The 71,927-nt window shown below is 41.1% G+C and overlaps 7 protein-coding genes and 2 pseudogenes across 7 annotated transcripts in view, besides 1 other annotated feature; 6 read left to right on the forward strand and 3 right to left on the reverse strand.

Moving 5' to 3' along the window:
- Window positions 5,988-6,542: an enhancer, noted in NCBI's record as "H3K27ac-H3K4me1 hESC enhancer chr17:39405666-39406220 (GRCh37/hg19 assembly coordinates)". NCBI's record gives its function as "activates a minimal SCP1, AML or CMV promoter by ChIP-STARR-seq in naive H9 embryonic stem cells {active_cell/tissue: H9 hESC(naive)}" and the evidence as "EXISTENCE:reporter gene assay evidence [ECO:0000049][PMID:30033119]".
- Window positions 6,261-7,227, forward strand: KRTAP9-4 (keratin associated protein 9-4). Its single transcript, NM_033191.3, has one exon. It carries the CDS (start codon window positions 6,295-6,297, stop codon window positions 6,757-6,759), a length of 465 nt encoding a protein of 154 aa, NP_149461.2. The 5' UTR covers window positions 6,261-6,294; the 3' UTR covers window positions 6,760-7,227.
- Window positions 7,228-11,957: 4,730 nt separating this feature from the next.
- KRTAP9-9 (keratin associated protein 9-9) lies at window positions 11,958-12,938 on the forward strand. The gene has a single exon (NM_030975.2). The coding sequence runs from the start codon at window positions 11,960-11,962 to the stop codon at window positions 12,467-12,469; it is 510 nt and encodes a 169-aa protein (NP_112237.2). The 5' UTR covers window positions 11,958-11,959; the 3' UTR covers window positions 12,470-12,938.
- Window positions 12,939-21,951: 9,013 nt separating this feature from the next.
- KRTAP9-6 (keratin associated protein 9-6) lies at window positions 21,952-22,434 on the forward strand. Its single transcript, NM_001277331.1, has one exon. It carries the CDS (start codon window positions 21,952-21,954, stop codon window positions 22,432-22,434), a length of 483 nt encoding a protein of 160 aa, NP_001264260.1.
- Window positions 27,851-28,607, forward strand: KRTAP9-11P (keratin associated protein 9-11, pseudogene; annotated as a pseudogene).
- On the forward strand, window positions 32,272-32,781 carry KRTAP9-7 (keratin associated protein 9-7). Its single transcript, NM_001277332.1, has one exon. It carries the CDS (start codon window positions 32,272-32,274, stop codon window positions 32,779-32,781), a length of 510 nt encoding a protein of 169 aa, NP_001264261.1.
- Window positions 37,178-37,384, forward strand: KRTAP9-10P (keratin associated protein 9-10, pseudogene; annotated as a pseudogene).
- KRTAP29-1 (keratin associated like protein 29-1) lies at window positions 58,400-59,425 on the reverse strand. The gene has a single exon (NM_001257309.1). The coding sequence runs from the start codon at window positions 59,423-59,425 to the stop codon at window positions 58,400-58,402; it is 1,026 nt and encodes a 341-aa protein (NP_001244238.1).
- Window positions 59,426-64,273: 4,848 nt separating this feature from the next.
- On the reverse strand, window positions 64,274-65,883 carry KRTAP16-1 (keratin associated protein 16-1). The gene has a single exon (NM_001146182.2). The coding sequence runs from the start codon at window positions 65,825-65,827 to the stop codon at window positions 64,274-64,276; it is 1,554 nt and encodes a 517-aa protein (NP_001139654.1). The 5' UTR covers window positions 65,828-65,883.
- A 5,602-nt stretch (window positions 65,884-71,485) lies between these two features.
- KRTAP17-1 (keratin associated protein 17-1) overlaps window positions 71,486-71,927 on the reverse strand; it is a 799-nt gene continuing 357 nt past the window's right edge. Inside the window, exon 1 of the mRNA NM_031964.2 lies at window positions 71,486-71,927. This exon is cut by the window's right edge and continues 357 nt beyond it. Within this exon, the coding sequence (NP_114170.1) occupies window positions 71,907-71,927 (21 nt within the window). The 3' untranslated portion in view covers window positions 71,486-71,906.

Genomic DNA, 71,927 nt, shown 5'->3' on the forward strand with positions numbered 1-71,927 from the left:
AGGTACAAGGAGGAGCTGGTACCATTTCTTCTGAAACTATTATAATCAATAGAAAAAGAGGGACTCCTCCCTAACTCATTTTATGAGGCCAGCATCATCCTGATACCAAAGCCTGGCAGAGACACAACAAAAAAAGAGAATTTTCGACCAATATCCCTGATGAACATTGATGCAAAAATCCTCATTAAAATACTGGCAAACTGAATTCAGCAGCACATCAAAAAGCTGATCCAACATGATAAAGTGGGCTTCATCCCTGGGATGCAAGGCTGGTTCAACATATGCAAATCAATAAACATAATCCAGCATATAAGCAGAACCAAAGACAAAACCACGTGATATCTCAATAGATGCAGAAAAGGCCTTTGACAAAATTCAACAACTCCTCATGCTAAAAACTCTCAATAAATTAGGTATTGATGGGACGATCTCAAAATAATAAGAGCTATTTATGACAAACCCACAGCCAATATCATACTGAATGGGCAAAAACTGGAAGCATTCCCTTTGAAAACCGGCACAAGACAGGGATGCCCTCTCTCACCACTCCTATTCAACAGTGTTGGAAGTTCTGGCCAGGGCAATCAGGCAGGAGAAAGAAATAAATGGTATTCAATTAGGAAAAGAGGAAGTCAAATTGTCCCTGTTTGCAGGTGACATGATTGTATATTTAGAAAACCCCATCATCTCAGCCCAAAATCTCCTTAAGCTGATAAGCAACTTCAGCAAAGTCTCAGGATATAAAATCAAAGTGCAAAAATCACAAGCATTGTTATACACCAATAACAGACAAAGAGAGAGCCAAATCATGAAGGAACTCCCATTCACAATTGCTTCAAAGAGAATAAAATACCTAGGAATCCAACTTACAAGGGACGTGAAGGACCTCTTCAAGGAGAACTACAAACCTCTGCTCAATGAAATAAAAGAGGACACAAACAAATGGAAGAACATCCCATGCTCATGGATAGGAAGAATCAATATCATGAAAATGGCCATACTGCCCAGGGTAATTCATAGATTCAATGCCATTCCCATTAAGCTACCAATGACTTTCTTCACAGAATTGGAAAAAACTACTTTAAAGTTCATATGGAACCAAAAAAGGGCCTGCATTGCCAAGACACTCCTAAGCCAAAAGAACAAAGCTGGAGTCATCATGCTACCTAACTTAAAACTATACTAAAAGGCTATAGTAACAAAAACATCATGGTACTGGTACCAAAACAGAGGTATAGACCAATGGAACAGAACAGAGCCCTCAGAAATAATACCACACATCTACAACCATCTGATCTTTGACAAACCTGACAAAAGCAAGAAATGGGGAAAGGATTCCCTATTTAATAAATGGTGCTGGGAAAACTGGCTAGTCATACGTAGAAAGCTGAAACTGGATCCCTTCCTTACACCTTATACAAAAATTAATTTAAGATGGATTAAAGACTTAAATGTTAGACCTAAAACCATAAAAACCCTAGAAGAAAACCTAGGCAATACCATTCAGGACATAGGCATGGGCAAGGACTTCATGTCTAAAACACCAAAAGCAATGGCAATAAAAGCCAAAATTGACAAATGGGATCTAATTAAACTAAAGAACTTCTGCACAGCAAAAGAAACTACCATCAGAGTGAACAGGCAGCCTACAGAATGGGAGAAAATTTTTGAAATCTACTCATCTGACAAAGGGCAAATATCCAGAATCTACAAAGAACTCAAACAAATTTACAAGAAAAAAACAAACCATCCCATCAAAAACTGGATGAAGGATATAAACAGACACTTCTCAAAAGAAGACATTTATGCAGCCAAAAGACACATGAAAAAATGCTCATCATCACTGGCCATCAGAGAAATGCAAATCAAAACCACAATGAGATACCATCTCACACCAGTTAGAATGGCTATCATTAAAAAGTCAGGAAACAACAGGTGCTGGAGAGGATGTGGAGAAATAGGAACACTTTTACACTGTTGGTGGGACTGTAAACTAGTTTAACCATTGTGGAAGACGGTGTGGTGATTCCTCAAGGATCTACAACTAGAAATACCATTTGACCCAGCCATCCCATTACTGGGTATATACCCAAAGGATTATAAATCATGCTGCTATAAAGACACATGCACACGTATGTTTATTGCAGCACTATTCACAATAGCAAAGACTTGGAACCAACCCAAATGTCCATCAATGATAGATGGGATTAAGAAAATGTGACACATATACACCACAGAATACTATGCAGCCATAAAAAAGGATGAGTTCATGTCCTTTGTAGGGACATGGATGAAGCTGGAAACCATCATTCTCAGCAAACTATCGCAAGGACAAAAAACCAAACACCACACATTCTCAGTCATAGGTGGCAATTGAACAATGAGAACCGTTGGACGCAGGAAGGGGAACATCACACACCGGGGCCTATTATGGGGTGAGGGGAGTGGGGAGGGATAGCATTAGGAGATATATCTAATGTAAATAACGAGTTAATGGGTGCAGCACACCATTATGGTGCACGTATACATATGTAACAAACCTGCACATTGTGCACATGTACCCTAGAACTTAAAGTAAAAAAAAAAAAAAAAGAAAGAAAAAAAAAAGAAACAGAAGTCATGATAGACAGAGGTTTTTGCTTCGGGTCCTGAACTGATTCAAGCTAAGCATTCACCCACGGAAGGTTGATTGATACTGGATCTGTGAGAAATACAAAGATTGGGGACCTAGGTCACCTTCTTGGGGCCTCCTACAAGCAGGGGAGTGGTAGAAATACCTCTGATGAGCTAACAATGTAGATTTCCATGACAGATGCCACTTCTGAGACTGTGAATCTAGAATGCTCTGAAGACTTGGCTAAGAGACAACAGCCACTTACTGTCATCATCGTTCAGGGATGAAGTAAAGGAGATGAAAACTAGGACATTCTCTTTGACTAGCATCAGTTATGAAAGATGAATAAGTTCAGTAGGTCTAATGTACAGTAATATGACTATAGTTAAAAACACTTTATCATATACCTGAAATTTACTGAGAAGGTAGATCTTAAATGTTCACACCAGAAAAATAAAAAGGAAATGGTAACTAAGTGACCTAATAAATATGTTATTCACAATCAATATATATATCAGAGCATCACCTTCTATACCTGAAATGTACACAATTTTTGTTTGTCAATTATACCTCAATACAGCTAGAAAAAAACGTATTTAGTTGATCTATTTAATTATTACAAAAATATTCTTATCTTCAACATAAAACTTGGGAATTTTCTGAACAAAAAACACTAATTCTGTGTTGCCTGCTCTATGATGGGTACTGGATAAATGCTTTGTGTACATTATTATTAACTATTTAACAAACTTTCAAAATAGGTATTAATGTTCCCCTTGTAGAGATGAGAAATTTGAGGCTGAGAGAGTTAACGTATTGTCATAGATTAGTTTCTCCCAGAAGAGACTTTGAAGAAAATATTCCAGGGAAACTAGTTTACTGAGAAGTGCAGATCACACCGGTAGGGACTGGGGAAGTGATACAGAAGAAGGCACACTATTAAGTCAGTATCACAGTCACCAACTAAAGCTTAAACTAAAGGGAAAACTATCAGAAATGATGAAAAACACACAGCTAGAATTACCCTACTTCAGGAATGAGGAAGCTAAAGTCTTTATAAATCAGCTCTCCAGAATCATTGGTTGAGTGTTTTTCTCTGTGTTGCATTCACAGGTGGCATGACTTTCTACAGCTGCAATACAAGAGCCCTTAGGCACAGAGATGCAGATTTTGACAGATGGAAATTGATCCAAGCACAGTAACATCCAAGATATATGGGTGCAGTCATGAAAACTTGTCTACAATCTACAATTAGCTCCACTCAAGTCAAATATTTGCTACTTAAATAGGATGGGCAGCCACAACCTCTAGGAGAAGGAAGAAGAGGAAGAGAGGAAGCAGAGGAAGAGAAGGGACAGAAGATGAGAGGAGAAGGAAAGAGAAAAGAAGGAAAGAAAAACAGAAAGACAGAGAGAAGGAAGGAAGGAAAGAAGGAAGGAAGGAAGGACAGGAAGGAGGGAGGGAGGGAAAGGAGGGAGCGGGGAGGAACTGAGGGAGGGGAAGGAAGGAAGGAAGGAAAAAAGAAAGAAAGAAAGATAAAAAGAAAGAAAGAAAGAGAAAGAAAGAAAGAGAGAGAAAGGGAGAGAGAAGGGAAGGGAAGGGAGGGAGGAAGGGAGGAAAAAAGGAAGGAAGGAAGGAAAAGAAAGAAAGAAAAGAAAGAAAGAAAGAAAGAAGAAAGAGGAAGGAAAGGAAAAGAAAGGAGAGGAAGTGAGATATAAAACGAAGGCCAATTAAATAATCTACACTTACTTCTGCTATAATACAGTGCACCTAAGTTTCATAAACTCCGTTAATTACCAAGAGTTCTATTCTCCCTTCACCCCTGGCCAGCACTCTTGTTGGTCTAGATAACTGCTGATAGAGTAGCTCAGAGCATCCTTCCTGAAGGGTCTGAGCCCCTGGTTACTATACCATTGTCCACCGTGATTGTTGTTTTTACTCATTTGTGGTTATCACTAGGCATGGACACACTGTGAGATTCTGCAGTGTTATGGGTTCATTTGCGTCCCTCAAAATTCATATTCAAATAGAATCATCTAAAGTGTTATCTGATAAGACAAGGTCATATTGGAAACAATTAGGCCTCTGATTAAATATGACTGTGTCTATTCACAAGGGAGAAATTCAGAGACAGTATGGATATAATAGAAAAATTATGTCAAACACACTTGGAGATGATAGACTTTGACACGTCAGGGAGAGAGACGTGGAACAGATACTTCCCTCGCAGTCTTCAGATGAAAACAACATTGCCAACACCTTAATTTCAGAAAAGAGGCCTTCAGAACTTTGATAAATAAATTTAAGCCACTTTTTTTCAGTAATTCATCAGGGCAGTGCTAGTAAATTAATATACTCAGTAAATCTCCTGAGCTATAGATATATTCTGCTACACTATATGGCTTGAGGGTAATTATCCCTCACCAAATAGTAACTACTTTCTCTGTCTGCTGCTTTGCTTATATGAAGAGTCCAAAATGACTAGGCGATAAAGATTACTTTTGTTTATGCCAAAGAAATAGAGAAGCAAATACTATACTTTTTATTCACATGAAAACTTTAAAAAACCAAAAATTACCTACAGGATTACAACTGATAGAGTGATTAGCTGTCTTTGGGAATGAGTAAGAGCATATAATTGGGAGAGAATGGAATTAATTTCTATTTCCTAACATAGATGTAATGGGGACACAGATGTATTTACAATATAATACTATATCAAGTTGAAAATTAATAATTTGCATTCTTCTCAAATGAATGGTATACCTAGAAAATGTTTTAAACATGTTAGAACTCCATGATGAATCAGGCATCATCTCAACTCATCTAATTCCTTCATTAAAAAGAAATAGAGAGAGAGAGAGAAGACATGCTGCTTACTGTGCTAGTAACCGGGTTGCGACTAGAGCCACAGCACATGCTGGTTGGCCTGAATCTCAAGCATTTATGCCATAGAGAGTCCTACATTCTCATTCTGGAATCGCCACGCTCACAGACAAGTCAGAATGAATGGTCACTCAGGGCATAGATTACTTGATGCTGTCTAAATCCCAGTGGATTTATCTGCATCCACCTGCTCTCGATCTGCTCTGCCACATGGAACACACTGTGACAAACACCCTCTTCCCAAGTGATGTTCAAAGAACTGAAAGACAGGTGGTGTGGGTTGCACAGAGAGATGCCTGCTAGTCTTGAGTCAGAATTTGGTGGGTGACTAGTCTTGGGCCCAGGCATGGATTCATTTTGTCACTGTAAATATATCAGCATCATGCTTCTCCCCACAGACACTTCCCAGTCTACATACAGCCAAACATGAGGCTGGCCAGAGAGAACTTCCTGAGCCTCCCAGATCAACAGGAACTATCACATGACCAGATGATGGTCAGAACAGGAATGATGCTGATGATGAGATTGCCTTCCTTTTATCTGAAACAAAGTGTCTATGAGTAATTCACAATTAAGAAACAGATTAAACCTTAATCTGTTTAACCTTAAGGAAACAACTACCCTTTGAGAATCACAAACGGACTGGGAAAACAATGTAAACGGAAACAAGGAAAAGTCCTGCTGATTGGTGGAAACTTTGGAGGCCAGGTGTATAAAAGGTCCAGATTGCAAGGGGTCATCAGATTCTGGGAAACTCACCTCTGAACAGAAGCCCACCCTCTACCCCTGACACCATGACCCACTGTTGCTCCCCTTGCTGTCAGCCTACATGCTGCAGGACCACCTGCTGCAGGACCACCTGCTGGAAGCCCACCACTGTGACCACCTGCAGCAGCACACCCTGCTGCCAGCCCTCCTGCTGTGTTTCCAGCTGCTGCCAGCCTTGCTGCCGCCCAACTTGCTGTCAAAACACCTGCTGCCAGCCCACCTGTGTGACCAGCTGCTGCCAGCCTTCCTGCTGCAGCACACCCTGCTGCCAGCCCACCTGCTGTGGGTCCAGCTGTGACCAGAGCAGCTCCTGTGCACCTGTGTACTGCAGAAGAACCTGCTACTACCCCACAACTGTCTGCCTGCCTGGTTGCCTAAACCAGAGCTGTGGCTCCAACTGCTGCCAGCCCTGCTGCCGCCCAGCCTGCTGTGAGACCACTTGCTTCCAGCCCACCTGTGTGTCCAGCTGCTGTCAGCCTTTTTGCTGCTGATCAAGTCCCAAGAGAACCACCATCCTCACACAACAACTTTCTGCTCAACTGACTTATCTTTTGGGGGACTAATTTAATTTGCTGCTGACAGCCACCATGCTCTCACCCAAATTTTTATGAATTCTCTACCTGTTTAAAATCTTGGGAATCTACTTGAGGGAGGGCAGAATACTTCATCCTGATTCTCTTTTTCCTTACACTTTGTGGATCATGTGCCAGCTTCGTGTGTTCTCAATTTTGAGTCATGGTCTCAGCTTTGACTCAAAAGTCAAGAGCTTCATTCTCTGCTTCTAAGGAATTTAGGTTTCTGCAACTGATCAATAATCTTTGCAATCATATTTTTGTTTTCAATATCCTCCTCATGGTTCTTGTATCCTTCTTTCTTCTTTTCATAACTTTGGGTTATGTTTCTGCTACCAGCAGAGATTCTTAGCTATATGTTTCTGAATAAACTCTGAACCATCCTCATCTCATATGGTGTTTTGTTTTATATGAAAGCATTCCTGATATGAGATTTACACACATATCACATACCATAGGTATTATCCAATTTGATTCTCAAAACAGATGGTCGTGTGTTATTACCTCCATTTTTTCAGCTGAGAACAATTTAATGTGTGATGTTATGTAGCTAGTAAAGGGCAGACTCTTGTCCAAGCTGAGGTCCTCTCTTTCTGCCCAAGGACACTTACATTTAACTCTCAATATAGTAGAAATGACATTGGAAGTAAGTATTAGCAAGTCATATACTTGAGTTTTTTTAACAATAGGACAAATAATCTCTTATATTTGCAGATAACGTTTTTGTTTACAAAAAATTCCCAATTTCCCACACCTCAGTGAGAAACAGCTGCGTGATATGGCAGCAGGGACTGCATTTAATGGCTGCCCTGAATGCAGGGAGCTCTTTTTGTCTCAGCCTCTGACCAGCCACTCATTCAATTCATCTACATCAAAAAAAGCTTGGGAATTTATTGTGGACTCATGAGAGAGAGTCTCATCTGAAGAAACTTGTTGTCAATATCATGTAAATAAAATACTTATACAGCCTTCATCTCCTGAATACCTATTGATGAAGTAAATGAAACTAAGTTATTTCTTGTAAAATGCAGACCATACATTTTGCCACATTAAGACAATTTGTCCCCTAATTGTAATGTTATGAGGGAAATTATGTAAGAACAAAGCTGAGAATTGAGAAACTACACAATGGGCATGTAAGACTTGGCACAATCCATAATCTCTGAGCCAAGTAAGGGAATGAAACAGCCTTCTGCATTTTGTGAGGCCAATAGGAAGCATTCAAAGAAATGAAAAACTTGTGTTTCCAGGGAAATCAGAAGAATGTAAGAAAGGAGCAAAGTAGAACTTGTGCATTCATAGAAGTCATAATAGACAGAGGTTAGTGCTTTGGGTCCTGAACCGATGTAAGCTAAGCATTCACCCATGGAAAGATTGATTGATACAGGCTCTGAGAGAAATATAAAAGTTGGGGACCTGGGTCACCTTCTTCGGACCTCCTACCAGCACTGGAGTGCTAGAATTACCTCTGATCAGCTAAAAATGTAGATTTCCATGACAGATGCCAACTTCTGAGACTGTGAATCTAGAATGCTCTGAAGACTTGGCTAAGAGACAACGGCCACTTACTGTGATCATCGTTCAGGGTTGAAGTAAAGGAGATGAAAACTAGGACATTCTCTTTGACTAGCATCATTTATGAAAGATGAATAAGTTCAGCATGTCTACTGTACAGTAATGTGACTATAGTTAATAACACTTTATCATATACCTGAAATTTACCAAGAAGGTAGATCTTAAATGTTCACACCACAAAAATTAAAAGGAAATGGTAGCTTCGTGACCTAATAAACATATTATTCACAAGGAATATATATATCAGAACATCACCTTGTATACCTGAAATAGATACAACTTTTATTTGTCAATTATACCTCAATACAGCTAGGAAAAAAAGTATTTAGTTGATCTAGTTAATTATTACAAAAATATTCCTATCTTCAACATTAAAATTGGTAATTTTCTGAACAAGAAACACTAATATGTTCTGGATTGCCTGCTATAGGATGGGTATTTGCTAAACACTTTGTGTACATTATTATTAACTCTTTAACAAACTTTCAGAATAGGTATTAATATTCCCAGCGTAGAGATAAGAAAATTGAGGCTGAGGGAGTTAACATAATGTCATAGATTAGTTTCTCCCGAAAAGACTTTGAAGAAAAGATTCCAGTGAAACTAGTTTACTGGGAAGTGCAGATCACACCGGTAGGAATTGGGGAAGTGATACAGAAAAGGGTACACTATAAAGTCAGTATCACAGTCACCAACTAAAGCTTAAACTAAAGGGAAAACTATCAGAAATGATGAAAAACACACAGCTAGAATTATCCTACTTCAGGAATGAGGAAGCTAGAGTCTTTATAAATCAGCTCTCCAGAATCATTGGTTGAGTGTTTTTCTCTGTGTTGCATTCACAGGTGGCATGACTTTCTACAGCTGCAATACAAGAGCCCTTGGCCACAGAGATGCGGACTCTGACAGATGGAAATTAATCCAAGCACACTAACATGCAAGATATATGGGCGCACTTACGAAAACTTGTCTGAGATCTACAATTAGCTCCACTCAAGTCAAATCTTTGCTGTTTAAATGTGATGGAGAGCCACAAGCTCTAAAAGAAGGAAGAAGCAGAGGAGAGGAAGAGAAGGAACAGAAGATGAGAGGAGGAAAGAGAAAAGAAACAAAAAAGAAAAAGAGAAGGGAGGAAGAAAGGAAGGAAAAGGAAAGGGAAGGGAAGGGATAAAGGAACCAAAAAAAAACATGAAGGAAGGAAGGAGAAGGGGTGATTGAAGAAAAAGAAAGAAAGAAAAATGAAGAAGGAAACGAAAAGCTGGGGGAGGAAGTGAGATATAAAATGAAGGCCAATGAAATAAGCTACACTTACTGCTGCTATAATACAGTGCACCTGAGATTCATAAGCTCCATTAATTACCACCAGTCCTATTCTCCCTTCACCCCTGGCCAGCACTCTTGTTTGTCTAGATAACTGCCTGAGGGAGTAGCTCAGAGCATCCTTCCTGAAGGGTCTGAGCCCCTGGTTACTATACCACTGTCCGCTGTGATTACTGTTTTTACTGTTTTGTGGTTATCACTGGGCATGGACACACTATGAGATTCTGCAGTGTTATGGGTTAATTTGTGTCCTCCAAAATTCATGTTCAAATAGAATCATTTAAAATGTTATGTGATAAGAAAAGGTCATATTGGAAACAATTAGGCTTCTGATTAAATATGACTGATATCTATACACAAGGGGGAAATTCAGAGACAGTATGCATATAGTAGAAAACTTATGTCAAACACACATGGAAATGATAGACATCTACAAGTCAAGGAGAGAGACCTGGAACAGATACTTCCCTCGCAGGCTTCAGATGAAAACAACATTGCCAACAGCTTAATTCCAGACTAGAGGCCTTTGGAACTGTGAAAAAATAAATTTAAGCCACTTGGTTTGCAGTAATTTACCATGGCACTGCTAGTAAGTTAATATACTCAGTAAATCACCTGAGCTATAGATACATTCTCCTACACTATGTGGCTTGAGGATAATTACCCCTCACCAAATAGTAACTCCTTTCTCTGTCTGCTGCTCTCCTGACATGAAGAGTCCAAAGTGACTATGCAATAACGATTACTTTTGATTATGCTAAAGAAATAGAGAAGCAAATACTGTAATTTTTATTTACATGAATATTTTTTAAAGCCAAAAGTTAGCTATAGGATTACAACTTGACAGAGTGATTAGCTGTCTTTGGGAATGAGTAAGAGGATATAATTGGGAGAGAATGGGATTAATTTCTATTTTCTAACATAGATGTAATGGGGACATAGATGTATTTACAATATAATAATGTATCAAGTTGGAAATTAATAATTTGCATTCCTCTGAAATGAATGGTAATTCCTAGAAAATGTTTTAAACATGTTAGAACTCCACGATGAATCAGGTGTCATCTCAACTCATCTAATTAATTCATTAAATAGAAGGAGAGGCTGTGGATGGTGGCTCATGCCTGTAATATCAGCACTTTGGGAGGCCGAGGCAGGCAGCTCACAAGGTCAGGAGTTCGAGACCAGCCTGACAAATATGGTGAAACCCTCTCTCTACTAAAAATACAAAAATTAGCCGGGCATGGTGGCCGGCATCTGTAGTGGCAGCTACTCGGGAGGCTGAGGCAGGTGAATCCCCTGAATCGAGGAATCAGACGTTGCAGTGAGCCGAGATCACGCCACTGCACTCCAGTCTAGGCGACAGAGAAAGACTCCGTCTAAGAAAGAAAGAGAAGAAATGATACTGACTGTGCTAGTAACCAGGGTTATGGCTAGAGCCACAGCTTATGCACGTTGGCCTGAATCTCAAGCAGTTATGTCATAGAAAGTTCTACATTCTCATCCCGGTAATCCCCACACTCGCAGACAAGTGAGAATGAATGCTCACCCCTGGGCGTAGATTGCTTGATGCTGTCTAAATCCCAGTGGATTTCTCTGCATCCACCTGCTCTCGATCGGCTCTGCCACATGGAACACACTGTGACAGACACCCTCTTCCCAAGTGACGTTCAAATAACTGAAAGACACAGGTGGTGAGGATTGCACAGAGATGCCTGTTAGTCTTGAGTCAGAATTTGGTGGGTGAATTGTCTTGGGCCCAGGCATGGATTCATTTTGTCACCGTAAATATATCAGCATCATGCTTCTCCCCACAGACACTTCCCAGTCTACATACAGCCAACTGTGAGGCTGGGCAGAGAGAATTTCCTGAGCTTCCCAGATCACCAAGAACTATCACATGACTAGATGATGGTCAGAGCAGGAATGATGCTGATGATGAGATGGGCTTCCTTTTATCTGAAAGGAAGTTTCTATGAGTAATTCACAATTAAGAAACAGATTAAACCCTTACTTTCAAAAGATTCATAAGTTTTCAGAAACAATTTCCCCTTTGACAATCCCAAAGGGACTGTGGAAAACAGTGTAAACAGAAACAAGGAAAAGTCCTGCTGATTGGTGGAAACTTTGGAAGCCAGGTGTATAAAAGGTCCAGATTGCAAGGGGTCATCAGATTCTGGGAAACTCACCTCTGAACAGAAACCCACCCTCCACCCCTGACACCATGACCCACTGTTGCTCCCCTTGCTGTCAGCCTACCTGCTGCAGGACCACCTGCTGGAAGCCCACCACTGTGACCACCTGCAGCAGCACACCCTGCTGCCAGCCCTCCTGCTGTGTGTCTAGCTGCTGCCAGCCTTGCTGCCGCCCAGCTTGCTGTCAAAACACCTGCTGCAGGACCACCTGCTGCCAGCCCACCTGTCTGACCAGCTGCTGCCAGCCTTCCTGCTGCAGCACAACCTGCTGCCAGCCCATCTGCTGTGGGTCCAGCTGCTGTGGCCAAACCAGCTGTGGGTCCAGCTGTGGCCAGAGCAGCTCCTGTGCACCTGTGTACTGCAGAAGAACCTGCTACTACCCGACGACTGTCTGCCTGCCTGGTTGCCTCAACCAGAGCTGTGGATCCAGCTGCTGCCAGCCCTGCTGCCGCCCCGCCTGCTGTGAGACCACCTGCTGCAGGACCACTTGCTTCCAGCCCACCTGTGTGTCCAGCTGCTGCCAGCCTTCTTGCTGCTGATCAAGTCCCAAGAGAACAACCATCTTCACACAACAACCTTCTGCTCAACTGACTTATCTTTTGGAGGACTAATTTACCTTACTGCTGACAGCAACCATGTTCTCACCCAAATTTTTATGAATTCTCTGCATATTTAAAATCTTGTGAATCAGCTTGAGGGAGGGCAGAATACTTCATCCTGATTCTCTTTTTCTTATACCTTGTGAATCATGTGCCAGCTTCATGTGTTCTCAATTTTGAGTCATGGTCTCAGCTTTGACTCAAAAGTCAAGAGCTTCATTCTCTTCACTTAAGAAACTTAAGTTGCTGCAAATGATTAAGAATCTTCACAACTATGTTTTCTTTTCAATATACTCATGATTCTTGTATCCTGCTTCCTTCTTTTAATGATCACTTTGGGTTATCTCCCTATAACCAGGGATCTTACCTATATATTTCTTAATAAATAAATTTGGAACTATTATTCATACCATATGGTGATTTGTTTTATTTGAAAACATTCCTGATATGGGATTTACACATATATCACATACCATATGTATTACCCAATTTGATTCTCAAAACAGACAGTCATGTATTATTGCCTCCATTTTCCAACTGGGAAAGTTTTAATGTGTGATGTTATGTAGCTAATAGTGGACAGACTCTGATGCAAGGTTGCGTCTTCTCTTTCTGTCCAAAGACACTTACATTTAACTCTCAATAAAGTAGTAATGACATTGGGATTCAGCACTAGCAAGTTATGCACTTGAGTTTATTTAACAATGGAAATAATAATCTCTAGTATTTGGCAAGAGATAACATTTCAGTTCACAAAAGTCTTCCCAAATTAATTGCCCAGCCGTCAGTGAGCAACAGCTACATGATACAGCAGCAGGGTCTGCATTTAGCAGCTGTCATGAATGCAGGGATCCTATTGGCCTATACCAGCCAATCATTCAATTCACGTGCATCAAAGAAATTTTTTAACCTTTTTTTAAGGTTCAGGGGTACGTGTGCCGGGTTATTTTATAGTTAAATTGTGTGTTGCAGGGTTTGGTGTACAGATTAGTTCTTCACCCAGGTAATAAGCATAATACCTGATAGGCAGTTTTTTGATTCTCATTCTCCTCCCACAGTCCACCCACAGGTAAGTTCCAGTGTCTGTTGTTCCCTTCTTTGTGTTCATATGTATTCAATGTTTGGCCCCCACTCTTATGTGAGAACATGTGTTATTTGGTTTTCTGTTCCTGTGTTAGTTCCCTTGGGATAATGGCCTCCGGCTCCATCTGTGTTGCTGCAAAGGACATCATCTTGTTCTTTTTTTCCTTTTTTTTCTGTATAGTATTCCATGGTGTATATGAAACACATTTTCTTTATCCAGTCTACTTTTGATGTACATTTTAAGTTGACTCTATGTCTTTGCTATTGTGAGTAGTGCTGCAATGAACATACGCATGCATGTGTCTTTATGGTAGAACAATTTATATGCATTTGGGTATATACCCAATAATTGAATTGCTGGGTCAAATATTAATTCTAAGTTCTTTGAGAGATCCCAAAACTGCTTTCCATAATGGTTAAACTAATGTGCAATTCCACCAACAGTGTATAAGTGTTTCTTTTTCTACAAAAACTTGCCAGCATCTTTTATTTTTTGACTTTAATAAGAGCTATTCTGACTTGTGTCAGAGGGCATCTCATTGTGGTTTTAACTTGCATTTCTCTAATCATCAGTGATGTTGATCATTTGTTCATATCCTTTTTGGCCGCTTGAATGTCTTCTTTTGAAAAGTGTCTGTTCGTGTCCTTTGACCACTTTCTAATGAGATTGTTTGGTTTTTGCTTGTAAATTTGTTTAACTTCCTTACAGATTCTGGATATTAGACCTTTGTTGGATAGATAGCTTGCAAATATTCTCTCCCATTCTGTAGGTTGTCTGTTTACTCTGTTGATAGTTTCTTTTGCTGTGCAGAAGCTCTTAAGTTTAATTAGGTCCCATTTGTCAATTTTTTCTCTTTTTACAATTACTTTTGGTGACTTCATCATAAAATCCTTGCCTGGTCCTATGTTTAGAATGGTATTGCCTAGGTTGTCTGCCAGCGTTTTTATAGCCTTAGGTTTTACATGTAAGTTTTTGATCCATCTTGAGTTGATTTTTGTATACCATGTAAGGAAGGGGTCCAGTTTCAATCTTCTGCAAATGACTAGCCAGTTATCTCAGCACCATTTATTAAATCAGGAGTCTTTTCCCCACTGCCTATTTTCATCAACTTTGCTGAAGATCACATGTTGTAGGTGTGCAACATTATTTCTGGGCTCTGTATTCTGTTCCATTGGTCTGTGTGTCTGTTTTTGTACCAGTACCATGCGGTTTTGGTTATTGCAGCCTGTAATGTAGTTTGAAGTCAGATAATGTGATGTCTTCAGCTTTGTTATTTTTGCTTAGGATTGCCTTGGCCATTCAGGCTCTTTTTTGGTTCCATATGAATTGTAAAACATTTTTTTTCTCATTCTGTGAAGGCTGTCATTGGTAGTTTGATAGGAGTGATACTGAATCTGTAAATTGCTTTAGGGAGTATGGCCATTTTAACAATATTGATTCTTTCTACCCATGAGCATAAAATATGTTTCAATTTGTTTGTGTCATCTTTAATTTCTTTGAGCAGTGTTTTGCAATTCTTGTTGCAGAGATCTTTCACCTCCCTGGTTGGCTGTATTCCTAGGTATTTTGTTGTTTTTTGTGGCTATTGTGAAAAGGATTACATTATTGATTTGGCTCTCAACTTGGATGTTGTTGGTGTATAGGAATGCTACTGATTTTTGTACAATAATTTTGTATCCTGAAACTTTGCTGAAGTTGCTAATCAGATCAAGGAGTTTTTGGGTAGAGACAATGAGGTTTTCTGGGTGTAAAATCTTCTTCACACACAGAGATAGTTTAACTTCCACTTTTCCTATCTAGATACCTTTACTTTATTTCTCTTGCCATATTTCTCTGGCTAGGACTTTCATTACTATTTTGAATAGGAGTGGTGAGATATGGCATGTTTGCCTTGTTCTGGTTTTCAAGAGGACACATCAAAAACTTTTCAGAATGCATCATATCCTCATTTGAAGAGACTAATTCCTTCGTATCAAATAAATCAAATTCATATCTGGCCTCCTGCTGAAATTTCATTGAAAGAGCAAAATGGAATTAAGTAATTCCATGTAAAATACAGACCATACCTTATGCAACATTTAGACAATTTGACTTCCTGATAAAAATGTTATCAGGAAAATTAAGTAAGGACAAAGTTTAGGATTGAGACACTATGCAACAGGCACATATGACTTTGCATAATCCATAATCTCTGAGTTATCTAATGGGTTAAAACAATCTTCTATGCTTTATGAGGCCAAAATTAAGCATCTAAAGGAAATAAACATTTGTGTTTTCAGGGAAATCAGAAGAATGTAAGACGGACTGAAAGTAGAAAAATGTGTACATTCATAGAAGTCATGATAGGCAGATGGCTGGTGCTTTTGGCCCTGAACTGATGATGCAACCCAAGCATTCACTAATGGAAGGACTGATTTATACTGGCTCTGAGAGAAATAGAAAAGTCTGGGACCTGGATTACCTTTGTGGGACCTCCTACCAGCATGGGAGTGCTAGAAATACCTCTGATGAGCTAACGATGTAGACTTCCAGGACGGATCCCAACTTCTGAGACTGTGTACCTAGAGTGCTTTGGAGACTTGGCTAAGAGACAAAATCCATTGACTGTGATTCTTCTGGGGTGACAGGGTAAAGGAGATGAAGACCTAAAACATTCACTTTGGCCAAGATCAGGTATGCAAGGTAAATAAGCTCTGCAGACCTAGTGTACAGTAGTGTGGCTGTAGGTAAAAATATTTTATTTTATACCTGAAATGGCAAGTATGTGAGCTAATGAATATGTGAATTAGCTTCACTGTGATGAATATCTCACTATAAATATATATATCAAAACATCACTTTTTATACCTTAAATATATACAATTTTTATTCAATTATACCTCAGTAAAGTTAGTAAAAACCAAATCTAGCAGCACATCAAAAAGCTTATCCACCATGATCAAATTGCTTCATCCCTGGGATGCAAGGCTGGTTCAACATATGCAAATCAATAAACATAATCCATCACATAAACAGAACCAATGATAAAAACCACATGATTATCTCAATAGATGCAGAAAAGGCCTTCGATAAAATTCAACATCCTTCATCTTAAAAACTCTCAATAAACTAGGTATTGATGGAACATATCTCAAAATAATAAGAGCTATTTTTGACAAACCCATAGCCAATATTATACTGAATGGGCAAAAGCTGGAAGCATTCCCTTTGAAAATGGCACAAGACAAGAACGCCCTCTCTCACCACTCCTATTCAACATAGTATTGGAAGTTCTGGCCAGGACAATCAGGCAAAAGAAAGAAATAAAGGCATTCAGATAGGAAGAGAGGAAGTCAAATTGTCTTTGTTTGCAGATGACGTGATTCTATATTTAGAAAACCTCAGTGTCTCATCCTAAAAACTCCTTAAGCTGATAAGCAACTTTAACAAAGTCTCAAGATACAAAATCAATGACAAAAATCACAAGCATTCTTATACACCGATAATAGACAAGCAGAGAGCCAAATCATGAGTGAACTCCCATTCACAATTGCAACAAAGAGAATAAAATACCTAGGAATACAACTTACAAGGGATGTGAAGGACCTCTTCAAGGGAAACTACAAACCACTGCTCAAGGAAATAAGAGGGGACACAAACAAATTGAAAATCATTACATGATCATGGATAGAAAGAATCAATATCATGAAAACGGCCATGCTGCCCGAAGTAATTTATAGATTAAATGCTATTCCCATCAAGCTACCCTTGACTTTCTTCACAAAATTTAAAAAAAAACTACTTTAAATTTCATATGGAACCAAAAAAGAGCCCGTATCACCAAAACAATCCCAAACAAAAGAACAAAGCTGGAGGCATCACGCTACCTGACTTCAAACTATACTACAAGGCAACTGTAACCACAACAGCATGGTACTGGTATCAAAACAGATATATAGACCAATGGAACAGAACTGAGACCTCAGAAATAACACCACACATCTACAACCATCTGATCTTTGACAAACCTGACAAAAACAAGCAATGGGGAAAAGATTCCCTATTTAATAAATGGGGCTGGGAAAACTGGCTAGCCACATGCAGAAAACTGAAAGTGGACCCCTTCATTACACCTTATACAAAAGTTAACTCAAGATGGATTAAAGACTTAAATGTGAAACCCAAAATCATAAAAACCCTAGAAGAAAACCTAGGCAATAACTTTCAGGACATAGACATGGGCAAAGACTTCATGACAAAAATGCCAAAAACTATCACAACAAAAGCCAAAATTGACAAATGGGATCTAATTAAACTAAATAGCTCCTGCACAGCAAAATAAACTATCATCAGAGAGAACACACAACCTACAGAATGGGTGAGAATTTTTGCAATCTACCCATCTGACAAAGGTCTAAAATCCAGAATCTACAAGGAACTTAAACAAGTTTACAAGAAAAACAAACAACCTCATCAAAAAGTGGGCAAAGGATATGAACAGACACTTCTCAAAAGAAGACTTTTATGTGGCCAACAAACATATGAAAAAAAGCTCATCATCATTGATCATTAGAGAAATGCAAATCAAAACCACATTGAGATACCATCTCATGCCAGTCATAATGGTGATTATTAAAAAGTCAGGAAACAATAGATGCTGGAGAGGCTGTGGAGAAATAGGAATGCTTTTACACTGTTGGTGGGATAGTGAATTAGTTCAACCACTGTGTAAGACAGTGTGGCAATTCCTCAAGGATCTAGAACCAGAAAAACCATTTGACTCAGCAATCCTATTACCGGGTATATACTCAAAGGAATATAAATGATTCTACTATAAAAACACATGCACATATATGTTTATTGCAGCAGTATTTACAATAGCAAAGACTTGGAACCAACCCAAATGCCCATCAGTGATAGACTGGATAAAGAAAATGTGGCACATATAAACCATGGAATCCTATGCAGCCATAAAAAACAATGAGTTCATATCCTTTGCAGGGACATGGAAGAAGCTGGAAGCCATCATTCTCAGCAAAGTAACACAGGAGCAGAAAACCAAACACCACATGATCTCACTCATAAGTGGGAGTTGATCAACCAGAACACACAGACACAGGGAGGGGAACATCACACACCAGGGCCTGTTGGGGGGGTCGGGGGCAAGGGGAGGGAGAGCATTAGGACAAATACCTAATGCATGCAGGGCTTAAGACCTAGAGGACAGGTTGATAGGTGCAGCAAACAATCATGGCACATGTATACCTACTCAACAAACCTGCACATTCTGCACATGTGTCCTGGAACTTAAAGTAAAAGAAAAAAAGTTGATCTAGTTAATTATTATAAATATATTCTTATCATCAACATTAAAATTAGTTTAGGAATTTCTGGAGAGAAAAGAAATAATATGTTTTCAGTTGCCTATCATTTGATGGATATTGTGTAAATCTTTTATGTACATTATCATTAATTATTGAAAAAACTTTCAAAGTAGGCATTAGTGTTCTAATTGTAGAGATGAGGAAATTGAGGCTGAGAGATGTAATGTCATAGTTTGGTTTTTCCCAGAAGATACTCTGAGAAAAAGATTCCAATGAATACAGTGTATTAGGAAGGGCAGAACAGGCCAGAAGGGATTGTGGCAGTGATACAGAAAAGGGTATACTATTAAGCCAGTATCACAGAGATCAACTGAAGCTTAAGCTAAAGGGAAATTTTTCAGAAATGATGAAAAACACACAACTTTGAATTCTCAAACTTCAGCAGTGAAGAAGCTAGAGTCTGTATAAATCCACTCTTTAGAATTTTCAGTTGAATATTTTTCTCCCTGTAGTGTGCACAGGTGACATGACTTTCTGTAGTTGCAATACAAGAGCCCTAAGGCACAGAGATGCAGATTCAGGCAGATGGAAATTGGTATGAGCACCCTAAGTTCCATGATATACAGGTATGGTAATGAAGACCTGTCTACAGTAACATTTGCTCCATTCAAGTCCAATCTTTCCTTCTTAAATGTAATGGACAGCCATGAACTCTAGGAGAAAAAGGAGGAGGAGGAAGAGGAGGAACAGAAGGTGAGAGAGGAGGAAAAAACTAGGAAAGATATGGGAAGAAGACAATATACACAGACAGGAAGAAAGGAACGGAGGAAGAAAGAGAGCAAGAGACAGAAGGAAAGAGAGTGAAAAGGAAGGAAGGAATGAAGGAAGGAAGGAAGGAAGGAAGGGGAAGGAAGGAAGGAAAAGGAAAGAAAGAAAGAAAGGGGAGGGGAGGGGTGGGGAGGGGAGGGGAAAGGAAGGGAAGGGAAGGAAGGGAAGGGAAGGGAAGGGAGGGAAGGGAAAAGAAACTACTGCTGTAATAGGGTGCTTCTGAGATTCATAATCTCCATCAGTTTCCGCCAGTTCTATACTCCCTTCATCACTGGCCAGCACTCCTGTTAGTTTAGATAATTGCCTGATGAAGTAGCTCAGAACTTCCTGCCTGATGGGTCTTACCCTCTAGTTACTTACTACACCATTGTCCAACTGTGGTTGCTTTTGTTACTCATTTGTGTTTATCAATGGGCATGGATACACTACGAGATATTCCAAGGTTATGGGTCGAATTGTGTCCCCAAGAACTCATATTCAAATAGGGTCACTTAAATGCAAGATGGTAAGATAAGGTCATATTGGAATAAATTGTGCTTCTGATTCAATGTGACTGGTGTCTGTATAAACAGGGGAAATTCAAACAGGATGCATATAGAGGGAAGATGATGTAAGAGACACATGGAGAAGATAGACATCTACAGGTCAAGGAGAGAGACCTGAAACAGATATTTCCCTCACAGCCCTCAGATGAAAACAACATTGCCAACACCTTTATTTTAGCCTTCAGAACTGTGAGAAAATAAACTTCAGCCACTTGATTTGCCATAGTTTTTAATGGCAGTGTAATGCTTTAATATATATAGTAAATTTCTTGAGTTTCAGATATATTCTCCCTACGCTCTATGGCTTCACGAAAATTATCCCTCATGGAATATTAACTCCTTTATCTACCTGCTGGTCTGCTAACATGAAGGATCCAAAATGAAATGACCAGGTTATAATTGCTGCTTTTGATTATGCCAAAAACACAGTGAAGCAAATTCTATAATTTTTATTTACATAAAAGTCAAAGAAAAAAACAAAACTGACCTACAGGATTAAAACTTGATAGAGTGACTAGCTACCTTTGGAGATAAGTAAAAAGATATAATTTGGAGGGAATGGAATTAATTTCTATTTTGTAAACTGGTAATGGGGACTTAGATGTATTTATAATGTAATATTATATCAAGTTGGAATTCATAATTTGCACTCTTCTGAAATGAATGGTATAATTTAAAAAGTTTTAAACAATGGTAAACCTCAAAGAGGAATCAGATATCATCTCAACTCACCTAATTCCCTCACTGAAAACAGAGAGACAGAGAGAGAGAGAGAGAGAGAGACAGAGACAGAGACAGAGACAGAGACAGAGACAGAGAAATGGCAATGATTGTGCCAGTAACCTGGATTAGGGCTAGAGCCACAGCTCATATTGCTTTGCCTGGACCTCAAGCAGTAATGTCACAGTAATTCCCAGTCCCACATTCTCATGCTGGTAAGCCCCTCAGTCCCAGACAAATCAGGGTGAATGGTCACCGCAGCACGTAGATTGCTTGATGCTTTGTGAATTCCAGTGAACCCCTCCTCTTTCTACGTGTTTGCTTTGGCTCTGCTCTGCCACATAGCACACATTGTGCTGAACACCCTCTTCCCAAGAGGCTTTTATAGAACTGGAAGAGACAGGTAAAGTAGGTTGTACATAGAGAGATGCCTATCAGTCTTGAATCAGACTTTGGTGGGTGAACAGTCTTGGTCCCAAGCATGGATTCAATTCACCACTGTGAATATATCAACATCATGCTTCTCCCCACAGACACTTCCCAGTCTACATACAGCCAAAGGATGAGACTGGGCAGAGAGAACTTCCTGAGCCTCCCCAGTCACCAGGAACTATCACATGACGAGATGCTGGTCAGAGCAGGAACGAAGCTGATGATGAGACTGCCTTCCTTTTATCTGAAACAAAGTTTCTACGAGTAATTTACAATTAAGAAACAGATTAAACCCTTACTTTCCAAAGATTCATAACATTTAGGAAATGACTTCCTCTTTGACAATGCCAAACTGACTATGGAAAACAACTGTAAACAGCAAGAAAGAAAAATCCTGCTGATTGGTGGAAACTTTGGAGGCCACATGTATAAAAGGTCCAGATTGCAAGGGGTCATCAAATCCTGGGAAACTCACCTCTGAACAGAAGCCCACCCTCCACCCCTGACAACATGACCCACTGTTGCTCCCCTGGCTGTCAGCCTACCTGCTGCAGGACCACTTGCTGCAGGACTACCTGCTGGCAGCCCACCATTGTGACCACCTGCAGCAGCACACCCTGCTGCCAGCCCTCCTGCTGTGTGTCCAGCTGCTGCCAGCCTTACTGCCACCCAACTTGCTGTCAAAACACCTGCTGCAGGACCACCTGCTGCCAGCCCACCTGTGTGACCAGCTGCTGCCAGCCTTCCTGCTGCAGCACACCCTGCTACCAGCCCATCTGCTGTGGGTCCAGCTGCTGTGGCCAAACCAGCTGTGGGTCCAGCTGTGGCCAGAGCAGCTCCTGTGCACCTGTGTACTGCAGAAGAACCTGCTACCACCCCACGACTGTCTGCCTGCCTGGTTGCCTCAACCAGAGCTGTGGATCCAGCTGCTGCCAGCCCTGCTACTGCCCAGCCTGCTGTGTGTCCAGCTGCTGCCAGCATTCTTGTTGCTGAGCAGCACCACAGAGGACCATCATCCTCACACAACAACCTTCTGCTCAACTGACCTTTTTTTTCTTTTGAGACGGAGCCTCACTGTCACCCAGGCTGGAGTGCAGTAGCACGCTCTCGGCTCGCTGCAACCTCCATCTTCTGGGTTCAAGTGATTCTCCTGCCTCAGCCTCCTGAGTAGCTGGGATTACATGCCTGTGCCACCACGCCTGGCTAATTTTTTGTATTTTTAGTATTTTTAGTAGTTTTCACCATGTTGATCAGACTTGTCTGGAACTCCTGCCCTCAGGTGATCCACCTGCCTCAGCCTCCCAAAGTGCTGGGATTACAGGTGTGAGCTACCACACCCAGACCCAACTCACTTATCTTTCAGAAGACAGATTTACTTTCAAACTTTACTGATACACAGTATGCTTTCACCAATTTTTTTTATTTCTTTGCCTGTTTAAAATCTTGGGAATCAGCTTGAGGGAGGGCAGAATACTTCATCCTGATTCTTTTTTCCTTACACTTTGTGGATCATGTGCCAGCTTCATGTGTTCTCAATGTGGAGACATGGTCTCCATTCGACTCTAAAGTCAAGAGCTTCATTCTCTCCTTCTAAGAAACTTAGGTTTCTGCAACTGATCAATAATCTTTGCAATCATATTTTTGTTTTCAATTTTGTCCTCATGTTTCTTTTACCCTTCTTTCTTCTTTTCATTGTAACTTTGGGCTATGTCCCTAGTAGCAGGGATTCTTACCTATATATTTCTGAATAAATTCTGAACCATCCTTCATCTCATATGGTGTTTTATTTTACAGAATTGCTGATATGAGATTTACACACATATTGCATGCTATATGTATTATCCAATTTGATTCTGAAAACAGAGTTATTATTATGTATTATTACCTCAATTTTTCAGCTGAGAACAATTTAGTGTGTGATTTTATGTAGCTAATAAAGGACAGACTCTAGTCCAAGGTGAGAGCTTCTCTTTCTGCCCAAGAACACTTACATTTAACTCTCGGTAAAGTAGAAATGATATTGAGACTCAGCAATAGCAAGACATGCACTTGAGTTTATTTAATGTGGGAGGTATAATCTCTCATATTTGCAGACGACATTTCTGTTCACAAAGGTCTTCCCAAATTAGTTTTCCACACCTCAGTGAGTAATAGCTACATGGGATGACAACAGGGACGGCATTTAATAGCTGCCCTGAGTGAGGATCCCTTTTTGTCTCAGTCTTTGACCAGCTATTTATTCAATTAATCTGCATCAGAAAATTTTGAGAATGCATTGTGTCCTCATGAGAGAGGATCTCATTTGGGGATTTTTTTCCTGGTATCACGTAAATAATATTCTTATATGGCTTCCTTCTCCTGAATACCTGTTGACAAAGCAAAAAGAATTTAAGTTATTCCTTCTAAAATATGGACCATACATTAAGCCACATTAAGTCAAATTGTCCCTCAAATCAAAATGTTATTAGGAAAATTAAGTGAAACAAATTTGGGGATTGAGGGACTATGCAATGGGCATGTATGACTTTGTACAAACCATAAAGGTATAAAACAACCTTCTGAGTTTTGTGAGGCAAATAGGAAGCATCTCAAGAAACCAAAAACCTGTGTTTCCAGGGAAATCAGAAGAATTTAAGAAGGAGGAAACGTGGAAGAACTTTCTCATTCATGGAAGTCATGATAGATGGAAAACTGGCGCTTTTGTTCCTGAACTGATGATGCAACTGAAGTATTCAGTCATGGAGGGATTCATTGATACTGGCCCTGAGAGAATTAGAAAAGTTAGGGACCTGGGCCACCTTCTTGGGACCTCCTACCGGCATGGGAGTGGTAGAAATACCTCTGAGGAGCTAACAATGTAGGTTTCCAGGACAGATACCAGCTTCTGAGGTGGTGTATCTAGAATGCTCAGAAGACTCAGCTAAGGGACAAAAGCCACTGACTGTGATAGTTGTTGCATAATGGGGTAAAGAAACTGAAGAACTATCACATTCTCTTTGACCAACATCGGTTATGCAAGATGAGTCAGTTCTGCAGATCTAGTGTACAGCAACGTGACTATAGTTAACAAAAATGCTTTATTTTATACCTGAAATGTGCTAAGAAGGTAGATCTGGAGTGTTGCTAAGAAGGTAGATCTGAAGTGTTTACACCACAAAAATAAAAAGGAAATGGTAACTATGTGAGCTAAGGAATATATGATAATTCACAATAAGTATATACATATCTCAAAACATCACCTCGTACACATTAAATATACACAATTTTATTTTTATTTATCAATTATGCCTCAATAAAGCTAGTAAAGAAAGAAGTGAGTTGATCTGGTTAATTATTATTCATGTATTCTTATCTTCAACATTAAAATTAGGAGTTCTCTGGACAAAAAAAAAACTAATATGTCCTAGGTTGCCTACTATTTAATGGGTATTGATTAAATGCTTTATGAACATTATCATTAATTCTTGAAGAAACATTCAAAGTAGGTATTAATGTTCCCATTGTAGAGATGAGAAAATTGAGTCTGAGAGAGGAAATGTAATATCAGAGTTTGGTTTTCCCATAACAAACTCCAAGAAAAATATTCCAGTGAAAGTAGTTTATTGGAAAGTGCAGATCACACCAGCAGGTATTGGAGAAGTGACACAGAAAAGGGTAGACTATTAAACTAGTATCACAGTGACCAATTAAAGCTTAAACCAAACAAAACACTATTAGAAATAATGAAAAACAAACAAATTAGAATTATCCTACTTCAGGAATGAGGAAGCTAGAGTCTTCACAAACCAGTGCTCTGGAATCATTGGTTGAGTGTTTTTCTCTGTGTGGCACGCACAGGCGACATGACTTTCTGCAGTAACAATACAAGAGCCCATAGGCACACAGATGCAGATTTGGGCAAATGCATATTGGTCTGAGCATACTAAGATCCAAGATATAGGAATGGGATAAGGAAATCCTATCTACAATCTACCATTTGCTCCACACAGACCCAATCTTTGCTTCTTAAGTGTGGTGGGCAGCCACAAACTCTAGAAGAAGGAAGAGGAGGAGGAAAGGAAGAGGAGAAAGAGGAAAAACAGAAAATGAGAGGAAGAAGAAAGATGGAAAAATGAAAGAAAGAGAGAAGAAAGGAAGGAAGGAAAGAAGGGGGGAAGGAAGAAAGGAGGGAAGGAGAGAGGGAAGGAAGAAGGAAAGGAGGGATGGAAGGAAGAAAGGAAGGAGGAAAGAAAGAAAGAAAGAGAGAGAGAGAAGGAAGGCAGGAAGGAGAGAGAGAAAAAGAAGAAAGAGAAAGAAAGAAAGAAAAAGAAAAAGAAAGAAAGAAAGAGAAAGAGAGAGAGGGAGGGAGGGAGGAAGGAAGGAAGGAAAGAAGGAAGGAAGGAAGGAGAAATTAAGAAGCAAAGAAAGGAGGGGGAGAGATATGTAAAATGAAGGCCAATGGAACAAGCAACAGTTACTGCTGCTATAATAGGGTGCACCTGACAGCCATAATCTCCATTAATTATCAAAAGTCTATAGTTCCTTCACCACTTTCCAGAACTTTTACTACTCTAGATAATTTCCGGAAGGAGTAACCCAGATGTTCCTGCCCAAAGGGTCTGAGCCACTAGTTACTGTACCACTGTCCACTGTGATTGCTGTTTTCACTCACTTGTGGTTATCTCTGGGCATGGACACAGTATGAGATTCTCCAGTGTTATGGGTTGAATGAGTCCCCCAAAATTCATATTGAAATGAGGTCATTGAAAACATAATTAGTTAAGATCAGGTCATATTGGAACAAGTTAGGCCCCTGATTCAATAGGACTGATGCCTGTATAGAATGGGGAAGTTCAGACGCCATGTGCATCTAGAAGGAAGATCATGTAAGAGACATATGGAGAAGACAGGCATTTACAAGTCAAGGAGAGACACCTGGAAGAGATGCTTTCCTAACAGTCCTCAGGTAAAAACAACCTTGTCAACACCTTAAATTCAGACTACTAGCCTTCAGAACTGTGAGAAAATAAATTTCAGCCACTTGGTTTGTAGTGGTTTATCATGGCAGTGCTAGTAAATTAACATATTCAGTAAATCTCCTGAGCTACAGATACATTCTCCTACATTCTACGCCTTCAGGATAATTACCCCTCACCAACTCTGTTCTCTGCCTTCTAATCTGCTGACATGAAGAGTGCAAAATGACTAGGCGGTAATTATTACTTGCGATTATGCGAAAGAAATAGAGAAATAAATTTTGTAATTTTTATTCACACAGAAGTAAAAAAGGAAAAGCCAAATTGACCTACAGGGTTACAACTTGATAGAGTGATTAGCGGTTTTGGGGGATGAGTAAGGAAATATAACTGAAAGGGAATGGGATTAATTTCTATTTCCTAACCTGGTAATGGGAACACAGATGTATTTACAGTTATATCAAGTTGGAAATTAATAATTTGCATTCTTCCAAAATGAATGGTATACCTAAAAAATGTTTAAATATGTTGGAACTCCAAGACAAATCAGGTATCATCTCAACTCATCTAATTCCTTCATTAAAAAGAAATAGACAGAGAGAGAAGAAATGGCCCTGATTGTGTTAGTACCAGAGTTAGGGCTAGAGCTACAGCTCATGCAGGTTTGCCTGAATCTAAAGTAGTTATGTTACAGAAAGTCCCACATTCTCATCCTGGTAAGTCCCTCACTCCCAGACAAATCAAGATGAATGGTCACCCCAGGGCAAAGATTGCCTGATGTTATCTAAATCACACTGGACTTCTCTTTGTACCCACCTGCTTTGGTTCTCTCTGACACATAAAACACATTGTACCAATCACCCTCTTCCCAAGTGACTTTGATGGAGCTGAAAGACACAGGTGGTGTGGGTTGTACAGAGAGCAATGCCTGTTAGTCTTGAATCAGACTTTGGTGGCTGAACAATCTAGGCCACAGATATGAATTCATTTAGTCATTGTGAACACATCAGCATCACGCTTCCCGCAACAGACACTTCCCAATCTACATACAACCAAAGAAGGAGGCTGGGTAGAGAGAACTTCCTGAGCCTAACCGGTCACCAGGAACTATCACATAATCAGAAGATGGTCACATCAGGAACGATGCAGATGTTGAGAGGGGCTTCCTTTTATCGAAAATAAACTTTCTATGAGTAAACTACAATTAAGCAACAGAAAATAACAGAAAACTAAGAAATTAAGCAACAGAAAATTAAATAATTTTCTTCTGAAAATTACTTTCAAAAGATTCATAACCTTTAGGAAACAACGTCCCCTTTGACAATACCACAATGACTGTGGAAAACAATGTAAACAGCAACAAGGAAAAGTCCTGCTGTTTGGTGGAAACTTTGGAGGCCAGGTGTATAAAAGGTCCAGATTGCAAGGGGTCATCAGATTCTGGGAAACTCACCTCTGAACAGAAACCCACCCTCCACCCCTGACACCATGACCCACTGCTGTTCCCCTTGCTGTCAGCCTACATGCTGCAGGACCACCTGCTGCAGGACAACCTGCTGGAAGCCCACCACTGTGACCACCTGCAGCAGCACATCCTGCTGCCAGCCCTCCTGCTGTGTGTCCAGCTGCTGCCAGCCTTGCTGCCACCCAACTTGCTGTCAAAACACCTGCTGCAGGACCACCTGCTGCCAGCCCACCTGTGTGACCAGCTGCTGCCAGCCTTCCTGCTGCAGCACACCCTGCTAACAGCCCACCTGCTGTGGGTCCAGCTGCTGTGGCCAAATCATCTGTGGGTCCAGCTGCTGCCAGCCCAGCTCCTGTGCACCCATCTACTGCAGGAGAACCTGCTACCACCCCACGAGTGTCTGCCTGCCTGGTTGCCTAAATCAGAGCTGTGGCTCCAGCTGCTGCCAGCCCTGCTGCCGCCCAGCCTGCTGTGAGACCACCTGCTGCAGGACCACTTGCTTCCAGCCCACTTCTGTGATCAGCTGCTGTCAGCCTTCTTGCTGCTGACCAACTCTCCAGAGGACCACCATCCTCACACAGCAACCTTCTGGCAACCTTCTGTCCTCCTCTTGGAGGACAAATTTACTTTCAAACTTTGCTGACAACCAGCATGCTCACCCTAATTTTTATGACTTCTCTGCATGTTTAACATCTTGTGAATCAGCTTGAGGGAGGGCAGAGTACTTCATCCTGATTCTTTTTTTCTTTATACCTTGTAGATCATGTGCCAGCCTCATGTATTTTCAATTTGAGTCATGGTCTCAGCTTGACTCTAAAGTCAAGAGCTTCATTCTCTTTCTCCAAGAAGCTTAGGTTTTGCAACTCATCAATGATCTTCACAATCATGTTTTCATTTTCAATGTCCTCCTCGTGTTTCTTGTATCCTTCTTTTCATGATCATTTTGGGCTATCTCCCTAGAAACAGGGACCATTACATATATGTTTCTTAATAAACTCAAAACCATTCTTCTTATCACATGGTGTTTTTTTTTATTTTACAGCATTCCTGATATGGGATTTACACACATATTGCATACCATGTATGTTACCTAATTTGATTATCAAAACAGACAGTCATGTTTTATTACCTCCACTTTCCAGCTGAAAAAATTTTAATGTGTGATGTTATTTAGCTAAAAATGGACAGACTCAGATGCAAAGTTGGGTCTTTTTTTCTGTCCAAAGGCACTTACATTTAACTCTCAATAAAGAAAAAACTATATTGGGACTCAGCATTAGCAAGATATGCACTTAAGTTTACTTAACAATGGAGGAATAATCTCCTGTATTTGCAGATAACATTTCCATTCTTATATGGCTTCCTTCTTCTTCTCCTGAATACATATTGACAAGGCAAAATGAACTTAAATTATTCCTTATAAAATACAGATGCCATCTTTTGAGACTGTATATCTGGGATGCTGTGAAGATTCCAGAGAGAGAGAAAAGCCGCTGACTGGGATAGTCGTTGGGTGATGGGGTAAAGGAGACGAAGAACTAGCACATTCTCTTTGACCTACATCAGTTATATAAGACAAATAAGTTTTGCAGATCTGGTGTACACTAATTTGGATATAGTTTAAAATACTTTTTTGTACACCTGAAATTTGCTGAGAAAGTGGATCTTAAATATTCCCACCACAAAAATAAAAAGGAAATGGTAACTATGTGAGCTAATAAATATGTGATTATTTCACAATGAATATATATATCAAAACATAACCTTTTATACCTTACATATACACAATTTTTATTTGTTAATTATACCTCAAAAAAGCTAGTAAAGAAAGAATTTAGTTGATCTGGTTAGTTATTATACATATATTATCTTCAAAATTAAAATTATTTTTTAAGTTTTCTGGACAAAAAAAGAACTAATATGTTCTGGGTTGACTTCTATTTGATAGGTAGTGACTAAATGCTTTATTTTCATTAATATTTATTCTCAAAGAAATGTTCAAAGTAAGTATTAATGTTACCATTGTAGAGAGGAGGAAATTGAGGCTGAGAGAGTTAATGTAATATCATAGTGTGGTTTCTCCCAGAACAGATACCAAGAAAAATACTCCAGTGAAAGTAGTTTATTGGGAAGTGCAGATCACACCGGTAGGGATCAGGAAAGTGACACAGAAGAGGGTACACTATTGAGCTGGTAAGTATCACAGTGACTAACTAAAGCTTAAACCAAAGGGAAAACTATTAGAAATGATGAAAAACACATAAATTAGAATTCTCCAACTTCAGGAATAAAGGAGCTAGAGTCTTTGTAAATCAGCTCCCCAGAATCAATGGTCGAGTGTTTTTCGCTCTGTGGCATGCAGAAGTGACATGACTTTCTGCAGGTACAATACAAGAGCCTTTAGGCACAGAGATGCAGATTCTGGAAGATAGAAACTGGCCTGAGCACACTAAAATCCAAAATATATGGATGGGATAATGAAAACGTTATCTATGATCTGCCATTTGCTCTACTCAGATTTATTCTTTGCTTCTTAACTGTGATGGATAGCCAGAAATTCTAGGAAAAGGAGGGAGGGGAGGAGAGGAAGAAAATGGACAGAAAGGTCTGAGCTGCTAGTTACTGTACCATTGTCCACTGCGATTGCTGTTTTCACTCATTTGTGGTTATCACTGGGCATGGACACACTATGAGATTCTCCAATATTATGGCTTGACTTGTGTCCCCCAAAATTCATATTCAAATAGGGATATTGAAACTGTAATTACTTAAGATCCAGTCATATTGGAATCAGGCTTCTGATTCAATATTACTGATGCCTGTATAGAATGGGTAAGTTCAGAGGCAGTGTGCATCTAGAAGGATGGTCATGTTAGAGACACATGGAGAAGACAGACATCCACACTTCAAGGAGAGAGACCTGGAACAGATGCTTTCCTAACAGTCCTCAGGTGAAAACAACCTTGGCAACACCTTAAATCCAGACTGCTAGCCTTCAGAACTGCAAGAATATAAATTTAAGCCACTTGGTTTGTAGTGGTTTATCACAGCAGTGCTAGTAAATTAGTATGTTCAGTAAATCTCCTGAGCTACAGATACATTCTCCTACATGCCATGAAAACAGGATAATTACCCCTCACCAAAAAGGAACTCTTTTCTCTGCCTTCTGATCTGCTGACATGAAGAGTGCAAAATGACTAGGCAATAATTATTACCTCTGATTATGCAAAAGAAATAGAGAAGCAAATATTATAATTTTTATTCACACGAAGTAAAAAAGGAATAGCCAAATTGACCTACAGGGTTGCAACTTGATAGAGTGATTAGTGGTTTTTTGGGATGAGTAAAGGAATATAATTTAAAGGGAATGGGATTAATTTCTATTTCCTAACCTGGTAATGGGGACATAGCTTTATTTACAAAGTTATAACAAGTTGGAAATTAATAATTTGCATTCTTCTGAAATGAATGGTATACCTAAAAAATGTTTTAATATGTTAGAACTCCAAGACGAATCAGCTATCATCTCAACTCATCTAATTTCTTCATTAAAAAGAAATGGAGAAAGATAGAGAAAAGAAATGGCACTGACTATGCTACTACCAGAGTTAGGGCTAGAGCCACAGCTCATGCTGGCTTGCCTGAGTCTAAAGCACTTATGTTACACAAAGTCCCACATTTTCATTATGGTAAGCCCCTCTCTCCCAGACAAATCAGAATGAATGGTCAACCCAGGGCAAAGATTGCCTGATGCTATCTAAATCCCACTGGACTTCTCCTCGTACCCACCTGCTCTGGTTCTGCTCTGACACATAGAACACACTGTACCAATCACCCTTTTCCCAAGTGACTTTGATGGAGGTGAAAGACACAGGTGGTGTGGGTTGTACAGAGAGAGATGCCTGTTAGTCTTGAAACAGATTTTGGTGGGTGAACAGTCTTGAACATAGGCATGGATTCATTTTGTCTTTGTGACCATATCAGAATCATGATTCTCCCCACAGACACTTGCCAACCTACATACAACCAAAGAATGAGGCTGGGTAGAGAGAACTTCCTGAGCCTCCCTGGTCACCAGGAACTATCACATCACCAGAAGATGGTCAGAGCAGGAACAATGCTGATGATGAGACGGGCTTCCTTTTATCTGAAATAGTTTCTATGAGTAATCCACAATTAAGCAACAGATTAAACCCTTACTTTCAAAAGATTTATAACCTTTAGAAAACAACTTCCCCTTTGACAATACCAAAATGACTGTGGAAAACAACATAAACAGCAACAAGGAAAAGTCCTGCTGATTGGTGGAAACTTTGGAGGCCAGTTGTATAAAAGGTCCAGAGGGCAAGGGGTCATCAGATCCTGGGAAATTCACCTCTGAACAGAAGTCCACCCTCCACCCCTGACACCATGACCCACTGTTGCTCCCCTTGCTGTCAGCCTACCTGCTGCAGGACCACCTGCTGGAAGCCCACCACTGTGACCACCTGCAGCAGCACACCCTGCTGCCAGCCCTCCTGCTGTGTGTCCAGCTGCTGCCAGCCTTGCTGCCACCCAACTTGCTGTCAAAACACCTGCTGCAGGACCACCTGCTGCCAGCCCACCTGTGTGACCAGCTGCTGCCAGCCTTCCTGCTGCAGCACACCCTGCTGCCAGCCCATCTGCTGTGGGTCCAGCTGCTGTGGCCAAACCAGCTGTGGGTCCAGCTGCTGCCAGCCCAGCTCCTGTGCACCCATCTACTGCAGGAGAACCTGCTACCACCCCACGAGTGTCTACCTGCCTGGTTGCCTAAACCAGAGCTGTGGCTCCAGCTGCTGCCAGCCGTGCTGCCGCCCAGCCTGCTGTGAGACTACCTGCTGCAGGACCACTTGCTTCCAGCCCACCTGTGTGACCAGCTGCTGTCAGCCTGCTTGCTGCTGATCAGTTCCGCAGAGGACCATCATCCCCATACAGTAACCCTCTGGCAAAAGATTTACCTTCTGGGGGACAAATTTACTTTCAAACTGTGATGAAAACCAACAAAGTGAACTTAGGGTGAACTTTGCTCACCCTAATTTTTATGACTTCTCTGCATGTTTAACATTTTGTGAATCAGCTTGAGTGAGGGTAGAGTACTTCATCCTGATTCTTTTTTCCTTACACCTTGTGGATCATGTGCCACCTTCATGTATTTTCAATTTGGAGTCATGGTCTCAGCTTGACTCTAAAGTCAAGAGCTTCATTCCCTTTCTCTAAGAAACTTAGGTTTTGCAACTGATCAATAATCTTCACAATCATGTTTTCATTTTCAGTGTCCTCCTCGTGGTTCTTTTATCCTTATTCCTTTCATGATCATTTTGGGTTATCTCCCTAGAAACAGGGACTCTTACCTATATGTTTCTTAATAAACTCAAAGCTGTCCTTCATCTCACATGGTGTTTTTTTTTATTTTACAGCATTCCTGATATGGGATTTACACACATATTCCATACCATACATGTTACCTAATTTGATTATAAAAACAGATGGTCATGTTTTATTACCTCTACTTTCCAGCTGAGGAAAATTTTAATGTGTGATGTTATTTAGCTAAAAATGCAGACTCAGATTTAAGGTTGGGTCTTCTCTTTCTGTCCAAGAGCACTTATATTTAACTCTCATTAAAGTAAAAATTACATTGGGACTCTACATTCGCAAGACATGCACTTAAGTTGACTCAACAATGGAGGAGTAATCTCCTGTATTTGCAGGTAACATTTGCAGATAACATTTCCATTCTTATATGGCTTCCTTCTTCTCCTGAATACATATTGGCAAGGCAAAATGAACTTAAGTTATTCCTTAAAAAATACAGATGCCATCTTTTGAGACTGTATATCTGGAATGCTCTGAAGATTCCAGAAAGAGAGAAAAGCCGCTGACTGGGATAGTCGTTGGGTGGTGGGGTAAAGGAGAACTAGCACATTCTCATGACCAACATCAGTTATATAAGACGAATATGTTCTGCAGATCTGGTGCACTCTAATGTGGACATAGTTTAAAATACTTTATTGTATACCTGAAATTTGCTGAGAAAGTGGATCTTAAATGTTCACACCACAACAATAAAAAGGAAATGGTGACTATGTGAGCTAATAAATATATTATTATTTCACACTGTATATATATATATACCTCAAAACATAACCTTTTATACCTTACATATACACAATTTTTATTTGTTAATTATACCTCAATAAAACTAGTAAAGAAAGAATTTAGTTGATCTAGTTAGTTATTTTAAATATATTCTTATATTCAATATTAAAATTATTTTTTAAGTTTTCTGGACAAAAAAAGAACTAATATGTTCTAGGTTGCCTACTATTTGATAGATAGTGACTACATGCTTTATGTTCATTAATATTTATTCTTGAGGAAATGTTCAAAGTAGGTATTAATGTTACCATTGTAGAGATGAGGAAATTGAGGCTGAGAGAGTTAATGTAATGTCATAGTGTGGTTTCTCCCAGAACAGATACTTAGAAAAATATTCCAGTGAAAGTAGTTTATTGGGAAGTGCAGATCACACCATTAGGGATCAGAGAAGAGATACAGAAAAGGGTATACTATTGAGCCAGTAAGTATCACAGTGACCAACTAAAATTTAAACCAAAGGGAAAACTATCAGAAATGATGAAAAACACATAAATTAGCAATCTCTATCTTCAGGAATAAGGGAGCTAGAGTCTTTGTAAATCAGCTCTCCAAGATCATTGGTTGAGTTGAGTGATAGTCCTCTGTGTGGAATGCACAGGTGACATGACTTTCTGCAGTTGCAATACAAGAGCCCTTAGGCACAGAGATGCAGATTCTGGCAAATAGAAACTGGCCCAAGCACACTAAGATCTGAGAAATATGGACAGGATAATGAAAATGTCATCTATGGTCTGTCATTCGCTCCACTCAGATCCAATCTTTGCTTCTTAACTGTGATGGACAGCCAGAAATTCTAGGAGAAGGAGGTAGAGGAGGAGAGAAAGAAGAGGGACAGAAGGTTCTGAGCTGCTAGTTACTATACCGTTGTCCACTGTGATTGCTGTTACTCATTTGTGGTTATCACTAGGCATGGACACGCTCTGAGATACTTCCATATTTGGATTGATTTTTTTCCCCAGAAATTCATAGCCAAATAAGGTCATTGAGAATGTAACTAGTTAAGTAAGGTCACATTGGAATAAACTGGTCTTCTTATTCAATATGACTGGTGTCTGTATGAAAAGGATGGTAGAATAGAAGGAAGGGAAGGTAAGAGGAAAGGAAGGCAGGAAGGAAGAAGGGAAGGAGAGATATAAAATAAAGGCCAAATGGAACAAGATACAGTTACTACTGTAATAGGGTTCACCTGAGATTCATCATCTCCATTAGTTACCACAAGTTCTATACTCCCTTCACCACTGGCCAGCACTTCTGTTGTCTAGATAATTGCCTGATGATGTAAGCCAGAACCTCCTGCCTGAAGGGTCTGACCCTCTAGTTACTGTGTTATTGTCCACTGTGATTCCTGTTACTCATTTGCAGTTATCATCAGCCATGGACACACTCTGAGATACTTCAATATTTGGATTGACTTGTTTCCCCAGAAATTCATCACCAAATAGGGTCATTGAGAATGTAACTAGTTAAGGTAAGGTCACATTGGAATAAAATGGGCCTCTGATTCAATATAACTGGTGTCTGCATGACAAGTAAAGTTCGCCACACACCTACAGTCACCTCATTTTCAACAAAGGTGCCAAGAGCATACACTGGGAAAAAGGCATTCTCTTCAATAAACCATGCTGGGAAAACTAGATATCTCTATGCAGAGGAATGAAACTAGATCCCTCTTTCTCACCACATACAAAAATCAAATCAAATTAGATCGAAGACTTGAATCTAAGACCTCGAACTATGAAACTACTACAAGAAAATATTGGGGAAAATCTCCAGGACATTGGTCTGGGCAAAAATTTCTTGAGCAATACCCCGCAAGCACAGGCAACCAAAGCAAAAATAAACAAATGGGATCACATCAAATTAAAAAGCTTCTGCACAGCAAAGGAAACAATAACAAAGAGACAACCCACAGAATGGGAGAAAATATTTGCAAAATACCTATGCATTGTTAATGAATTAACAACCAGAATATAAGGAGGTCAAATAATTCTATAGGAAAAAAAATCTAATAATCTGATCACAAAATGGGCAAAAGATTTGAATTGACATTTCTCAAAAGAAGACATATAAATAAGCATATGAAAAGGTGTTCACCATCATTGATCATCAGAGAAATGCAAATCAAAACTACAATGAGAGATCATCTCACCCCAGTTAAAATGGCTTATATCCAAAAGGCAGGCAATGACAAATGCTGATGCAGATGTGGAGAAAAGAGAACGCTCGTGCATTCTTGGTGGGAATGTAAATTAGTACAAGCGCTATGGAAGACACTTTGGAGGTTCCTCAAAAAACTAAAAACTGAGCTACCATATTATCCAGCAATCACACTCCTCGGTATATACCCAGAAGAAGAGAAATTGGTATATCAAAGAGACATCTGCACTCCTATATTTGTTGCAACACTGTTTACAATAGCTAAGATTTAGCAGCAATGTAAGTGTCCACCAACAGATGAGTGGATAAAGAAAATGTGGTACATACACCAAATGAAGTATTATTCAGCCATAAAAAAGAATGAGATCAAGTCATTTGCAACAACATGGATGGAGTTGAAGATCATTATGTTAAGTAAAATAAGCCAGGCACAGAAAGACAAACACCACATACACATCCGGAGTAGGTTGCACAAAGACAGGTAGGTGCCTGTTATTCTTGAATCAGGCCTTGTAGGTGAATAGCCTTGACGCAGGCATGGATTCAGTTCATCACTGTGAACCTATCAGCATCATGCTCCTCCCCACAGACACTCCCCAAAGAACAAGCTGGGGAGAGACACCTGCCCTGACCTTCCAAGGCCAGTAGGAACTATCACATGACCACATGATGACCAGAGCAGGAAGGATGTCAATGATGTGACCACCTTCCTTTTATCTGAAACAAAGTTTCTAACAGTTATTCTCAATTAAGAAACAGATTAAGCCCTTACTCTCAGAAGATCTATAATATTTAGGAAACAACATCCTCTTCAATAATCCCAAACTGACTACGGAAAACAATGTAAACAACAACAAGGAAAAGTCCTGCTGATTGGTGGAAACTTTGGAGGCTTAGTGTATAGAAGGTCCAGATTGGAAGGAGTCATCAGATTCCGGGAAATTTACCTCTAAACAGGAGCCCACCCTCCACCCCTGACATCATGACCCAGTGTTGCTCCCCTTGCTGCCAGCCTATGTGCTGCAAGACCACCTGCTACAGGAGCATCTGCTGTGGGTCCAGCTCCCGCCCGCCTTGCTGTGGCCCAATTTGCTGTGCAATCACCTGCTACAGGACCGTCTGTGTGACCACCTGCTGCAGCCCACCCTGCTGCCAGCCCACCTACTGTGAGTCCAGCTGCTACCAGCCTTACCAATGAACTAACTCCCACTCCCCTGACTTTGTTGACAACCAACATACTGTTGCCAAACATTTGATGTGTTATATTGTTAAATTGTGAGGCTGCTTAGTGAAGTGGAGCTGGCTTCACTTTGATTTTTCTCTTCCTTATTTCCTATATATCAGAGTGCCAGCTGCTAGTCATCTTCATGGATCCTTGACATGAACTCAAGATCTCAGCCAAGGAAAAATTGTCATCCCCTTTTCCCTCTAACAATCTTAAAATATCAAATCCCTAAGACTGTTCTCTTAAGTCTCTGCAACTGATCAATATTGCTGCAAACGCCCAATATCAACCACGTTATATCAATGTACTCATTATTCCTGTGTCCTGCTTCTCACCTCCATAATCAGTTAGAATTATCTTCAAGGATCTAGAACTAGAAATACCATTTGACCCAGCAATCCCATTACTGGGTATATACCCAAAGGCTTATAAATCATGCTACTATAAAGACGCATGCACACGTATGTTTGCTGCGGCACTATTCACAATAGCAAAGACGTGGAACCAACCCAAATGTCCATCAGTGATAGACTGGATTAAGAAATATGGCACATATACACCATGGAATACTATGCAGCCATAAAAAAGGATGAGTTCATGTCCTTTGCAGGGACATGGATGCAGCTGGAAACCATCATTCTAAGCAAACTATCACAAGGACAGAAAACCAAATACCGCATGTTCTCCCTCATAGGTGGGAATTGAACAATGAGAACACTTGGACAAAGGGCAGGGAACACCACACCCCAGGGCCTGTCATGGGGTGGGGGTCAGGGGGAGGGATAGCATTAGGAGAAATACCTAATGTAAATGACGAGTTAACGGGTGCGGCAAACCAACATGGCACATGTATACCTATGTAACAAACCTGCATGTTGTGCACATGTACCCTAAACTTACAGTATAATAAAAAAATTATTTTAAAAAAAAGAATTATCTTCCTAAAGTCTTTCCTGTCATGGACCATACATTGGGGTTTTGTTCTGCACAGCTATTCCTTTAAAAGGCCTTGCATGTGTATTGTATTTCCTATTATCTCTTCTAATCTCATAGTAACCCCACAAGGTGGGCAAAGCAAAGACTATCATTTGCACATTACAAATGGGAAAAATCACTGGCCTCAGGTCATACAGTTAGAAATTGATAGAATTAAGTCCAATACCCAGATGTTCTGAATCTTGATCCAGGGCATTATTATTTAGATTTTAATACAAGTAGAAATAACTCTGGTGTCTGAGTTTTAGGGAAGGTGTATGATTTGAGTTGCTTGTTGACAAATGAAAATGAAATGTCTTGTACATGTAGGTCACTTTTCTACCTAAAAATGCAGAATACTTGAACAAAAAAGACTAAGAAACACCCTGCAATGCGCACAAGACACAGTTTCTGTGCTCCAAATGCTGGATCAACCTAGCTTCTCAATCAGAGGATTATAAGGGTAGTGCATATTTACAGAATCCTCAGAATTGAAGTAACTGAGCAATGGGTATATAATGCTTTGATCCAACCAGTGCCTCAATGTTGTGAGGCAAAGTTGAAGCAGAGGAGATTCAACATCAGAGTATTAGAAAAAGAAAACATAAGGATTTGAGAAAGAAAATAAAGGAAACTGGTCACTCTTAAAAAGTATACTGGATATAATGACAATAGACGTTATTGTAGTCCCCCAAAGTGGGAGCTAGACTTTCCGAAGAGCTGAACACCAAAGAGGATACCAAGATATTTCTTGAAAAAAAAGAACAGATACTGGCTCCAGGGGAAAAATAATATTCTGTGGCCTGAGCTATCACATAGTAGTTAGGTCTTAGGAAATCTAAGAAGGTGGAGGGATTTTCCAAAGAGGCTTCCATGTTGTCTGACTTGCTAAGTGCTTGCTCTCCTGATGCATTCAAGGATGAGCTGAGGCACTACCATTTACTGAGTAACTACAGGTATTAGTCTAGGTTTTTCTAATTCATAATCCACCAATGTTTTATTTTCCTCATTTCACAGATGAAGAAACAGAGGCTAAGGGAGATGAAGGAACTTGTTCAAAGTTGTACAGTTAACAGTTGACCTGGCTTCAAACACTAAGCTGTCTACACTACACTCACTGTGTGTGCTATGCTCCCTGCCCCTACCAGTCTAGAGACATAACCGGGTCTATGGAGTCTTGAATATGACAGCAAATTACTTGGTACCCTCACACAGTCTCATTTCCTTATTCTACCAATAGTTGGGACTTCGGGAGAGTGAATAAGAATAAAGACTTACATCTGGATATTAAAACAATCCTTTATTTAAATAAGATTTATTGAGCACTTACTGTGTGTTAAGTACTGTGCCAGGTGCTGTGATTACAGAAGTGAACGAGACATTCAACATCCTCACCTTTATTGTGCTTCGGGAAGAATACAAACAAGAGACAAAATTTATACAGTAGAAGTGAGGAAGGTGAGCCTATATTATTAATGATATAGGAAGGGTGGTTCATGACGACTGTATCTAACAGAATTGTATCTTAGCAACGAATCAGAGAGGGAAGGAAATAAAAAACTTCCATTTTGAACCCATGAATCAATTTACCAAGTAGAACAACAGGGGTGATACTGAAAGAACTCAGGTACAAAAATTCCCCAAAAATGTAAATGCAGAAACAATAAAACATGGTTGGAATATATTAAGTACTTCCCCCAAAGCCTGCAGCTTGTAGGTAGCAGAACAGGCATGATGCAAATACTCATCTATGTGATTTCGATCCTCATGGCCCAGACTTTCCTGCCTTCTTCCACAGTGGAAAACCTGTGCATGAACAAAGAAGGGAAGATGAACCCATGAGCTCTCTTTGTGTGGACATACTGCAGTCTTCCTGGCCAAACACAGGAAATTGATGATACATTGCAAAGGCAGATCACAAAACCAGCACACATGGGAGGAGAAGGGATGAAGGAACATCCAACAATCTAGCTATTTTGTGGGGACCTCAGAATCACTAAAATTGAGCAGAAGGTTCTTAGGCAACCAGGTAAACCACCTTGATCTAGATTTTAACAATGAGAAGGACTTGGTAAGCAAAGGTTAGTGATGATAAACTTGCTGCAAAAGGACCATGTAAAAATTTGTGATAGCAAGGCAAGGAAATGCTTGTTTGGCTGGAACTGCATTCTACAGAGCAGGAAGATAATTGGCTATTTACAGGAACATGAATGTGATTTTCCAGCAAAGGGCACTGGAATAGAGGATGGAGCTAAGGGTAGGGAAGCGCTCAGAAAAGCCATTCTGATTGCTTAGTCACAGATGCTTCTAATGAGGAAAAAGTTCAGGGGGTCTAGAGTGAGTACAGAAATTCTCTAAAAGCTCTTTAAAAGATCTTCCTAGGAATGGAACAGACCACCCCGGGTGTATGAATTTCCATTTACTAGACACTTAAGCATTGGATCTGGCAACACATGGCAGGAAGTTTATTAGGATTCCTTCCATGCCTGAGATTCTTTGAGATCCTTAAACACTCTGTCTTGCCCCATCATTATTTGATTAATTAATTGCTAACAGGTTGTTATTCTCTGAACTCCGTAAGCATTCACATACATAATGCTTTAAAGAAAGCATACACACTGTCATGATAATTGGCATTCCCTTGGAGATAAAAAAAAAAAAAAAATAAGGACTATCTCCCCAATGGCATGCAAGGTAGAATTCACAACCCTTGATAAATGTACCTGGTTCTGGCCTTTAGCCTTGCAGACTCAGAGACCTGATTTTGCTTACATTCTAAGGGTTAAGCCACGTCTTAGAGCAGACACCTGTTAGCCAAGCCCAAAAAGCAAGGATGCCTATTTATTAAATTACAGGAGAATTAAGTAACAGGAACTTCTAAAACACCACATGAGTAAGGAATCAGACAGGAAGTTATATAAACTAAATGTTGAATGGCATTTGACATGTTCGTTTCACAATAGTTCTCACCAATGGAAATTGAAAATTCATAGTCCCTCTCCTGTGGGCAGTTGCCTGGAGGCACACTGCCAACATTCACCCCAGCACTTGTCTTAACCCTGATTTTCCATGGTTCAACAATACTCTAATTTAACTTTCACATTTTTACATCTTCAATTAGACTTGAATCAATTCCTCAGACTTTGAATGCATACATCTTTTTAAGGTGACGCTACATAATTTGGTTTTGATCGTTTTGAACATAGGTTCCAAGTCTTGGATGATATCTGACTGTACCAATGCATTCTCATTCACACCATTGCATGGTGAGCATCCATGATGAAATTTATATTTGGTTTAGTTCATGTCTACCATCATATCTGTTGACTATTTGTAATATTTCTATTGCATGTCAGGATAACTTGGGCTTTGTTTATCTTTCTTATCTCACTAAGTCTTTAAAAAAAGATTACTGTGTGATACAGAGTTGTCATCATAGTGATAATGTAGAATTATCATCAGAGTGTTGGGTTGACTCTTATGATTTTGTGTGTGTCTTTGTTCATCTAATTATAATCTAACATCACCAACCTGTTATGAGTGACACACCACATACTTCTTCCTTCCTCCCTGCTGTGAGTTATAGTGGTGATTGGACTATAATTAATTTATTCTTCTTAGAATTTGAATTACACATAAAAGACAATCCCTAGGTTAGGCCCTCTAGTGCAATGTAATATTGTTATGGAAAGAACAGGGATTAATTTCAGAAAAACCAGCCTGTGTTTCCTACATTCAAAATAGGGAAAACTCGGCTCTTTCATCACTGGACACCTTCTCCTTGGAACCTCTTCTGACAGATGGTTCAGATAACACAGCTTGGGATTTTTCTTGTGAATATGCAGGAAACAAGAATGAATGTTATATTCTAAGATCAAACGCTGGGATAAATTTAATTAAATTGTAGGTTTGGAGATAACTAATGCAGAAAATATAGGATTAAAAATCAGAAATAAAATTAAAATGATTCCCACTTAAATAAACAAATATAGACATTATTCTAGAATATAAATCAAGAAAGCCTAAATTGGATAGATTGTATAAACTCGCTAAGGAAAGCATGCAAGCCTTATCCATCCTTTATTATCACTGCGTTCCACAGTGGCTGTGGCCTGTCCCAGACCAGAAAACCTTCAGATCCTCTTTCTAAACAAAAGCATTCCTTATGCAAGATAAGGACAAGGTAAAAACCAAGCTCTTCAGCCCCAGTCAGATTCCTGCTTGGAACAAAGATTAAGATGGAAAGGGTCAAATTTCAATAATCTTCTGCCCTTTAAGGTTGATTCCTAGCAAAATCAACCCAGTTTTTTCCAAGCATTCCCCTTTAAGTGCCCAATAGTAATAAATATAGCAAAGCATAAGTATACTTAATATATAAAACAAACCACTCACTAAGACCAACATTAAGTCCACTATGAAAGAACTGTACCTACACAAATAGGTGATGATAAGAATATAAGGGATTTCATTTAAGATCTACTGGTAAAATTATGATTAAGACATAAGAAAGGAGGACTTCTTAATATTACTTATATATTCAAAGAATAATATTTGAACAGAATTGTGTAGAAGGACAGCTGGAAAGGGGAATAGTGGCCCCAAATGGATGTAAACAGCATAGGAGAGAATTTAGTTTCTTTAAATGAGTTCTAGTTTCCTGACCGTGGACAAACTACTTCTCAGATACTGAGACATCTTCCAAGTGAGAACATTGAACACTGAGCTCTTTTTTTTTTTTTTTTTTTTTTTTTTTTTTGAGATAAGTCTCGCTCTGTCACCAGGCTGGAGTGCAGTGGTGCGATCTCGGCTCACTGCAACCTCCACCTCCAAGGTTCAAGCAATTCTCCTGCTTCAGCCTCCTGAGTAGCTGGGATTACAGGTGCCCGCCACCATGCCCATGTTTCACCATGTTGGCCAGGATGGTCTCGATCTCTTGACCTCATGATCTTTGGGAGGCCCACACTGGCCTCCCAAAGTGCTGGGATTACAGGTGTGAGCCACCACACCCAGCCAAGAACATTGAACTCTTATTGGTGATGTTTGAAGAATCGTGGGGAACCTAAAATTTGGGAGACTGGATCTATATTAGCATCAGAGAAAATTTTCATTCAATCTGAACTGATCAAAATAAGGATAGCTCCCTCTCCTTCAGGAAGCATTGAGCATGCCAGCATTTGCAAAATATATACCCGAACTTGAATTGCAAGAGCAGTTTTTTCCTTTTTGGCCCTGAAAATAACTTACAACATCCAAGAAGACTTTAAACAATCTATCTTTTACCTATTGCACAATTTGTTATTATACAATAGGGGGCTTATTGTTATTATTGTTGTTTGTAATGGTATTTCTAGGGCTTTCTATATTTCAAATGACTGACTCTTAATTCTGTTTAGTGCTGAATCACTGTTTTCCTCTTTCGTTTTTCTTTTAACTGGTAAATATTAACTTCCTTCATACAGCTCTGTCCTAAGACAGGTACAGCTAGCTTATTGGTGACAGCCGGACATGCTTGCACTGAATGACCGATGGTTTCCACTCTTCTTCTTTCCTCCTCTTTCCTAGTAGCTCAGTTCAATAAGGTTAAGCCCTTTTCTGATGGTTTGAGATACATTTAAAATGAATTTCTTATATTTATTTTTCTGGTGAAATAATATGTTATCAGGGAAACAATAGGGATTTGGCTTTTAAAAATTCATCATAGTCTTGTTAAAAAAAAAATTATTCAATGGCACTTGTGAAAGCCTGGTAAGGGAGACTTTATTCAGGAACACTGCAGTAAACAAAGGAACCACCATAACAGGGTCTTGCATTGGGAGACAGAGATTGGACTCATCTCCTAACATAGCATGGGCAAGTGAGAATTTACAGCCAAGGAGCAGGGTGGCGGTCAGTGGATGGAAAATTACTAAGAGGAAGCATCACCAGTAGGGAAATTTTGGCTAAACTGACCTAAAAGTGCTCTTGCTGAAGACAGGCGAGGGTGATCAAACATCACTTGGAGAATGGTGGCAGATAAGAGATCTGATCCGCTATTAAGGGTGATCAGATATCGAGGATGGGGAGTTCTTGCTAAACCTATTTAGCAGGGCTCTTTGCTAAAATTTTACAAAACTGGATTTTACAAGGAAGTGCACCCATGGGCCTATGAGAAGGTTCAGAAGCTTGACTAAACTATGGACAAGGAAAAAAATCTTCATTGGTCCTTACTGCCTTTTTAAAGAAACATTGGACTTCATGGCCACTAGTGAGGGTTTGGATTTAACTAATGAGTATCACTAGAAATTGGACATGCATGAGATTCACCATCCCTGTCCACCACCTCTGCTGATTGTCTTAATAACTGGTTAATTTTGCCACCTCTAAAATATCTTTCCTGCACATTTCTTCATTGTATTTATAATTTGAATTATCTTCTTTGCAACTAAGGCATTTCCCAATTTATCACCTAGTAATCTATACTCATCTTGCATATCCTTTCGTGACCTAGATTATGTGTGCAGTATATCCTTCATAAGCTCTTAAATTTAAAGGATATTTTATATTTTACAAAGCTTTTTCCCATTTTGGCCTGGCACAGTGGCTCACACCTGTAATCCCAGCACTTTGAAAGGCCAAGGCAGGAGGATCATTTGAGGTCAGGAGTTCGAGACCAGCCTGGCCAACATGGCAAAACCCGTCTCTACTAAAAATACAAAATTAACCAGGCTTGGCAGTGTGCACCTGTATTCCCAGCTACTCGGGAGGCTTAGGCACGAAAATCACTTGAACCTGGGAGGCAGAGTTTGCAGTGAGCTGAGATCGCGCCACTGCACTCCAGCCTGGGTGAAAGAGCAAGACTTTGTCTCAAAAATTAATTAATTAATTAATATTTTTAAAAAAACAAAGTTCTTTCACATCTATTCCCATGCCACTAAGTCAAGAGACTAATTTTTAAGACTTCGGGAAAGATCTATGGATCCCATCCATGCTGACTTAGAGCATAAGCAAATAGTTCATTTAAACAGCAACCCTTTAACCAGGCACAGTGGCTCACACCTGTAATCCTAGCACTTTGGGAGGCCAAGGTGGGTGGATCACTTGAGGTCAGGAGTTCAAAACCAGCCTGACAAATGTGGTGAAACCCCGTCTCTATTAAAAATGCAAAAAATTAGTGGGGTGTGGTGACACGCACCTGCAATCTCAGCTACTCGGCAGGCTGAGGCAGGAGAATCGCTTGAACCCAGGAGGCGGAGGTTGCAGTGAGCCAACATCAAGCCACTGCACTCTAGACTGTGCGACAGAGCAAGACTGTGTCTAAAAAGAGCAATCCTTGGATTTTGTTTGCAACAGCTCTAGACTATTTATCAGGAAATCACTACCATCAAATATTTTTCCAGTTCCAGCTAGGTTCAGGTGTTGCCAAGAAGTTTCTGATGAAGTGGGCTACAGGAGGGAACTTACTTCTAGATGTTATAGAACTATTGTTGTAAGATGAATTTATTTAGGTGGGCAAACTGATGAGACCAACATGAGTAACACCAAATGCCGTACACCACGCAGATGGGCAAGTTTCATGTTATACTGGGGACTCATGGGCTCATTACACCCATCTTTTGGGCCATTTTTATGTCTCAAATATCAGTTTTTATTCTGTTGTCTTAACTTATAGCCACTGAGATAACTCCCTACTGATATTTAGTTTCCAAGTTGACCTTTACAAGGCTGCCTTAACTTTGCCCCTTAACATCCTTTATCAAAGCCCATTACACGAATCCCACATTTGAGATTTCCAAAATAAGACAATCATGCATAGCTTTTCCTCAGGAATGGAACTTCTCAGGACAAGTCTGACGTGTACCCTAGTTATTAAATAGATAGGGAAACAATCAGAAAAATGACAGGGGAAATTTCATTCTAATAGACACTGGGAGAAAAGATGGCTTATGTTGACTTAATTCTTTTTAAAATACTTTACTGTGTGTGATTAGTATCCTAAGGCCTTTTAAAATACTTTTCAGTATACTATAAAGATGCCAGAGGGAGTTATAAGGAGCTATGGGCTGGGATTTGATTGAAAAAGTCCAAGTAGGTCAGGCGTGGTGGCTTGTGCCTGTAATCCCAGCACTTTGGGAGGGCAAGGCAGGCAGATCACTTGAGGTCAGGAGTTCAAAACCAGCCTGGCCAACGTGGTGAAACCCCATCTCTACTTAAAAAAATAAAAAATAAAGGCCAAGTAGAGAATACGAGTTTGAGCCATATGAAGTTTCCATTTTTGTAGATCAAAAATAACTGCATAGCTACAACTTCAAAGGTTTAGCCTTAGGAAGAAAGATTCGTGAACAAGTCATTAAACAGGGATGGTAGGAGTCCATGAGAAGAATGAAAGAAGCTCCAGATGCTTTTTGGTTGGAAAAAAACAAAAACAAAAACAAAAACAAAACAGCAGAAAACATGGTGAAAATGTGTTTTTTAATGAAATGGTTGTAAACAAAGTGAGTATGCCATTAAACAGGAAAAGGCCTATTGCTTTGTACTGATAATCTTGTACTGTGCTTGCGATATAGAAATCAACGCTCCTCTTATTTCTCTTTAGTCTTTTTTTTTTTTTTAATAGACAGAGTTTCGCTCCTGTTGCCCAGGCTGGAGTGCAATGGTGCGATCTCGGCTCACCGCAACCTCCACCTCCTGGGTTCAAGCAATTCTCCTGCCTCAGCCTCCCAAGTAGCTGGGATTACAGGTGCCCACCATGCCCGGTTTCTTTCTTTCTTTCTTTTCTTTCTTTTCTTTCTTTCTTTCTTTCTTCCTTTCTTTCCTTCTTTCTTTCTTTCATCTTTAGTAGAGACAGGGTTTCACCACATGGGCCAGGCTGGTCTTGAACTCCTGACCTTAGATGATCCACCCGCCTCAGCCTCCCAAAATGCTGGAATTACAAGCATGAGCCACTGTGCCCAGCCTTTTCTTCAGTCTTTCTAATGAGAATAGTAACCAACCATCTGTAAAGAGAAAGAGAAAACCAAGATTAGGGCATAATAAGCAGTAACCAGTAGTTTGTCCCTGGGGAGGGGGATGTGGATGGGGTGTTTGGAAACTAGGACTTCCCATTTTTTTTCCTACATTGTTTTCCCCCTCAAGCACAGGTTACTTTTATAACAAAAGAAAAATTGAAATGTTTCCTTCTGAACTGAAATGAGAAAACTTGCAACAAGAGCGACAGATTTTAATTCCTTTTGATCTGAATAAAGAGAGCTATAAGCACTAAAAGAAGTTTAATATGAAGTAAGCTCCTCAGTGTGATGTTGCATTTTTTGTATGATGCATTTGTATCCACCCTTCATCCAATTCATGATCCATGAACTGTAAATATGTCAGTATCTGGCAAGGAAAATCTGGGCTTATAAAAGGAACCTGGCCTCCTTATTTCAGGCTGAGAGCAGGGATTGAGAGAAGATCTGAGATCTCCCGGTGGCGTATGGCACAAAGACTGTGAAGGTTATGCTAGAAACACTCTTATTTGGTGTCTATCTTTTCAGACAATAGGAAATAATTGAATTGGAAAAATGACTAAACATTGATAAGGACAAATCAATTTTGCAAATGCTTAGATTCTCTAAATAAATTCATGTCACTGCATGCTGTGCACATTAGGTCCCAGAGCAGTTAGAGACTGAAAATAAACCACATATTGATATTTGAGGAATGTTAGAGAACAAGAGCTACTCAACGTGTTGAGACAAGCAAAGACCATCCCAATTTTTCAAGTTTCTGCAAACCATACACCAATCAGCTTGATCTTATCTTAGAAAAAGACTTTAGAATAAATTGTTCAGATGATCTTTTGTGAATGCCAAAAAATAAAACATGGTACCACTTAGACCAACCCATGTAAAATAACTTTTTATTTTTGCTAGATTCATTGATAAACGAAATTCAGTACAAAATGAATCTGGATTTCAGCAGAGCATTTCAAAAGGACTCTCATCGTAGCTTATGAAAACATTGCAGAAAGGTGGATTCAATTCAGTGACAATTTGCCAAGACATGTTTTATTCTAATGTCACTGTCTTACTTTATCCAATAATAATAAGAACTTGATCCTAAATTCAAACTGAGGCCCTGGATAAGAGATGGGCTAGAGGGGCAGATAGGCAGACAGTTTGGGGCAGACTCACTGGACAGTCTTTTCTGCAGATGCTCAGAGCATCTAGAGATTGCTAGGAGGAGACAGTATTGTTAACTTGGACTCAAACTAACAAGCCATACTTCTGAAGCTAATATTAAACCTGAACCTGAAGAATTCCCTCTTCCAGGCAGTGGCGGTCAGGACATCATTATGGCTGGAGTAGAAATCTGAACTTAGAAACAGGCATTCAAAAGCAGGAACATACTGGGCGCAGGGGTTCATGCCTGTAATCCCAGCACTTTGGAAGGCTGAGGCGGGCAGGATCACCTGAGGTCAGAAGTTCGAGACCAGCCTGGCCAACATGGTGAAACCCTGTCTCTACTGCAAATACAAAAATTAGCTGGGCATGGTGGTGGATGCCTGTAGTCCCAGCTACTCAGGAGGCTGAGGCAGGAGAATCGCTTGAACCTGGGAGGGGGAGGTTGCAATTAGCCGAGATTGCACCATTGCACTCCAGGCTGGGTGACAAGAGCAAAATTCGGTCAAAAAAAAAAGCAGGAACAAAGGATATCAATACAGGGACCAGAAAACCTTTGAGCAGTGGTAGAGGTTGCCCCTACAGGAGGACAAATGCCACCTCACTAAATAGGGACTTAGACATTCAAATACCAGCACATTTCCTCTTCAGGGCGGAGATCTCTGTAATCCCAGCACTTTGGAGGCTGAGGCAGGCAGATCATGAGTTCAGGAGATCAAGACCATCCTGGCTAACACGGAGAAACCCCGTCTCTACTAAAAATACAAAAAATTAGCCGGCCGTGGTGGTGGGCACCTGTAGTCCCAGCTACTCAGGAGGCTGAGGCAAGAGAATGGCGTGAACCCCGGAGGCGGAATTTGCAGTGAGTGGTGATCGCGCCACTGCACTCCAGCATGGGTGACAGAGCGAGACTCTGTCTCAAAAACAAACAAACAAACAAAAGAATAGTATTTAATTATATCATCAGGCAGACATGACCTGGAAAATATGGACTATACTCAAAAGAAGAGGATGGCTATTCCCTATCCTGTACTGGCTAACAGATAATTTGATCGTGAGTTAGGCTCTGATCATGCCCCTTTTAAAGGAATATTGAATAATTGGAAAGTCTTGCAAGTAGAGCAACTATCCTGAGAATAGGACTGGAATTCAAGTCACATAATGAAAAATGATGGTATCCAGTGATAATTATCCCAGAGAAAAGAAGATCTTTGGGGGAAGGGAAAGACTTAATGTAGAAGATGGATTAGATGTGTCCTGTGTGGCCTTATAGGGTCAAGAAACAAGACGACCGATTTAAGCAAAAATAAGTGAAAAGTCATTCCTGGAGCTGACTAGAGAGACACATGTTTTCTTGGGAAGTCGTGTGCCCTATTCTCTGGAGACAGGAAAACACAGACAAAAAAACTAATAGGGATGTCACAGAATGCTTGCGTAAATAAATGGGTAATTTGATCAACTGATATGCAAGATTCCTTAAGTCATTAAGGATTTATGAAGGCATGTCTCATGCCTGTAACCCAGCACTTTGGGAGGCTGAGGCAGGCAGACCACTTGAGGTCAGGAGTTTGAGACCAGCCTTGGCTAACATGGTGAAACCCCATCTCTAGTAAAAATACAAAAATTAGCCAGTTGTGGTGGCATGCACTTGTAATCCCAGCTACTTGGGAGGCTGAGGCTGCGGCTGCAGAATTGCTTGAACCCAGGAGGCGGAGGCTGCAGCGAGCCAGGATTGCACCATTGCACTTCAGCCTGGGCGACAGAGTGAGACTCTGTCTCAAAAAAAAAAAAAGACTTATGAAAGCAATGATCATACAAGTTCTGACCATTGTCCTGAATTTTAACCAAGGTACCCGTCAGAGTAGGAAACCTACATCTCAGAGTGGTTTTGCCATTACCAAAGCCATTCTTGACTTTAGTTGTTTTCAAAGTTTACACCACCCGATTTAACTGCCATTATCCTTCCCATTGGCTGTTTTCATCAGTTTCCAGGCAATTCCACCCATTTATTTGTGGGTCACTGTCTTTCTTTTCTCCTCTAGGCCTGTCTCTTTTTTTTAGTGAATTCAACTTCCATAAGGATAATTCATCAAACATCTTGATCTCTCAGTTCGTTGACCTCTTCACCAGCCATGAGTTTTCCCCTTCCTCCATCCCAGTCACTCATTACCAGAATAATTTCCTGATCCTCATTATCACAAAAATGGAACCAGATGAGAAACTAACCAGAGTATTTCTTTCCATAAGATTTATTACACTTAGTTAACAACTTTCTGCCAAACCATCCTTCAGAGCTAAAGGGAATACCATATACAGTAATAAGGAAAGGATGTTTCCTTCCCAAAGACAGGAATTGTTGCAAAACTGATATATTTAAAACCCCAGAGGAAAAAAAATTGTATTCTTAGATTTGGGGAAACTTGTCCCTACATAGAAAGCCTCCAGGTGATTCTAGCCCATAGCCATTTGGATATTTCCAACCAAAGTCCAAGACATCTCAGATTGTAGACAAGCTCTCTCTGCTGTGCACTGGCTGAATTCCTGACCCACAGAATCCACGAGCATATTGGAAACTGGAGAAAGGAAAATTCTTGCTATGCAGTGGCAGAAAGTACTCTGTCATCCGCAGTTTTGAGGCAAAAGTAGAAAGGTTCCTGGTGAACTGAGTGATCTAACTAAGGAAATTTCCAACTAAAGTCTTGAAGGTGTTCTTTGATTTCTTCTTGCTGACTATAATAAAATGTGAGAAGAGAAAGATAAATTGAGAGAAGGGCTGATTAAAAAAAAAAAAAAGGATCCTGGACAGTATTGTTTGTTTTGAAAATTCTCAGCCTCTCCAATGGCAAATAATGCTAAAGTTTAAAAATGACTTCTAAGCAAATATCAAATTGAAGACAATGCCAGAGAAATTCAGATATACCAGAAATCATGCCCTAAAGATAAAGCTAACGTGTGGCTATAAGATTTTTTAAGATCTGAGAAAGTCAAAAATTAGAAAATTATTTTCATTTCAAAAATGAAAAATGGGGAACAGCTACATACAAAAGCCCCTCTAAAGATATTAAGCGAGGCCGGGCGCAATGGCTCAAGCCTGTAATCCCAGCACTTTGAGAGGCCGAGGCGGGTGATCACAAGGTCAGGAGATCGAGACCAGCCTGGCCAATATGGTGAAATCCCCTATCTACTAAAAAATACAAAAATTAGCCGGGCATGGTTGTGGGCGCCTGTAGTCCCAGCTACTTGGGAGGCTGAGGCAGGAGAATCGCTTGAAACAGGGAGGCGGAGGTTGCAGTGAGCCAAGGTCGCCGCCACTGCACTCCAGCCTGGGTGACAGAGTGAGGCTCTGTCTCCAAAAAAAAAAAAAAAAAAAAAAATATTAAGTGAGAACCTCACAGACACTCTCGGATAAGTCAAAGAGGCTTCTAGGAAACTTAAGGGCATTGTCCTCAGCTATTACATCAGGGGTCCAAGTGTTTATCTCTAGATGATCTGTGGTAGTAACTTTTGTCTAATAGAGTAAACTCCAAGAAGATTCACAGGAGAACCACAAATTTTTTCTAAAAATTATATATACAAACAAATTGCCAGCTTGAACAGAGGCATGTCTCACATGGTGGCAGACAAGAGAAGAGAGCTAGTGCAGGGAAACTCCCCTTTTTAAAAACATCAGATCTCGTGAGACTCATTCACTATCACGAGAACAGTGTAGGAAAGACCCACCCTCATAATTCAATCACCTCCCACTGGTTTCCTCCCATGACACATGGGAATTGTGGGAGTTACACTTCAAGATGAGATTTGGGTGAGGACACAGTCAAACCATATCATTAGGTTAGGCTGTAAAGGGACTGTGACTTATATATATATATTATATATATATATATTTTATACTTTATATATATATATTTTATAATATATATTTTATATATTATATATCTATTTTTTATACTTTAAGTTCTAGGGTACATGTGCACAATGCGCAGGTTTGTTACATATGTATACACGTGCCATGTTGGTGTGCTGCACCCATTAACTCGTCATTTACATTAGGTATATCTCCTAACGCTATCCCTCCCCCAACATACCAGGCCCTGGTATGTGATGTTCCCCTTCCTGTGTCCAAGTGTTCTCATTGTTCAAGTCTCACCTTTCTCTTCGCTTCCTCTGGGAGAATCCAGATGCTGTGCTATGAGGACAATCAGCCAGAGTATGGAGAAGCCCATGAGGCAATGAACTGATATCTCTGGCTAACAGTTGGTGTGAACCAGTGGCCTTCCAGTGTCCACATAAATGAGCTTGGAAGTGAATCCTTCTCTAGTTGAGCCATGAGATGACCGCAGCCCCAGCCAACACCTCACCAACCATCTCATAAAAGACCCCAAGCTGTAGGTATCTAGCTAAGCCACATCTAGTTTTCTAACCCACAGAAACAGTGAGATAATAAACTTTGTTGTTTCAGCCACTAAGTTTTGAGATAATTGTTATGCAACAATAGGTAACTAATATAATGAAACAGGTCCATGTATCAAAATGCATAGTTCTTAAAAGCAATAATGAAATTTAAAAAGTAAATTGCATAATTTTACATCACATACATAAATTCTTAAATCTGCAATCCTTCATACTAGGTCTTGTTTAAATACTTTATAAATATAAGATGTTTATATTTTTATATAAATTAACAGTGACTGGGAGAATATACAATAAAATTATGATAGAAGTTATATCTGAGATGAAAAAAGGGAAATAAGACTGAAGAGGGGACTTCAACTTTACAAGCATAATGTTTCATTTCAATTAATTTTTTAAAGATCCAAAGCAGAAGTAAGAAAATGCCAATTTGGAGAGGCAGGTTCTTGTAATATTTTTCTCAAAATTTTCTTGTATTTTTAAAATTGTTCCCTGCCCTGAAAATAAGTGTAAAGAAAGATTTAGTTACATGTTCAGGCTTGGCAGAACATTGCTTATTAGAGGAGATTCAGATGTTTTATGGACAAGCCCTAGCAAACTTAAAAGGAGAAAATACATGCTATGTCATTTAAACTGTTGCCAAGCATGGTTAAAGACACAAAGCTTCTCAACTCATGTTTCACATTTGACATGTTTAGAATGTGAAGTTTGCATGTTGGCAGATGGCCGGTAAACACACTTGCCTATAAAACTGAGAAATCTGTCATTGGGACAACAAAAACTATGAGGTAGATGGGTAAAAAAAAAACTATTATAAAATGAAATTTGAAGTTTCAGGTGTCTTGAGAATCCTGGTATCAATCAACAAATTATTAAAGTTAATATAACTCCTAAACAATGTCTGCATCCTCTTGTAAGAAGCATTCTTGAAAAGTCTATGCAATATGAGATGAGGTGCATCTGCTTCCCAGAGCCATATCCTTCCTCTAGCATGATGGAAATCTCCATGGAAGGTGTGGGAGAGAGAATTTGAACAGGGTGTCCATCAAAATGTCATTTCTGGAAGACATTCTATCCACGGTAATTCCTTTGTGGTGTCAAGTTCCCTCTCTCTCCTTCTTCCTTTTTAAAAAAATTTTCTTTTGGGACCTTAGTTATAAATAATTGAATTATTATCATCTGTGATTTTTGCATGGTCCCTCTCTTATTTATTTTTTATGTACTTATAAATCAGTTAATTTACTTCTTCTTCTCCCTTTACTCCCTTCGTTTCCTATAGGCCACTATGCTATTCTGTCTAATGTATATTCAACGCATATTAAATTTATTTAATGGATTTGTATATATCCTTATAAAGTATTGTTCAGTACACATATACTTTATGTAAATAGCAATCAGTAATATATCTCATTCTGGTTTGTCATTAAGCAGAATTTTTAAAAATCCATCTATGCTACAGTGTGTATATGTAATCTATTGTTATTAATTCCTGCATGATACTCCATGAAGAGGATCACCGAGTTGCCTACCCACTTTCACAGTGTTGGACACCAGCTTTCCTTTGACGTTTTTGCCACCATAGGGATGCTATAGTGAACATCCACATGTACACCTCCCTGAGGACCTGTGTGAGAATTTTCTGGAAATACACACTCAGGTGTTGGATTGCTGGATCATGGAGCATCACTTACATAATTTACATAAATAGTTTCAGATTGTTCTTTAGAGTGGCCAAACAAGCCAACAATCCCATTAGCAATGCAGGAAAATTCCTGTAAATTCCCACTCCCACCAACACTTGGCATTATATAGCACAGGAGTCAGAAAACTATGGCCCATTGATACAGGAGCGGGGCAGGGAAGTGCTGGGAGAAGAAGGGTGGGTCCCTGGTGAGGACTCCACCCCTACTGTGCCCACGGACCTAGGGAACAGGCATTTCTGAATGAATAAGAACAGGCATTTCTGTTTTTGTGCCCAAACGTTGCATTTCCCAAAACCACCCTGGCCCACCACGCCCTCATCCTGTGCCTAGTGGGAAGAGACACAGGCAGCTGGACATCCGAGAGGAGCAAATCGTCAGAAGAGCACACCGACAGGCAGCGGCAGACGCCAGCAGGACGGCAGGCCATCGACAGGGGGAACCATAGTGAGTTTGTCGGGGGCGGGATGAGGGAAGCCTGGCTGAGCAGCCCAACTCCAGGGGAAAACCACCTTCCCACTCCATCCCCCTTCTGGCTCCCCCGTCTGCTGAGAGCTACTTCCACTCAATAAAACCTTGCACTCATTCTCCAAGCCCATGTGTGATCCGATTCCTCCAGTACAACAAGGCAGGAAACCCTGGGATACAGAAAGCCCTCTGTCCTTGCCATAAGGCAGGGGGTCTAATTGAGCTAACTAACACAACCCATCTATGGACGGAGGCTAAACTGAAAGAGTACCCTGTACACACACCCACTGGGGCTTCAGCTGTAAACACTCACCCCTAGACGCTGCCGTGGGGTCAGAGCCCCAAAGCCTGCCCATCTGCATGCTTCCCCTAGAAGTGTGAGCAGTGGGGCACGGAAGAAGCGAGCCACGCCCCCGTTGCACGCCCTGCGAGGGGAACAAGGAAACTCTTCCCGTCTCACCATGAGCCAAACAGAGCCCCAGCCTGTTTTTACAAAGTTTTATTAGAACCCAGCCACACTCATTTGCTTACATATTGTCTATAAATGTAATGATATAATGCAATGATACAACGGCAAAATTCAGTAGTTGCAACAGAGACCATGTGCCCCACAAAGCCTAAATTATGTATATCTGTCCCTTTACAGGATAAGTTTGCTGGGCTCTGATATAGCACTCTATTTTTTGCAAATCTAATACCTGTAAAGTAATATGTAATTGTTATTTTAATTTTGAAATCTCTGAGAAATAATACTTTTGAGAATTCTTTCACAGGCTTACTTAAGGATTCATCTTCCGTGAAGTTCCATTCATGTCTCAAGAGAGGTTTTGCACAGGGTGTCCACCCAAAGATCGTTTCTGGGAGACATTCCATCCATGGCACTTCCTTTGTGATATCAAGTTCCCTCTCTCCCCCTCCTCCTTTTTGTTTCTAATTTTCTTTTTGGACCTCAAAATTAGTCAATCACATTTCTTATTTTATGGCATACTAAAAAGATATCCTTCCAAATCTCTTCCCCATCAGTTCCAGAAGTACAAGAGGCTTCAGTTTTAATCAGTTTGAGAATATTTAGAACCTCACAGAACACATCAACAAACTCACAAGATCATGTAAATAAATGAGCCCTCAGAGGTAGAATAAACTAACTTCTTCGTGTTATAGATTAGCACCCTGGTGTTACATAAGGTCATACAGTAAATAAGTGGCCAGGATGCAACTCAAGCCTTCTCCTTTGAGCCGTGGTCTAGTGCTTTTTCCTCACCACCACCATAGAAGTCCTCCTCTGAGTTGCATTTCCAAGCAGGTCATAAGGCAAATGCCCATACTCTTGTCCTTCAGTGACCTTGATGTCTCATTATTCCCGGGCTCTTTTGGTTAGTTTTCCTTCATCTGTAAGGTTTTTTTTAGAATGTCCCACACATATTGGCAAGACCTATTTAACTACTGAGAACCTCAAATCACAGTGATTGAGAGGACTGGAACGAGAGATGCTCAGCCAGTGACCATCAGGTAAGTTTATGAGCAGATCCTAAGGTCCCTCCTCGGGTTGGGGAGAAGGCCCGATCTGGGAGAAAGTCAGGGCACTGGTCATAAAGACATAAGGACAGAAGTCCAACCATTTAAACTGGGACAGGAGTCATCCAAAGGGCAGGGGGGAACAAGAGGGTGATATCAGCTGGGCCAGTTAGATGGGGAAGGCTAAAATGCTAAAATCAGTCTTTTAGTGCACTTTACTCAGGTTTGGCTAGGCATGTTTTATAGGCAATTGTAAATCATGGAGCAAATAAATCAACCTTAAGTGCAGCCATACAACTAAGTTGAAATGTGGTGTGTGTCTGTGTGTGAGTGTGTGTGTGCATGTATGTGTGTGCATCTGTATCTGAGTGTGTGTGTGTGTACCTGTATGCATCTATATGTGTGTGCATGTGTGTGGGTAGAAAAGGTACTGAAGGCAATACCCATACATAGTTAGAAATAAAAGGAAAATACCCATTAGAAGACTAGAACAGATCTAGCTACTTGAACTGTTGAAATGATAAGCCCACCTATATCTAGGGATTCAAGAAGCATTCAATGCTTCTTGAATTCAATTCAAGAAGAGATTCAGTGCTGACATTAGTCAATTCAACTGCAGGTAGAAATTCTCCACCTGGACCCTTCCATGTTCAGGTGCTAGATTTTGTTCTTATGGCCATCCCCCTCTTTTTTGACCCAGAACCTTCTTTCAAGACTACGACCCTTGTGATTCTAAAACTGGGGATAAAACAATTAATAGTCTCTCTACAGATCCAAAGTATACCTCAGTGACAGAAAAATGTGAACTATGAAGATTTGTTTGCTAGTTACCAAATTATTGCTGCTCACCTACAGGTACACCCTTCATTGCCTGCTCTATGATAATACAAAGGGATCCTATGAATATTTCTCCTTAGCCAGCTGACACAATGTCCCAGGCAGGAGAATCGCTTGAACCCAGGAGGCAGAGGTTGCGGTGGGCCGAGATCACGCTCTTGCACTCCAGCCTGGGCAACAAGAGTGAAACTCTGTGTCAAAAAAAAAAAAAAAAAAAAAAGAATCTTAAATGAATTAACCCTAAGCTATTCTCTATGGCCAATACCTCATGTTTGTTTTCATCTGTGGCTTTCCAGAACCATTTTTGTTGTTGGCTTCCTGTCTACTCACTATAGGGAAAATGAGCCCACTCAGCTCAAAAGAACTCTTGGTGGTGAAAATTTTGGAAGCCAGTGAACTGTTTGCCCTTACTCTCGTCCAGCTGGAGAATCTATAATCCTAGACACTAGCTACCCTTGCAGACCAATGCAGACCCACTGACTTAGATGACTCAGGCTCATTGTGTTCAAATGTGACCTGAAGGAAATCTACATAGAGGTGTGTGTAGGAATGAAAGCACTCCAGGAGTCTTATTTATTATACTTAACCAGTCACATTTTTATTAGCAGCTGGCAGCAACGAGGTCTTCTGAAAGACCAGGCAGCATCAAGAAAGAGAAACAAGAGAGGGTTTGCTAAAGTGAAATGAATTGACATCATCAGGAAATGCAAGCAGCAGTGTGGTAGTCCATGGTTGCTGAAAGGTTATTCTCGGTTAAGAAGGATCTCTTCGTGCCTGGACAAGTTCCCTGGTCAGCACCTGGAGAGAATGTGAAGGTGGAATCAGGGTAAAGTTAGAAAGCAGGCAGCATTTGTACTCGGTGGGAGGCAGGCACCCAGGGATGGCTATGCATTTATAGACAGCCGCAGACCCTCAGAGGAGGTGTGAAGAGGGCTCCATTAACAAAGTGTTGCCTTGCAGAAGCTGGACTCACAGCTGGGTTGGCATGAAGTCGGCAAGCAATTGGAGCCACTACTGGGTGATGTGCCTAAACCAGTCACACAGCAAGCTGATTTGCAGCCACTCTGGTTATAGGAAGGGGGTCCATCACAAGTTGGTTGGCCAGAAATCACAGTGTCACAAGAAGCTGGTTTGCAACAGTTCTTTGTGGAACAAGGGGCCTGGCAGTTAGCCACTGGCTGGTAGATGAAGCATGTGGAAGGAACCAGTTGGCAGTGAGGTGGCTGGCAATGGGAAGGCACACAGCAAGTAGTATTGCAAGAACTGAACACACAAGTCGATGGCTGGCAGGGAACAGGCATGTAGAGGGCTGATTGGCAAGGCTTGAAAATATAGCAGATGGGTTGATAATAAGTTGATTTACAGGGCTGGCCTTCACCACTGACGGGTTGACATGAACTTCCTTGGCACCAAGTTGGTTGGCATGGACTAGCTGTACAGATGGTTGGTAGGCAAGAAGTTTCCGGACAGGAGGTCACTTCAGAGCAGGATGGCTGGCAGGATCCAGCATCACAGCAGACTGATTGGCCACAAGCTGCCTGACATGATCCAGACATGCAGACAGATTCCTGGCAGGAGCTTTGCTGGCAGGGACTGGCATCGCAGCACTTTTCCTGACAACAAGTAGATTCCGAGCAGGATGGCTGACATGAGCTAACCAGACAAGGAGACTGACCAGTGCCAGACTGATAGCAGGCTGCGTGGGAGCACATAGGTTGGCAAACAAAACCCACACAAGACGTTGCTGGAAGGCGGGTAGGTTGACACGAAGCAGGATCACAGCCACTTGGGGCACCAATGGATGGCTGACAGCTTTCTTGGCATGTGACCAGTTGCCACATTCTGCTGTGGCAGGAACTAGGCAAACAGAGAGCATGTCGAAATCCACCTTTAACTGGGTATGTGGTGATGGTGGGCACAGCTGGAATGGCTGTGGTGTTTCCAGGACAACAGCCGTCTGCCATGGTGCTGGTGCTGACCTTGCTGGGAAGTTGCAAGCTCAGTATACCTGCATTGGAAAGACATCCGATACAGAGGGGCTTTTATAGTCCTTCACTAGGGGTGTTGGCACGCCATGCAGCATCTTTCCTTGTTATTGTTTTTACTCATTTGCATGCAAACATCTGATTAGCAGGCTTCAGGAGCCTGGGAGATGTTTCAACTTTGAAAAGGTGTCTGTTGAGTCGGGAGTTTTCTGCGCTGCATTTGGATTCGTTGACACTGCTCCTGCTCTTGGATGAGCTGTCTCTTTTACAGGTTGCTCTCCAGCCTCACTGAAGCAGGCCTTTCCTGGCACTAACCTTTCATCAGGAGGCCTCTGCCAAGCCAGAGTGGCCCTGCTGTTCCTCCAGGAATGCAGCTTTGCACCATTCAATCAGAAATGAAGCCTTGACCCAGTTTGGGGAGAGGATGTCAAGACGGGAAATGGAAAATTAGTCCAAGGAACCCAGGGACACTTAAGTGCCTCTACCTCTTTTTAAAACCTTCCCATTTATCATTCCTGAAACTTGTTTACTAGTACTATTACTAATAATAACAATAGAAATGGCTTTCATTTATTGCATAGTTACTAGATCAAGTCCTTGGCTGCATTTTTCACTGGATCCTCACAATGACTTCAGTAAGTATAATTGTCATCACTATGTTAGAAGTGGCAAAACTAAAAAAAAGTAATAAATAAAGAAGAAACCAGGTTTAAAACAAAGTTAAGATTAAAATATAAAACTTCATTGGCCCTTTTAGGAAGCTTAAAATCTCCCCCAAATTGGTTCCTCTCAAGATTTTTTTAGAACAGAAAAGAAGAAAACAGAAGTGGCAAAACTCATAGAGTTTAAATCATGTTCCCAAAATTATGCAAATGAAAAGGGGTAGAAACAAAATTCAAACCTAGCTTTGTCTGACCACCAAACCCCTGATCTTAACCACCTATTAGACCCCCTGACTTTGGGGAGGCAGGGAGAAGGCGACACTGATATAGTGGCTGCAGGCTGACACCCCTATGGCAACAGACTGGCTCGTGAGCAGGTTGCCCAGGCCCCATCCTGGGGATCCTCCGCCCACTCCAGTGACTGTAATCAGCAGCTAGACCACACTGGTGTGAGTACTTACCTCTACTTATCAATACACTCAAACACAGTCTTTTAATTTTGGAAATTTTTTAAACTACCAAATATTTCATCAGGAAGTATCAAACCCACCCTAGGGCATCAATAGCATATGAATTCTATACAAATAAAAACACGCCAGCAGTGATAATAAAAAAAATCACTGTAAAGTGGTGTTAATGTTAAACCAATCCCTTCCAAGAGGAATTCGTGAGGGACTTTCTTGGCCCTTCTGCTTTTCCTCCGGGCTTGTCCTGGCTCCGCATCACCAACCAGGTCCGGTGTTCTACACCAGCCAACGTTCTGGCCGGTTCACGCTGGAGGCACATGACGGAGTGGAAAGATCACGGTGTGGGGAGCCAGATGGGGCTGGCCTTGATTTCTGGCTCTGCCACTAACTCATTCTGTTGAATATGTTAGCTAATTACCTAAGTCTTCAAAGTATGGCGATTTCATCAACTGCGTTGTCATGTCTCAGGTTAGTTTTTTGTGGGTGTTTGTTTGCTTTGGTTGCTTCACAAATTATTGAAAATACTGAAAACGCTGAAGGGTACTTTGCAAACCCCCAGCTACAAAATGCCTTCTCCTTGGCACCCTCTTCACCTCCATTTTAAAAAGAAGAGAAACATTTTTGATCAGAACAATGTCTGGAAAACCTTCTCCCCTGCCATTGAAATGCCTTTTTCCCCACAGTTGGTTTCTATGTCACACCATGGATCACTTCTTTTGCCCTCCTTCTTGTCTGTATTCATGTTGGCATCTTTCAATCTGCAGGAATCCATGCACTGTGTTTTATTGCTGAATATTTACCCCCAAAGCTCTTCATCTTCCCAGAGGATGTATTTAATACTTTCAGTCTTACCAAATATGTCAATCAAACTGGGAACATGAGCATGTTTGAAAAATCACATCAACTTCAGTCCAATATCCTATACCACTTTTATAGTTTTAAAGCAATCCATTCTACATCCATTTTTCTCTAAGTGATTCTGCTCTTGTTTTCTTTTCTCCTAAAGGAAACTCTTAATAGCAAGAACATCTGTCTTGCTGTAGTTCAAGGCACTAAAAACACCTAGTGTATCAACAAAGACACCTGTGACCACATTGAGACATATCATGATCCATACAGAACCTAGGCTTTGGAAAGAACTGGGTTTTAGTCATTTGCATGTTACTTATTAGCCATGACAATCGTGAATTTTATCACTCCCTTTATATATATGTGTTTGTGTGTGTACATATGTGTATAAATGCATGTATACTCATACATATGTGTGTCTGTGGTTTTTGAACAATACACACATATATGTTTGAGTGTGTGTATATATATACACACATTATATTAATATACATAAATATATACACACACGTATGGTTTTCTGGAGCTTGTTTATATCAATCAACACTATGTTAGTAAGATTCATCCATGCTATTGCATGTCGCCATTTTCCAGTCATCTTCACAGTATAATATCCCATTGGGTGAATATACCACAATTTAATTGTCCATTGATGGGCACTTGGATTGTTTGTCCTTCGAATTCTGCATCTTATGTATAGGTGAAAAAATAGGAGAGAATACATATTACTTCAAAGAATTGCTGTAATCCATATGAAATGCTTAGTCCAGTGCTTGGCACAGAGGTTCAAAACCCTAGCCAACTCCTGTGTGTGTGTGTGTGTGTGTGTGTGTGTGTGTGTTTAGACAGAATCTCTCTCTGTCGCCCAGGCTGGAGTGCAGTGAAGTGATCTTGGCTCACTGCAACCTCCTTCCAGATTCAAGCAATTCTCCTGCCTCAGCCTCCTAGTAGCTGGGACTACAGGCGTGCGCCACCATGACCAGCTAATTTTTGTATTTTTAGTAGAGATGCGGTTTCACCACGTTGGCCAGGCTGGTCTCGAACTCCTGACCTCAGGTGATTCACCCACCTCGGCCTCCCGAAGTGCTGGGATTATAGGCTTTAGCCACAGCATCCGGCTGGCCAACTCCCCTCTTGACTCTGGAAGGAGACAATGATAAATCCCAATGGCTTGATGAGACAGTAACTCCAACACCAATGTGATTAAGTTTTGCTTTTGACTTTCTCCCTCTGCCATAGTCTGACCCAGTGGTTCTCAAACAGGGGTGATTTTTGCACTCCCAGGCAATGTTTGGCAATGTCTGGAGACATTTGTGATCATCACCCTCAAAGGATGCTACTAGAATCTGGTTCATAGAGGCCAGGGATGCTGCTTAACATCCTATAATTCACAGGACAGCCTTTACAACAAAGAATCGCCCAGCCCAAAATGTCAATAATGCTGAAGTTGAGAAGCCCTGGTCGACCCTCACACTGTGCTCATGATGACTCAAGCTGCCCCTTGAGGACAAGGAATAGGCCTCCATTCTGTGCACTAAGTGTAGGGAGTGACTGCTTTGAAGAGACTCTGTCCTTGGATTTTGTAAGATACAGAATTTATCCTATGAGTGTCTTGGAGGAAGTAGGAGAACATAAACAAAATTCTCACACAAGAAATCCAAGTTACCCAACCTTCTTTGTTGTAAGTATGATCCCTGATCCCCACTTGTTTTTCTTCCTGTGGACCCAAAAACAATTGGCTTCCTTTCCTCCCCAGTCTCTCTATATCCAGAACCATGTTCTTCCATTGAGTTCTCCACACCAACCAAGGCCAGAGGGATGTTCCAAAACCAGTGCTCTTCCTGTCACCTCCTTGCATGCAGCCCCTTGATGCTTTCATGTCAGCCCTGCATCAAACCGAAATACCTCTGTCTAGCATGCAAGACCCCACATAGACAGATCACTGTCTACGACCTGACCTCATGGCTCATTCCTCAAAGAACAACTCTCCCATGCCTCACCTAATGAACAATTTGCCCTCAAGCCCCATTCACTTGTACAAGTCTCCTTTGCCTAGAAAGTTTTTCCTTTCCTGTTTGTAACTGGTTAATTCCTACTCATACTGAAAGACTCGATGCCAGTATCACATTCTCCAATAATTCTTTCCTTGTTCCCCAACTATGCTCTGCTGAGTTCATGGTGCTCTATGCTTATCTCCAAGTACTTGGCACAAAGGAATGTCATAATTGTCTTGCTGCCCACCAGAGAGTGAGTTTCTTGAGAACAAAGACTGAGACTTCTTATGTTTATTCTTAGAGCTAAACACAGTCCCTGGCACCTAGCTGCTGTCTAATAATGCCAGAGGGATGGGTGGGTGGATGGATGGTTGAATGGAGCTGCTGTTAAAGAAGAAGCAAGTCACTGATGAGACTATGGCATTAATGGAAGAGCAAGGAGAACAGCAAGTTGCTTCAGCTTAGCCACCTTTATTGGACAGTTACATATTTTACCTGATTGGAGAAGTCCCTAAGGAACACAAGCATGCATAGCAAGGGAGCACATACATGATGACAGAAAAAACTACATGCAGGAAAGAGACCCGAGATGATGTGGCAAAGCAGCTCTTCTCAGCTTAATCGTAGCAGAAGACAAGAACCTGGAATGTCTCCCTCTCACTGTCCAGAAGGCCTTCATTTAAGTGATCAGGATACTGACATTTCTGATGAGTTCTTTGAGGGGTAAGCCGATTGTGAGTAACAATGCAGAAAGAAAGAGCTCCTAGCTAAGTCATAATGAGCTTTGGGGAGGACAGTGCAGTTTTGTCTCTAGCTGGTGGCTTGACTTGCAAGAATTGGGGGGCTGAAGCCAATTTAGCAGTTGGCAGGCTTGCTGGCAGCAGGCTGAGCTGCTGCGGCCTCACGGGTGGTTGGGCTGATGGGTTTGGCTTCAGTGGGCTGGCAGGGAGCCTCTTCTGAGACATCCACCTTGCAGGGGGTTGTGTCAACACAATCCAGTTGGCTGGAAGTGGATTTTTTGCAATCCCGTTTGCAAGAGTCAGACTCAGTGCAAGATGGGCGGAAGTAGACTGGGCGGCAAGAGTAGGAAGTGACACAGGCTGGGCGGCGCAGGATGGAGTAGCATGGGCGATAGCAGGCAGGACGGTAGGAGATGGATGTCATGTATGGCTGCCTATAGGTGAGGAGTCCAGAGCAGATTGGGCGGCAGATCGGACGGGAGACCGGGCGGTAGGAAATCGTAGCACTGCAAGGCCGTTTGCTGGAACTGGGTATGTAGAAAGTCCTAGGACAAGTTGGTCGGCAGATGGCAGATGCAGAAGACCCTGGACTGCAGGAAAGAGGTCGGCAGGAGGTAGATGGGCAGGAAACTGGCTCAGGGCAGACAGAAGGACAGCGCTTGACTACATAGCAAGTAGGTTGGCATGGACTGGACACACAGACAGCTGGTGAGCAGGGGCTGGGCTCAGAGCAGATGGGTTGGCAGATACTGGAGACACAACAAGAAGGCTCTTGGCAAGTGCTGGGGACAGAAGGTGGCTCGCACGAGCTCTGAACACAGCAGACAGGGCGGAGGCAAACTGGCTCACAGACCAGAGCCACACACGTAGCTGGCTGGCAGATGCTAGACTCTGAGCAACTTGGCTCACAAGGGCTGGGGTCACAGCAGACAGCCTGGCAGCTACTGGTCACAGAGCAGGTAGGTGTCGGGCACACCGGCTGACAGCAGGAAGGCTCACAGACCACAGGTTGGCAGGAACTAGGCAGGGTGCAGACAGCTGAACAGCAGCTGGGCTCACAGACAACTGGCTGGCAGCAGCTGGATTTGCAGAGGACAGGCTGGCAGGAAGTGGGCACACAGAGGACTGGTTGGCAGGAAGTGGCTTCAGAGCCTACAGGCTGGCAGCAGCTGCTCACGGAGCAAGAAGGCTCACAAATAGCAGGCTCACAGCACACAGGTTGAGCACAGCTGCTCACGGAACAAGAAGGCTCACAAACGGTGGCCTCAAAGCACACAGGTTGGCAGCAGTTGCTCACTGAGCAAGAAGGCTCACAGATGGTGGCCTCGAAGCACACAGGTTGGTAGCAGTTGCTCACAGAGCAAGAAGGCTCACAGGTGGTGGCCTCACAGCACACGGGTTGGCAGCCGCTGCTCACGGAGCAAGAAGGCTCACAAATGACAGGATCACAGCACAGGGGTTGGGCACAGCTACTCACAGGACAGGAGGGCTGACGGCACTGTGGCCCACAGCTGGATGATCCACAGCTGTCTTGACAAGTCACCAGCTGCCATGTCTGGCTCTGGCAGGAACTGGGCAGGCAGATGGGGCCTCCACAGCTCACCTCAGTGGAGCAGAGAGAGGTGGCTGGCACGGAGAAGCATTTCCTAGAAGAGCAACTGCCAGACATGGTGGAGGTGGCCGTGCTTCCTTGTGCTGAGTGCTGAGAGGTTGCTGCCTCACTGTGACAGCTCCCTGAGGCCCTCACTTTTATACCCCCTCACTGGCGTGTTCTGTTTGGGACTCCTGCATCTTTTCCTCATTGTTGTTTGGGCCAGTTTGCAGAGGAACATCTTATTATACCACCGTTTGTTGATCTGGAAGCTGTTTATCTACCCGTAAAGAAGGTGTTTATTTATTGATGTGCTAAATTTGGAATCCTCAGAGCTACAGGTAGTCTTGGAAGAAGCATCCTCACCTCCAAACTGGATAATCTATATTTCTGAGCATTGTGAACAGGGAAAGAAGAATGAAACTTATGATTTATCCACCTTCTAGTCTTCCATACAGGGCCCTGGGTTGGATTCAGAGGATGCCACAGGAATAAGACCTATTCACCCATTCTCTTGGATCTCGCCTTCTAGTGGGCAGATAAGCATGCAGACAAACTCACTGCAATACAATAATAAGTTCAACAATAGACATACAGAGATTAATTGAGAGGAGAGGTGATGAACTCAGTTGGGAAAAGAACAACTGGGCTGGATTTTAAATGACTGCACCTTACAGCAATGATCTTGCTTAAAACCACCAGCAATCTCATGAGGCAGAGATTTTTCTCCACCATTAGAAATGAATAAATGGTCCAGGAACCATGGCTCACGCCTGTAATCCCAGCACTTTGGGAGGCTGAGGCAGGCAGATCACCTGAAGTCAGAAGTTCGAGACCAGATTGGCCAACATGGCAAAAACCCATCTCCACTAAAAATATAAAAAATAGCCAGGCATGGTGGCACACACCTGTAATCCCAAATGCTTGGGAGGCTAAGGCAGGAGAATCACTTGAACCTGGGAGGTGGAGGTTGCAGTGAGCCAAGATCAAGCCACTGCACTCCTGCCTGGGTGACAGAGGAAGACTCTGTCAAAAAAAGAAAAAGAAAAAAAAGGAAGGAAGGAAGGAAAGAAGGAAGGAAGGAATGAAGGAAGGAAAGAAGGAAAGAAGGAAGGAAGGAAGAAAGAAGGAAATAAAGAAAGAAAAGAAAGAAAGAAGAAAGAAAAGAAGAAAGAAAGAAAGAAAGAAAGAAAGAAAGAAAGAAAGAAAGAAAGGAAAGAAAGAAAGAAAGAAGGAAAGAAAGAAAGAAAGAAAGAAAGAAAGAAAGAAAGAAAAGAAAGAAAGAAAGAGAAAGAAATGAAGAAATGGGGGCAGAGGGTCAGAAAGTTTCAGTCACTTGCTAAAGATCACACACAGTCTGTCCCTGATCTAAGGCGGCTGTCCCTCCTTCTCACCAACCTGTCTAGACCTACCTTTCTCAGAAGACTTCATCAAAGTCACATATCGCCAGCTTAGCCCACCGCTGTCCTCCATGCTATCCCATGAACATAGAACATTGGCTTGACCTGTTCCTGGAAATCATGTGACCCAGCCTTTCTGCTCTTCCTCAAGCATTCATTAGACCTCCAGGGTCTTCCTTGCTTTTAATGATTTTGACAGTTCCTTTAAAAAAAAAAAATCTCCAAGACCCAAAGGGTAAATAGTAAAAACAAGAGACTTCTCAGGTGTGTCTCTCAAAGACTTTGTGAACAAAAGACTCGTCTTTGCTACTCTTGAGACAGATGAAGGGAGAAATGAATCCTAGGTTTCTGAATTCCAGGACTTAACATCTTGCTCAGTGAAGGGCCTAGTTTGCCTCCACCATGTGTTTTCATCAACACAAAAGGCAGGCTCTCGCTTGGAAAAGCTGAGCCATTCTGCCATCCATTGTGCCATCCATTCATCCCTCCCTTCATTTATTAATTCATGCAATCATTGACTCAGTTTCTCTTTTATTTATGCACTCAACTCAGCCAACACTGGGTTCTGTGTGATAGATACAAAAAGAGTGAGTTGTAATTCTGGCCACAAGGAGCCCAAGTTTAGAAGAGAGATAGACACATCTATAAGCAAGTATGGTACAGAATGCAAGTGTTGTGAAAGAGGGATGCAGGGGGTGGATGCAGCAGAGAGAGATAGCTGGTATGGAGAGGCATTTCCTAGAACAGCATCTGCCAGACATGGTAGAGGTGGCCATGCTTCCTGTGAGTGCTGAGAGGTCACTGCCTGACTGTGACAGCTCCCCGAGGCCCTCACTTTGGAGGCACCCAGGAGAGATATTGACATGGTTTTTGGAGGCTGGGCATGGTGGCTCACACCTGTAATCCCAACACTTTGAGAGGCTGAGGTGAGTGTATCACTTGAGGTCAGGAGTTCGAGACAAGCCGGGCCAACATGGAGAAACCCTGTCCCTACTAAAAATACAAAAATTAGCTGGGCATGCTGACATGTGCCTGTAATTCCAGCTGCACTTGGGAGGCTGAGGCAGGAGAATTGCTTGAACCCGGGAGGCAGAGGTTGCAGTGAGCCAAGATGGCACTATGGGTGACAGAGCGAGACTCTGTCCCAAAGGAAAATTTTTAAAAGGACATGGTTTTTGGGGAATTAGAGAAGCCTTTTCAAGTAATATGAAGGCTCAAAGAGAGTGGACAAAAAGGGGGTCATAAAGGCAGGAAAAGGATAAGATGTGGAAATCAAAGACATAGAGCACATAACATTTGGGAAGCAGCAAATGGTTCAACATATCCAGGATGAAAAGCAGAGGGGATAGGAGGGAAAAGCAGTGGGGCTAGAGGGGTTACTAGGCACCCAATCATGAAAGGTCTTGTGGACCATGATTAAGAAGTTGTATTTTTTTAATGATAATGAGGGTTTAAGCAGGAGAGTAACTTGATCAGGGTTGCCCTTTCAGAAGGATGTGTCCCCTCTCTCTGGATGTGGAGAAGGGAGGTTGAGGGCAAGTCTGAAGGCAGGGAGACCATTAGGGGTCTGTGGCAATCACTTAGAAGTTTCATGGCAACAACCTGAATTGGGCAGGTTCAGAGACCTGAGAGACGGGTCATGGTAGTTGAAAATGGAGGATTAGGAACAGGGAGTGCCATTCTTTTAAATGTGGCTCTCAAGCAGTGGGCAAAGAAGACTTTTGGACAGGCCTGCAGAGGCAAACACAGAGGAGATGCTGAGACCCTTCTCTTTTCCATTCACTTCTCTTCCTCAGCTAAACCAGCAGTGAATGGAAGTCCGCCCCACAAACAAATTTCTCATAAACTCTCTCAGCCAAGAAACTCATCCATTGTGCTGGAATGTCATCTCTTCGAAGAATCCTTCCCTGCTAAATGAAAAGGCAGGTCATTCAACTATGTAGCCCATTTCTACTTTATTCTTCTTTATGGCTCTTATCACCCCTTGACCTCATATAAGCACCATGAGGGCAAGGACCTTGTCTATTCACAGATGCATACCCAGCATCCAGAGCAGCAGCTGATACATTGGAGGCACACGATTAGCATTTATTGAGTGAATAAATGAGAACCTCTGTGGATAGCTAAGAAGGGCAAGCCTGTATCAGTAATTCAAAAATCACTACCGCCACACATGCATCCAGGAGGCATGACCGTGCGCAATAGAATAATCAGCTGCTCTGAATCACAACTACTCAGTGCAGATTCACTGGTCTCTGGACAAGTGTGTCCCATTGGCAGCTCCTGCTTTGGCGGTGGCTTTGTCTTAGGGGTTAAAGAGCCAGTTCCTAGGAAGCCAGTTCCAGCCAGAGTGAAAATGGCTCAAATAGTAGAGTCCGAAACTGAACCAAGGCAGAGTCAAATCTCAGGTTCTCTCCAAAAGAAGACATTAATAATACTGCTGGGTTCATAAATGAAAGAAAAAAATGAAAACACAATGAGCTACCACTATACACCTGCTGGAATGGCTAGAAATAAAAAGACTGATAATATTAAGTGTTACCAAGGACATAGACACTGGAACTCTCAGACATTGCTGGTTGGAATACAAAATGCTGTGGCCACTTTGCAAAACAACTCGGCAGTTTCACATAAGGTTAAGCATTCACTTACCATTTAAACAGCCATCCAATTGCTAAGTATTTATCCAAAACAAAGCATATGTTCACCAAAAAAAAAAAATTGTACGAGAATGCTCATAGCAGCTTCATTCATAATAGCCAGAAACACAAAAGAATCCAAATGCCCATAAGTAGGTGAATATATTTTTAATGTAGTTTATCTGTATAATGGGATGCCATTCAGTAGAAAAAAAAATGAATTATTGATACCTGCAACAATGAACAGATACAAAACATGATAGGCAAAATGAAAAATAGTGCATACTGCATGATTTCTTTTATATGAAATTCTAGACATGGTGAAATCTGTAGTAACATAAAGAACAGGTTGATGGTTGCCAGGGTCTGGGGGTGGGGGAAGAACTGACTGCAAAGACAAACTGGGAATTTTGGGGGTGATGGAAAGTTCCATAAAGATCTTGAGTGCAGTGGTGGTTACATAAGTATACACGAATGTCAGATCACATCATACTGTTCACTAAAAATGGGAACTTTTTATTATATGTAAATTATATTTCAATAAAGTTGACCATAAAAAATGAAACAAAAAAATTTTTTAAAGAAAAAGGTAAAAGCAACATAATCCCAGTTTTATTCATAACTATGCTTAGAAAACAGTCTGGAAAGCTTATCAGTAATAGACTCTGAGTGGTGAGCCTTCGAATGCTATATTCTTTATATGTTTCTGTATTTTTTCATTTTTTAGAGTTCATTGCTATGCTTATAATCAGAAAAAAATTTTTCTTTGTCAAATGAAACATCGCTTTGTAGGCATAAAAATAAATACTATTTTTCCAGGGCAAGAGCAAAATTAGTTTTATTACACACACAGCTTAAGGTCACTTTCAACAAAAGGTTGATCAACTGTCTTTTGAGTTTTAACCTCCCAGGTGGACCCACACACCTTGGCTGGGCCCTACCTAGCAGAGGTATACTCACTCCCTCCTCCTTAGAACTCAGGCAGAAGAAACGTAGCTGGTTCCAGGTAAGACAACCTAGCACAGAAAAGTGAGACTGGACCAAGCATGAGGCTGGAAGAAGGAACTGTACTGCGCAGAACATCCTCAGAAACTGTGAATTCACTAGCTTTGCCATTAGAAATCCTTTCCATTCAGAACCAATCTTGTTTTACCAAAGCCTCCTTTCCGACTTTGCCAGAAAGTTCTGATCAAGCCTGAAGCCCTCCTGCAGAACCATCCTAGGAGAGCTGTAGTGCAGAAGAAAGCCATGCCCCTCAATCACCATTAAATGTGGCCAGCATCAGCATTCACCCAGGAGCTTTTAAAAATGCAGGTCCCTAGGGACTCTAGGCCCTAGAGCTAACGGGTAAAATCTCCAGTGATAAAACCCAATGATCTATATTTTTAAAAGCTTTTCAAGTGAATCTCATGCAGCACACGGAAGCTTCCGTCTAGATCTATGGTTCTCAAACTTCAGTGCATAAGAATTATCTAAGGTTCTTGTTAAAAACACAGATTCCCAGGCCACACTTTGGTGGATTCTGATTCTGTATGTCTTAGGGAGGGCCTCAGAGTCTCCAGTTTTAACAAGCTCCCAGGTGATTCCGACGCAGGTGATCCAAAAACCACAATTCAAAAACCCTAAGGCAGATGCCAGAGTGAATTTTTCTAACCCAGTCCTCAGCAGGGAGGTCAAGGAAGAGGCAAGAGAACTAATTAGGTTATGCCAGCATGCTCAAATTTATTAAGAGGCTCACAAAGAAGATGGACCTTTTTTGCATCTCAAAGCTGCAGAAAGCCAGGGCGGAGGATCAGTCCCAAAGACACCTTGAAGAAGAGGATGTCTTATAGTACAAGACATTGAACTTCATGTGAATAAGTAAAGTATTGGGGATTCACCCTTGAGCTTGGGATCACTTAGTTGTGACCGAGTTTTAATGTTTCATCAGAGTATGGCTCTTGTTCTCGGTGCCTTGAAATACCAGAGAAGGTGTTGGAGAACAAGCCCTCCTCTACAAATCACAGAAAGACAAGACACTGTCTTGGGGGTATGGAAGGTTCTGGACACGAGGGGCTGTCCCCCTGGAGCAGATGGAGGCTTTCGGTGGGACTGCATCAGTGGTGGAGGGAAAGGTCTTCATTTTGTGTCGCATATAGG

Source organism: Homo sapiens, chromosome 17 (genome assembly GCF_000001405.40).
Source record: "Homo sapiens chromosome 17, GRCh38.p14 Primary Assembly".
In the NCBI taxonomy this organism is placed as follows: domain Eukaryota; kingdom Metazoa; phylum Chordata; class Mammalia; order Primates; family Hominidae; genus Homo; species Homo sapiens.

Bases quoted from the DNA above. Each gene is read 5' to 3' on its own strand.
- KRTAP9-6 (NM_001277331.1), top strand. From the start codon at position 21,952: ATGACCCACTGTTGCTCCCCTGGCTGTCAGCCTACCTGCTGCAGGACC.
- KRTAP9-9 (NM_030975.2), top strand. From the start codon at position 11,960: ATGACCCACTGTTGCTCCCCTTGCTGTCAGCCTACCTGCTGCAGGACC.
- KRTAP29-1 (NM_001257309.1), bottom strand. From the start codon at position 59,425: ATGGCAGACGGCTGTTGTCCTGGAAACACCACAGCCATTCCAGCTGTG.
- KRTAP16-1 (NM_001146182.2), bottom strand. From the start codon at position 65,827: ATGTCTGGCAGTTGCTCTTCTAGGAAATGCTTCTCCGTGCCAGCCACC.
- KRTAP9-4 (NM_033191.3), top strand. From the start codon at position 6,295: ATGACCCACTGTTGCTCCCCTTGCTGTCAGCCTACATGCTGCAGGACC.
- KRTAP9-7 (NM_001277332.1), top strand. From the start codon at position 32,272: ATGACCCACTGTTGCTCCCCTTGCTGTCAGCCTACCTGCTGCAGGACC.